The sequence below is a fragment of the Rattus norvegicus genome, chromosome 1 (assembly GCF_036323735.1).
Source record: "Rattus norvegicus strain BN/NHsdMcwi chromosome 1, GRCr8, whole genome shotgun sequence".
Lineage (NCBI taxonomy): Eukaryota > Metazoa > Chordata > Mammalia > Rodentia > Muridae > Rattus > Rattus norvegicus.
This window is the reverse complement of record NC_086019.1, coordinates 197,525,476-197,597,564: the sequence shown is the minus strand read 5'-3', so window position 1 is coordinate 197,597,564 and position 72,089 is coordinate 197,525,476. Positions and strand designations below refer to the sequence as shown.

Sequence of the window (72,089 nt, the reverse complement as noted above, 5' to 3'; positions counted from 1 at the left end):
GTGACAAAGGCTGAGCTCAACTTGCTTATAGCGCTAACTGTGCAATGCTTGTTGGTCTCGAGTCTTCACTGATCTTCGATTTGCTGAGAGAGGCACAGCTGAGAACTTTTCCTGTTGTTCTAGCTGGCCTTGGTTCCTCATGCAGAGGCTGAGGCCTGGCTGTCTCTGCTAGGTAGTGCCACCACTGCTGATTCATGTTTGCTATCCCAACTCTACCAAACTGGACTGCTGGTATACCTGTGAAGTGTTGGCAAGGGATCAAGCTTCCCCTGTTAACCTATGAACTGTGCTGCCAATTTCCAGAGAACACAGATGGGAGTTGCTCCAAAAAAAACATTACTAAACAGGTCCACTTCCCCGTATCCTTTCTTTTCCATTACCTCTGGTGGGTGGTGGGCTAAAAGGTAGGTTAAAGCATTTAAGAACCGTCATTAAAAGTAAGGTTTGGAAAAAATGAAAGTTACAGTCTTCAGTTAAGCAGGAGCTGTTGGCGTCCTGCCTTTCAAACACAACATTCTGAGTCTGTTGCTTGGGAGAAAAGAATCGAGACAGAAACAAATGCCCTGCCCATTGTTCCTTGCTTTGGTTCTGCACAAACTTGTGGGCCAGCAGCCACTGATGCACTCAAGGAGAGCTAAACACGGCCATGGGAGGAAGGAGTTTTTGAACTACTGTATGTACTACAGTCTGGATCCTGAGGGTCTACTTTTAAAAACAGAGGCATACGTGCATTTTTGCATTTTTCTTTAGAAATCGTTTTGTCATTGGTGGCTGGTTTTCCAAGGGTACAATCCTCCACCAAAGGGTGGAGAGTCACTTTTGCTCACTGTACTGTCTGTCCTGGAAAAAGGGATACAAAATAGCTCTCAGCCAGGACAAGGGACTTCAGATGTCTCTTGAGGTATAAAGCAGCATGAGGCAGGATTCTGACCAGGGTGGTTCTACAGGGTGCCTCAAAAAAGACATGTTGGCCATATAGAAAGTTCCAGAAGTATCTAAAAGGCTGTTCGTCAGAAAGGTTATGTAAGAAAGCTCTACCTCTGGACACTGAGCTGCAGAATCCAATGTGTCTTCTTCACTAACATGAGAAGATAACAAAATTAAAAGACAAAAATGAGTTTTGAACATTTGCCTAAGTCCTAGTCATTATAGGCCACATTTACTACTGCAAAGGAAAATAAGATATGGTGGTTCTTCAAAGCATAGTTGTGATGGTTAATGTTGGTCACCAACTAGGAGACAAGCCTGCCACACCTGAGGAAAATTAGATTAGCCTTTGGGCATACCTGTGAGGTAGACCTCACCATGTTAACTGAAGTAGGAAGCCCCAACTTAACTGTAGGCAGCAGTACTGTTCCAAGGGCTAGAATTCTGGACTTAGTAAAAGGGAGAATGCAAGCTGGGCACCAACATTCATCTCTCTCTGCTTCCTGACTGCAGATCAATGTGACCAGCTGCCTCAAGCTCCTGCTCCCCTGACCTCCTCGCCATAATGGCCTGTATTCTCTTCAGTTAACTGTGAGCTAAAATAAACCCTTTCTCCTTTAAGTAGCATTTGTCAGAGTAGTTTAATCACAGCAACTGGAGGGGGGGAAAAGACACAAAAGGCGTGCTTGCCTTAATCCATTTTTCCTCTGCAATTCGATTTTTAAGAGATCCCTCCACCAAACCCCCTCTCTCTGATGAACAGCCACTACACAGTCATGAAAACAAGAGGTGGCGAGATCACATCCTAAACATAAGCAAGGGATGGATACTGTGTGTTCTCATGCTGTTTCTGTTTGGGTCTGGGAGTCGGGATTCATTACTGGGGGTAAACACAATATAAAGGAACTAAAGGTCACATTATCCACTTGGTATCTGTGGGTGGTATTTTTACCCGTCAGGTACTCTCCTACAGCCCATTGATAACCATATAAAAAAATCTGACTTCCATGAATAATTGATTGCTCCTATTTTCCAGAGAACCACAGACTGCAGTTATTTAGCGGTACACATAATCACTTTCATAGATGATGAATTCTAAATTTTATGCTGTGCATTCCAATGTTATTTCAAAATGCTTTCATTTTTGGAAGACAGGTATTCTGTAGAATAAACGAGGAAATAATTCTAAGCTCAATCTTCGACTCTGACCACTGATTCGTAGCCATACTAGCCAATGGTGAGCTTGGCAGGGGCTGGCTGGAAGGATGGCTCAGTGGTTAAGAGCACATGTACTGTAGTAGTCCCACAGAAGACCCGAGTTCAGTTCCCGGCATCCACAGGAAGGGGGAGGCATGTTTTACAACCACTTGTAACCCTAGGTCCAGGGAATCTAATGCCCTCGTCTTATCTCCTCAGACACACACATATACACAAATAAGTAATTTTAATATTTTTATTTAACTATTTATTGATTCTTTGTCAATTTCACACCATGCAGCCCAATCCCACTCATCTCCCTGCCCCTCCATACCCACCCTCTGCCCTTGCAACCTCCCGCCCCCAAAAGAAAAACTCATTGTAGAAGCTATAGTGGGTGCCACAGTATACCCTTGTGTCTACACTTCTTTACTTGCAAATGTTCATCGCACTGAGTCGTTGGTCTGGTTTGAAGCCTACACGGCCAATGCTGGATCCTCACTGGGATTCCTCTGGGATATCCTGATGTTGCCCTGTGGAGATTCTGCACTTTGGATCTTCAGGACCCACCCCTTCAGATGCTCCAGCAGTTTACAGATGGAATTACTCAAAGCCCTGGGTCTGGGTTTGGGTGGTTGCTAAGATGATCACCCCACCAGCTCTCCTGCACTCACACCGTCAGGGTGAGCTCTCCAGAACTGCCTCAGCTAGGTCATTCAATGCTGGACTGGCGAGGGACATAACCATGTCTCTTGATCTCATGCCCTCAGAACCACCTCACCCTCACCCATGCCATCTGGAAATGCTGTGTTGTGCTGCCCAGGAGAGATGCAGGGCCAGCTCCTCTGAGTGCTACGTCAGGCAAGGGAATGGGCCAGCTCTCCTGCCCTTACCCACTGGGGATGACAAACATGCAAGGCCTACACCTAGGGCTCACTCTACTGTGCTGCCAGGTGAGGGGTACAGTCAGCTCTGTGTATCCCTCAAACATCAACAGTACAGTAGCCCGGACCAGGGATATCTGCATGGTAACAGACGCCACTGCTGCAGGGCCATAGACCCAGACATGGCACTCATCATCACCCAGGCCAGGACATTAACATGGCCTCAGGTGGCATCACCAGCTACTCACATCAGTCTGTTCCTTACAACCCTTGAGTCTCCACCTCTTCTGATTGTGTGCACATTCTTCTGCTTCTCTTTCTCTTCCACATCTCCACCATTTACTTAGTGGAGCCAGTGACCTCTTGGTATCCGGGGTCATCTTAAGAGTACTTTACCCTGCCTGTGCTGTGTGGCACCAGACAAGGGTCATCTTGAACACGATCAGTCTTGCTCTACCCTTTTAGCCACACTGGGACTGGGTTGGGAGGTCATCGATTATGCGTATTTATACATGGGTTTGTGTATATGGGTGCAGTGCCCACAGATGCCAGAAGGTGGCGCTGTATTCTCTAGCGCTGGAGTTACAGGCGATTGGTTATGAGCTGCCTCGTGTGGGTATTGGGAAGTGAACTGAGTTCTCTGCAAAGCAGTAATTACACTTAACTAATGAGCCATTGCTCCAGTCTTCTTTTTTTTTAAACATGCACTTCCCTCATAACCTAGAAATGTATCTGACTGATCTCTCATCCACCCATGTCCCCCCTCTTACCTCCCCCTTCCTACTTAACCATCTCCCTCCTTCTACCTCTAGCACCGATATATCTGGGCAGCACTAACTGCTGGAATTTTCCCTTTGTGGCGTTTAAATGAAGATTCCTTGTCTTTCACCCTTGCAGGGCAGTCTTTGGACACCATCGCCATGAAGGAAACGGTCTCGAGCAGTACAGAGTGAGTTCTCTTTGCAGAGAGGGACTGTAGCAGTGGGTCCAGAGTCCCCAGAAAACTGCTTTGCTGCTCGGCATTGACAAACCCAAACGATGGCTCTCCCAGCTTAAAGAAGCCGTACGTACTATTTCTCCATCAGAATTCATGATCTGCCTTTTCAGCTACCAATAGGGACCTCGCCCATTGTTTCTAGCTTCTAGCTATCACATAGAATGCCACTATGAACACAGTGGAGCACATGCCCCTGTGGCATGGTGGGACAACTTTTGAGTATATTCCCAAGAGTGGTATAGCTTGGTCTTCTAATAGATCTATTTGCAATTTTCTGCAGATTGATTTCCAGAGTGGTTGTACCAGTTTGCAAATTGCTTGGTACTGGTACAGAGACAGACAGGTTAATCAATGGAATAGAATTAAAGACCCAGAAGTAAAACCACATACCTATGAACACTTGATCTTTGGCAAAGAAGCCAAAATAAACAATGGACAAAAAAATTTCCACAAATGGTGTTGGTCTAACTGGCGGCCAGTAGGTAGAAAAATGAAAGTATTTGTCACCTTGTACAAAGCTGAAGTCTAAGTGGATCAAGGTCCTCAACATGCAACCAGGTACACTGAATCTAATAGAAGAGAAAGTGGGAAAGAGTCTCAAACTCATTGGCATGGGGCAAAATTTCCTAGCCAGAACACCAATGGCTCAGGCTCTAAGATCAAGAATTGAGAAATGGGACCTTATGAAACTAAAGTTTCTGTAAAGCAAAGGACACGGTCACTAGGACAAAACAGCAACCTACAGACTGGGAAAAATCTTCACTAATCCCACATCTGATAGAGGGCTAGTATCTAAAATGTATAAACAACTCAAGAAGCTCACCTCCAAAACACCAAACAACCAAATCAAAAAATGGTATATAGAACTAAACAGAGCTCACAACAGAGGAATCTCAAATGGCTGAGAAGCACTTACAGTCCTGAGTGATCAGAGAAATGCAAATCAAACTGACCCTGAGATTTCACCTTACACAGGTCAGAATGGCTAAGATCAAAAACTCAAGTGACAGCAGATGTTGGTGAGGTTGTTTGTTTGTTTTCTTTTAAAAAAAAATCACCAAAAACACTGGTCGTCTTGGTAAAGACAGGAATTTGCCATTTTCAGAGTGCCCCATGTATCTCCAAGAAGAATTCATCATAACAAAGTTCTGTGCCACTCTATTTGTGTGAAACGATGGCCTCTTCCATGGCTTTTGGTGTTTAACAAAATGAACGTGCCCCATCTTCACTGAGAGAAAAGTATTGATCTTAAGAGCACCGCAGCCTGAAGACTGCAAGTTATTAGAAGATGATAATGCAATCTTGCCTCGTTGCCTCAGTATCTTAACCCCCATGATGGCCGGAGTACTTAATTAGCCGGGCGGAGCATCTCCATAAAGAACAGAGTACAGAAGCAAGCAGAAATCCTTGATCAGATTTTTTTGTTGTTATTGTTGGTTTTGCCCCCAAGAAGTGGAAAATAAGCTCATTTCTCTCTCGGTGCCCATAAAATATTCTTGAACCAGGACTGTCAAGAAAGCGTGAGGCTGGAGGTAAAAAATACTAAGCCAGTGACTTCAGGCCTTGTGAACAGTTGGATGTAAAATGTTGTTCATTACAAACTAACAAGACACCGCCACAAATTACTGCCGGCTTCTACACCAGTTTTACATGATACATTTCTTATTCTAGGTTGATTTTTCTTGACATAATTACACTGGACTCAAACCCCAGAGATACCGAACTATGTGTTTAGTATAAGAATTTCATTTTAAAGGCTACAAAGTCACTGGTGGGTTAAAAGAAAATAGTCAGAAAGAAAATGTTTCCTGACCTAATCATATACTGTACATAACAGGAAAACTAATTTAAGACAAGATGTGACAATGGAGAAAGATTTTTCATGATTAAAAGGTTCATTAATCAGGAAGCCAGAGTCATCCTAAACATATTTGTGCCCAAATCACCAGAGATCACAAGAACACTTTGGCAAAAGAAAAATCACTGTACAGAACAGTAGGGGGTGAAGGAAAATAATTATAGAAAACCATTTAAATACTTTGCTCTCAGAAACCAGTGGGCACAGAAACTGGACAACTGAGAATAACACAGTTAATAACTGAACAGGAGCAGGGATTTACAGCAAACCATACCGCAACACTGAACAATGCACACTCCCTTCGGGGAAACATAGGACACTCTATGCACCAAACTAAGTCTTGCTAAATTTGAAATCATGCATGATATGTTCCCTGCTAATGGAATCCTATTAGAAACCAATACATGCCATGTTCTTAAGATACCTAAGCATTTTGAAATGGAACAGTGTCCTTCTAAATAATCAATGGGACAAAGAAGTAGTCCCAGGAGGAACAGGAAGCTATTTCAAACTGAATGATACTGAAAAGCTGAAACACAGGGCTGAAGAGAAGGCTCAGTGAGTAAGAGTTCATGCTGTCCCTGCAGGGGACCTGAGTTTGATTCACAGCAGCCACAGTGAGTTCCAACACCTGTAACTCTAGCTCCAGGGGGACCCAGGACCTGCCTTCCACAGGCACCTGCACTTACATGCACACATCCACACACAGACACACAGTTAAAACTAAATGTAAATATACTATTTGAGGAAGATAAACTTAAAGCAATGTTTACAGGAAAATACATAGCCTTAAAGGGTTGTTTTAGGGAAGAAAGTAGGTCTAATTGCTTTTTTATCTAAGCTTCTCATTTAAGAATCTAGAAAAAAAATTACTAAATTAAAGGGACAAAATAGTAAAGATGTAAACTGAATTTGGCAACATACAAATAATAAACAAGTAGAAATAAATAAATTAGGCTCAAAGCTGGAGCTTTGAAAATACTGATAAAATGGCCAACCAAACTGTGGTAGCTTAATCAAATAAAATGAGAGATATCAAATGATTTCTATCAGGGGCGCAAGAGGGGATACCACCGTAGGTGCCACACACACTCAAACGTCAAAAAAGAATACAAACAACTCTCAGCCGCTAATTTTGAAAAACTGTGTGAAGCTGATAAAGCCTCCAGAGACAAGAATTACCAGGATCTGGTACTAGAGAGCTGGTTCTGTCAGCGAAAGGATTGCTGTGAAGGAATGAGAAACTGAGTTTAAATGCTGGCACCATGGCTAAAAATAATAATAACCCGGGGTAGAGGAGGCTAGAGATGGAAGGGCTCCAGGGCTTGCAGGGCAGCTTGTCCAGCTAATCAGTGAGTGCCCGGTGCAGTGGGAGACCCTCTCAAAGATGAGGCAGACATTGATCAAGGAAGACTCTGGATGATATATATATATATGCACATGTGCACACACGCATGCATGCACGCACACACACACACACACACGCACACACATGCACACGCACACACACATACACACACATACACACAGAGACAGAGACAGAGAGATAGACAGAGAGACTAATAAGTACACACTACATGCATGAAAAAATTTCCAAGATCATCACAAGAAATAATAGAAAATTTGTACAGCTCTGTATCAATGTTTAAAAAAATGAACTTGTAATTTAAGAAAAGGCAACTCCTCCTGCGAGAACACTACATGCCTAGGCATTTTGTCCAACTTTTAAGGATGAAACTGTATAATATGGTTAAAGGGAAACATCTGAGGCACAATAACATTTTGATGAGGTTGAGTGACAAACTATTCTCAATTAGAAAACATCAAACCAAAGTGCCAAGAGTTAAGTATGTATGGGGAGAGCTCTTGTCACGTGAAACCACACCTTATGTGGCCCGTCCCACTAGGCAGTACCTGGTGTATAACTGCACATTGGCTGACTGTTCCCAGTTGGTTGAGCTTAAGTTCTGGTTTTCTTTTCTAAAGGTATTTATAAAATAATTTAAATTGAACTATGCTTACATTTATAAAAACAAGCAAGGTTTGGTTCCCTTCAGAGGCTCTGGAGTCTGCTCTTTGCTTTAATTTACCATAACAGTAGACATATTATAAAAGAACAGAAGGAAGGAATGCTATCCAGCACATCACAGGAAGTTAAAGTGACACTGTGTCATTTACTCTTCTGTTACTGTAGTAAAATACCACCATCAAAAGCAACTTCAGGAAAGGAGAGTTTATTTTGGCTTTTTTTTTTTTTTGTTCCAGAAGGCTATAATCTGAAATAGCAGGGAAGCCATATTTTAGCAGCACACAGGAAGTAGAGAAAAAGAACAGGAAGTGGGACAATTCTATAAATTGTCAAAGGCCGCCATGACACATTTCCTTCACCAAGGCTGCTCTGCCTATAGGTATTACAACCTCTCTCTACCAAACACGACCAACTGGTAGTTAGGTGTTCAAACACATGAACCTATGATCACCATAGACTCTAAGATCAAAATCGGGAAAACGTTAAAAGAAATAAAAATATCCCTCAACTTGCACAAGTGCCAAAAAACAAAACAAAATATTAGTAAACTGAATCTTTTATTACACGAAGAGAATGCTTTATCCAGGGTGACCCTGTATTGTACAAAAACATAATAGAAACCTCAAAAATAAGCTTGACCAGTCTTCATCACCAGATAGGAGCAAAAACTCAACTGTCTTTGGTTTTATCAACTTCCCTATTGGTTTCCATTTTATTGAGTTCCATTTATATGCCAAGAACACCAGGTTAATATAACATTTTAAAAATCAATCAATATGCTCATTGTATCATACTAAATGGAGAAGAAAACCATTCAGTCACATAAATAGATTTAAAAAACACATTTAAGAAAATTGAACACTCATTCATGAGGAAAAGTTTCATCCAACATGAACTGAAGGGACTATTCTCAACCTGATAAAAGATACCTATGGGAGTGGGGGCGGGGAACCGCCATCAATATCACACTATTGGAAAAAGCACGAACACTATTCTCTTCGATTTTATTCTGCTTACAGTCACCCTGATCACATTAGGCATGGCGCTAGAATAATGACAATAGCTACAGTAGCTACACAGACCACAAAGAAGTGAGGTCATCGCTATACACAAGCCGCAGGATCAACTGTAAGGACAACAAGAAGCTAATATTAAATAACAAATCTAGAGAATGCATAAACTATGCCACCAAGAGTTTAAAAATCAATCTATATCCCCATCCTAAGAGTGAAGAACTATAAAATAAAACATGTGGAATGCCATCAACAATAGGATCAAAGGTCATGAAATAATGATTGATGTGTGTGAGAACGTGAGCGAGCTTGTGTAAAACAGTGATGAGAGGAAATGATGGCCGACTGTGAGTTGGGAGGGGAGAGAGTTAAAATTCTTGAAATCAACCTGCAAATTGTATCCAATCACAGTCAAGCTTCTGGCCACTTGTGTGTAAATATACAGGAACAAAAATGTGCATATATGTGTGTACTCTAAATTGTGAAGCTAATTCAAAAATTTGTATATTAATTCATAGGCTCTAGAACAGGGTTAGAAAATACAGTCCCTTTAAGACATTATGAAGCTACAGTTACCAAAACAGGGTGGCTTTAACATAAAGGCAGAGAAATAAATTACTGAAATTGCAAAGATATATACTCTTAGGTCTCACTGAACTTGACCAAGGAACCTAATCAATTAAATGAGAGAACATCTCTGTCATGGTTAGAGTAGGTTTGGCCATCACAGACTCATAGACTCAGGTGTTTGAATATGCTTGTCCCATGAGAAGTGACACTATTAAGATGTGTGGCCTTTTTGGAATGGGTGTGGCCTTGTTGCAGGAAGTGTGTCACTGTGTAGGTGAACTTGAAGACTCTTTTTTTTTTATTCATTTTCCAATTTTATTAAAAGAAATGCTTATGGAAAAATATAGATTGTCTGGATTAATAACAGTTCATTAACAATTAAGTCTAATAATATTCTAGACTAAAAACTACATACTTTAATGAAAAACTATTCTCTTAAATATTTCCTGTAACAGATTAATTGCTTCCATCAGATTAAATGTTCTCTACACCTTAAATGAAATATTTCACTTTGACAAAGTAAAAGTAATTTATATTACCACTCCCAGGTATATATACATTCTCCACACAGTCAGGAAACTGGTAGCCTCTAGGGTTTGTCTCTGAAACCATCATGATAGCTGTCCCGTTTTGGTATTTAGTAGAGTTGCAGAATGGGATACCTTGATTGATTATTCAATTAATTCATGTTTGTGGAAAGTTAACATGTAATATATAAAATAAAACTTGTCAGTAACGAGTGTTGTTCTCCCAAAATAGTCTCCTTTCAAAACTGCATGAACTTGAAGACTCTTAATGCTCAAGTTCCACCCAGTTCAGAAGAGAGACCCTCTTCTTGCCTGTTTACACAAGATAGCCTCCTCCTCCTTAGAATAAAGATGGAGAATTCTTGACTTCTCCAGCATTATGTCTGCCTGCATGCTGCCATGCTTCCACCATGATGATAATAAACTTAACCTCTGAACCTGTAAGCCAGCCACAATTAAATGTTGCCTTTTACTAAGAGTTGCCATAGTTATAGTGTCTCTTCACAGCAATACAACCTTAACTAAAACAGAAATTGGGACCAAGAGTAGGGATAGATATATAGATATATAGATGATATAGATGATATAGATAGATATAGAGATAGAGATAGAGATAGAGATAGAGATAGAGATAGAGATAGAGATAGAGATAGAGATAGAGATATAGATATAGATATAGATACAGATATATCTATCGTGGGGAGGTTAGCTATATATATCCCTACAGCAAGATGGGAGACAGAGACCGAAAAATCCCAGGCCAGCTTTCTAGTGGCAGACAGCAGGGGACTTTCTGAAACAAAATTGAGGGCAAAGATTGACTCCTGAAGTTGCCCTCTAACACTACAAATGACTATAGCACCCCGACCTGCAATCACACACAAATATTCTCACACAAACATGCACAGACACACACAATAAAGAAATGAGCAAAGGGCCATAAACAGATATGCAGTAAGATCTATAAAGGGCTGATAGCATAGAGAAAGATGCTTAGCATCATTAATGTTAAGGAGAATGAGAATTACAGGCACAGTAAGAAACCACCTCACACCCACCCACTCTGAAGTTGGAGAGAACAACAATAGCAAATGTTGGCCAGGGTCTGGGGCATCTCAAGCTCCCCTGAACTGGAGGGTGGACACATAAAATGTCATAAAGACACTGGCAGTTTCTTACAGATTAGACATGTGTCTGCCCTAAGACTCAAGAATTTCACTTCTTAATTTTTAATTAATTAAACTTCTTAATTAACTTCACTTAAGAAAAAAAATGAATATATGCCCATGAAAGCATTTGTGAACGATGTGTTTATAAAACTGCTGGGAGAAGGCTAGCTCTCCATGAACAGGTGACTCAATTAGCGATTCTTGGTTTCTTTTTCACAGAGGAATACTTTCTGGGCCTGAAAAGGAACTGACTACTGATCTGTGGAGTAAATCAGATGAATTTTACAAACATGTTGACCCTAAAAGCCATAACTATCTGACATGAAACACAGGAGTTCACAGGATGCACATCTATTTCCATGATGATGAAGAAGAGAGAAGAGAAGGTGTCAATGGAGCCCAACACTGGTTGTTTCCAAGAACCAGGGTGGAGGGAGGCAACGACTGGTGGAAAGAGGCTGGAAGTCCTTACGGGCTGTGCAAGTGCTGAGTGCTTTTATTTGATTTAGGGTTACATAAGAATCTATAATTGTCAATATTCATCTAACAATACACTGAACATCATCATTCCACAGTGTACAAACTATACCTCAATAAAAAAAATGTTTAAAATAAAATGAAGGCCGCAGCTAAGGTAAGAAGTCAGAATGTGCGCTGAGTGAGATGTCCAAATCAAATAATAGGGTAAGAAATAATAAACAGAGAGTGGATCTCCCTCCTCAACTCCAGCCTTGCAAAAGTCATATAGTTCTTCAAGTGAGTTATATAGTCTCTCAAAACACAATTTGTTCTTTTAAATAAACTGTTTCCCTAAAGCAAAAGGCAAAATAGGAAGAAAAAAAAGAGGAGGGAGGGAGAGGGAAGGACAGAAGAAGGGAAGGACAGAGGGAGGGAGAGAGGGAGGCAGGGACCTGAGGGATGGGAGAGCAAGAGAGTCCATTTTATGACATGTGTATAGTCTTGATTCCAAAGTAAAGAAGGAAAAACACATGACTAGAGAATTCCATGCCTGTTTCACATACAGATAGCGGTGAACAAATCAAAGGATACCTGAAACAAAGCACATTAGTGCAACAGGGCTCAGGAGCGGGGAGTCCGCTGGGAGCACAGGGATGGCTCGGTCTAAGAATATCTGCCGGTGTGACTCATCATATCCATGCATCAAAAGAAAAAGACACGTAACATTCAAAAGCTGATTCCTAAAATACATATGGGATAAAAATAATGACTCTGTGGATTGTTTTAAATAGTTCTTATGATAAAGAAACATTTCTCTAACTTAGCATAGATTATATATCAAAACTTACTATGCTTAATGAGAAAATTCTGCATTCATTTCCTCTAAGATGGGGAATAAAGTGAGAAGGCACATTCTTACCAACAATGTTTCTCACGGTGCCAGAGACATGGGATTCTTTGTAGATAATAGAATTACCTACTTAGGACAAGAAGAAAATATCAGAGGCATAAGAAAAAGTTACTACTATACTACAACAATAGATATTTTAATGTAACAAAATCTCTGAACAATTATACAACTAACTTACATTTTTATTAAATAAATATTAAAATATTTTAAATTAAAATAATAAATAAAGGCTGTGGGTATAACTCCAGGAAGGACATTTGCCTAGGATACATTCCCCAAATATAAAAAATAAAAAGTCAATAAACCAATAATAAAATAACTAGCTAGGATTGTCAGCAAAGTTGTATTACTGCATTAGAGAGGTAGCAAGCAGTAGAAAAATCATTTTAAAAGACACTATTCATAGCCAGATATAGTGGCACATACCTTTAGTCTCAGCACCAGGGAGTGAGAGGCAGGTAGATCTCTGTGCGTCTGAGGCCAGCCTGGTCTACACAGTGAGTAGCAGGACAGCCAGAGCTACCTAGTGAAACCATGTCTCAAAAAAAATAAATTAAAAAATACAAAAGATACTATTTACAATATTGAAACAATGATAAGACATCTAGGGATTAACAAAGAATAAATGTGAGTTTTACGGAGAAAACTGAAAGTCTCCAATAAGTGGCATAGATCAAAAATTACTTAGCTCTAGGATGATGATGATAATATAAAAATCTCAAGAGCCAAGCAAGACAAAGAAAGACCCACATATAGATGAGGGCTTCAGCAGCCCAAGGGGTCTCTTTCTGTGAATTCACCAGAACAGGGCTCCTGGTCAAAATGGGGAAACTTGGAAAACGTGTACACTGTGTGACAAGGAAGAAAACCTGATCAATAGAACAAATTAGATCTGTGGCATCTGAAAAGCAAACAATTGTCTAGCAATTTAATCACATTGAAAGCAAGGATTTCCAGCCCATGAAATATAATATTGCTCCACTATGCTCGTAGCAGTTTTATTCATAGTAGGCAGAAACTGGAAACAACCCAGGTCTCCCTCAACTGAAGAATGGATAAAGAAAATATGGTTCATTTATGCAGTGGAATACTACTCAGCTATTAAAAACAAGGGCATCATGAAATTTGCAGGCAAATGAATGAAACTAGAAAATGTCATCCTGAGCGAGGTAACCAGTCCCCAAAGGACTTATAAGTGGATATTAGCCATAAAGTACAGGATAACCATGTTACAATCTATACAGACCCAGAGAAGCTAAATAACAAAGAGGCCCAAGGGAGGGTGTTTGAATCTCACTCAGGTGGGGAAATAAAATAGTCATGGATGTGGATGGAGGGAGGGAACTGGGTGGGAGAGGGGATGGGAAGGTGAACAGCGAGGGGATCAGGGGTGGGGAGAGAGGGCAGAGAGAGTGAGTGGAAATCAGTGGCTGGGGGTGCAGGGGCTTGAATATGCCAAAGACCTGGGATAGGGGAGGCTCCAGAGAGTCAGGGTCACTCTAGCTGAGACTGCTAGCAGTGTGGGAGATGGAGCCTGAAGTGGCCACCTCCTGTAGCCAGGCAGGACTCCCACTGGAAAAATAAGGACACCAACCCACCCACAAAACCTTTGACACAAAATTTGTCCTGCCTACACAATGTGCAGGGATGGAGCAGTGACGGAGTAAGCAGCCAACGAATAGCTGGCCCAACTAAGACCCATCCTGTGGACAAGAACCAATCCCTGACACCATTAACAATGCTCTGCTATGCTTGCAAACAGGAGCCCAACATAAGTATCCTCCAAGAGACTCTACAAAGCGGCATATCGAAACAGAGACACAGCTGAATATTAGACAGAGTTTGGGGAGTCTTGTGTGAGCGTTGTGGGAAGGATTAAGGAACCAGAAGGGGATAGGAACTCCACCGGAAAACCAATAGAATCAAGCCCCCTTTGGGGGCTTCCAGATATTGAACCACCAACCAGAGAGCAAACATGGGCTGGAACTATCCCCCACCCCCACACATATGTAGGAGACGTGAAGCCTGGTCTTCATGCAGGTTCCCCAGTAACTGGAGCAGGGGCTGTCCCTGACTCTGTTGCCTGCCTCTGAATCTTGTTCCCCTAACTGGGCTGCCTTGTTTAGCCTCAGTGGGAAAGGACATTCCCAGTCTTGCAGTGACCTGATATGCCAGGGTGGGTTGGTACCCAAGGGGAGCTTCCTTTTCTCAGAGGAAAAGGGGAGAGGGGGTAAGGAGAGGGTTTATGTGAGGGGGCTGGAAGGAAGGGGGCTGTGATCAGGATGTTAAATCAATCAATCAATCAATAAATAAATAAATAAATAGACAGACAAACAAATAAATGGATAAAAGAACCCTAAAACAGCTTGAAAAAAAAGAAATTATAATATGGATAGAAGTTAAGAAAGACCACAGAACAAGAGAAGTTATTTGTGGTGCCTAAAGTCAACAAAAGATGCATGAAATAGTCAAGGGAGTCTTGACAGTAAAAGGAGGTAAAGGGCAGCCTCACTGAAAAATAGGAGAAAAATGCAAACAGAAGAGACAACCCAAAAGGTATCCCAGAAAGCAAGTACAAAGGTGCCCAGGCTTCTTCATAATCCACGTCTGTTACCTCCACAATGACTTGTGACTCTGTCTAGGAAACTGCTGATCTGGGGGTGAGCCCTGCAAGGAATGTGGAGCTAGGACATTTTTTCACAAGCATACACTGGTCACAGTGACATAAGCAGCAGCTACTGCAGCAACCGTCTAGCTCGTCTTAGTCACATCAAGTACCTAAGAACCCTGCCATCCTACAGTGTCACCCCAGATACAAATCCCCTAGGCACAGATAGACATGTGCTGGTCGTTCCCATGGGGGCAGCTGCCAGATGAAGGTCGTTAGAAGCAGTGGGGCAGAGAAAGCAATTCAGGATGCTGGCCTTGGAAACTGCATAGTTAATTTGGCATAGACTGTTCTAGAGTTAAAAGCAATGACCTTTAGCAGTGTGGATGGTCTTAAGGTTACTACTCAGCAAAGAAGTTAAGGGGCAGAATAAGGGATGCAGCCAAGTACCATCTACAGCAAATAAAAATGCATGCACACTAACATTTTCTCAAGAATGAATCCAAACATAGCAAGATGGGAAGTAATCCAGGAGTACTCCCTGGAGCAGAGGGAGGAGTGATGGTGGGGACTAGGAATGAACCAAAGCAGGCAAGAGGGAGAAAAAGAGAGAAGGCAGTATGCACAGAAACATTCTACTCACATATGCACATGCACACAGTCTCATGCATGCATACATTCACAAGCACACACATGAACTCACGTGTGTGTGCATACATGTACTTGTACTCAAAAACACACTCCCAAGCACTCACACATGTGTATGTGCAAAAACCACACATTCACATGCACTAACTCACACAGGCACGCATGTACTCACCCATATGTGCACACAAACACTCATAGTCATGTACACACACACACACACACACACTTACAAATATTGTCACACTCAAGCACATTCAGACACAACTTGCAGTCATAACCATAAGGGAATAACCCACTCTGCTATAGCCAGTAGGTAGATTAAGATTGTATGGAAATCTTATAGAAGGTTACCATAGGGTGTTAGATTTTTAAAAATAACAAAATGAAAGTTGTATCACAGTGTCAGTAGAAGCATTTTTGAAAACTACACACACACACACACACACACACACACACACACACACACTTGAGAGGTGAAGGATCAGGAGGGGAAAGTTACAAAGCTAGAGGCCATGCTGTGAAAAACCATGAAAGCCTTGCACCCACTGCGTTTATACACAGAGAATATTTTCATATTCGGTGTCTCACGCTCTGAAGTCTGTGTGTTACCTTTTTTTGTTAGTGGTACACGGATTATTTACAAAGAAAGAAAAAGAATGTTCTTTGTTTATTCTTTGGCAATTGCGTACATGCATATAACGTAATCATATCCTCCATGTTACCTTCCCTTAGCCCCTCTCATTCCCATTCAATCCTTCCTTCCTCCCAACAAATCCTCCACCTACTTCCATGTCTTTTGTGTGTGTGATTGAGGTGTTTTAAATGAGAGTGGTCTTCATAGGCTCACATGTTTGAATACTTGGTCCCCAGTTGGTAGAACTGTTTGGGAAGGATTGGGAGGTGTGGCCTTGTTGGAGGTATATCACTGGGGCTGATCTTTAGGATTTCAAAAACTCATTCCCAGTTAGTTCTTTCTGCCTCTGCTTATAGAGATGTGAGCTCTCAGTTACTGCTCCAGCACCAGGCCTTTCTACCTGCTGCCGTGCTCCCCACCGTAACGGTCATAGGTTCTAACTCCCTGGAACCATGAGACCCACATTAAACACTTTTGTTTGCTAGTTGCCTTGGTCATGGTGTTTTGTCATAGCAATTGAAAAGTGACTGAGACGGTGACTCACTATTTCATTAGGGTTTGCATGTGCATATTTGGATGTGGGGTTATTTACCAGAGTGCGGCAACTTGACTCTTGGCAAATGACTCTTCCCATCCAGGATGTTATGTTGATGGGGAAAGAATGCACATTTTACCTTGTGTGAACCTGCCCACGTCAATCTCACTGGCAAGTTGTCCGGTTCTTCAGCACAATTGCTAATTTTCATATTTCTAAGTAGCACAATTCTGAGTCAGTGCCTTAGCTCTCCGGCTGATAAGTGAGGGCTAGCAGAGTGCTCTGATGTTTGGAATTGTGTTTATGAAACCTTAAGTTTTCCTTGAATGAGTCCATTAAAAACTTTAAGTCTGAAGGTGAGGAGATGGCTCAGTTGGAAAAGTGCTGGCAGGCATAAGGACCTGAGTTTGATTCCCCCAAGGCACAAAGTTAAAAAGCAGGCATGGTGGTGAGCAGCTATTATCCCAGCCCTGGGGAGGTGGGGACAGGAAGGTCCCTGGGGCTTGCTACCAGCCAGAAAACCAATTGTAGCTACTATTTTTCAAATCCTAGTTTTAATGATGGTTCTTAAATGCTTTTGCTCCCTTCTAGCCCACCACCCACCAGAGGGAGTTGAAAAGAAAGGTTATTAGGATACAGGGGAAGTGAACCTGTTTAGAAATGGTTCTTTGGAGCAGATCCCAGCAGTGTTGCCAGGAAACCTGCAGTTCAGTTCACAGGTCAGCAGTGACAGATCAATTCACTCACAAACGCTTCACAGATACACCTTCAGTCCAGTTCAACAGCATTGGAATAGCAGCGGTGGTGGCATGACCTAAGAGGAACAGCCAGGCCTCAGCCAAATTGGCACAAGTCAGCAGAGGGAATTCAGACCGGCAGGGATAGCAGGACAAGTTCTCTGCTGTGCCTCTCTCAAAGAAGCAAAAATCAGTGAAGACTTGAGGCCAAGGTCCTTCGGGTCCTATTTATACTCCCTCCAAACATCAGTGTTTGCCTCCTCCACAGGTCTTGCCTCACCACGTGTCTTGTCTCAGCACAGGGGTCTGTCTTAGCAAAACTCTGCATGAAGCTGTAGCAGCTGACATCCTTCTGCCAATCTGCCCAAGTCCACAGAAGCAGCGAGAAGACACAAGCACAACACCAGAAGTTTCTGATGAAAGGAGCTCAACTAGGAAATGTAAGGCAAACGGATACATGGTTGTCGTTAGCAAAGAATCCTTCATAACACATCCTGTCACACTCTTGCTTTAGCAGAACATCCTTTCACCTGTGTCTGCTTCAGGAAAACACTCCTTCGCTTGTTTGCCCCAGCCAAACACCACTCGACACAGCTGACTTTCCAAAGAACCCTTACATTTCCACTTCGCCAATCAGTAAACTGCAGGTTCAGTGACAGAGCTGGTCTCAAGAATAAAATGGAGAGATGGCTCAGCAGTTAAGAACGCTTGTTAGGTAAGCGCTCTACCACTGAGCCAAAGGGAAGAGAGAGGCAAAGATTAAAACAGAGACTGAAGTAACACCCATTCAGAGCCTGCCCCACATGTGGCCCATACGTATACAGCCACCCAATTAGACAAGATGGATGAAGCAAAGAAGTGCAGACCGACAGGAGCCGGATGTAGATCGCTCCTGAGAGACACAGCCAGAATACAGCAAATACAGAGGCGAATGCCAGCAGCAAACCACTGAACTGAGAATAGAACCCCCGTTGAAGGAATCAGAGAAAGAACTGGAAGAGCTTGAAGGGGCTCGAGACCCCATATGTACAACAATGCCAAGCAACCAGAGCTTCCAGGGACTAAGCCACTACCTAAAGACTATACATGGACTGACCCTGGACTCTGACCTCATAGGTAGCAATGAACATCTTAGTAAGAGCACCAGTGGAAGGGGAAGCCCTGGGTCCTGCTAAGACTGAACTCCCAGTGAACTAGACTGTTGAGGGGAGGGCAGCAATGGGGGGAGGGTTGGGAGGGGAATACCCATAAGGAAGGGGAGGGGGGAGGGGGATTTTTGCCCGGAAACCGGGAAAGGGAATAACACTCGAAATGTATATAAGAAATACTCAAGTTAATAAAAAAAAATGAAGAGTAAAATAAATAAATAAATAAATAAATAAATAAGAACGCTTGTTAGTTTTGCAGAGGACCTGGTTCATTTCCCAGCACCCCGATGGTGATTGAAGACCAACCTTAGGTTCAAGGAATCCAGTGCCCTCTTCTAACTTCCACAGGCACCAGGCACACACACGGTACACATATGTACACACTGGTGAAGCACTCACACAAAAATAAATAAATTGAAAAATTAAAAATAAAATAGAAAGCAATTGAAGAAGGTACCTGACATTGAACATGTCTGAGCACACATGTGAACATATACACACCCAGACAAAGAAAATAACAAAGCAAGTTGAGTTTATTTCCCGATAAAGGACTATGAACTCTCACGTGGGATGGATACTGTCTCCCCAAGATTTGGCCGATGCGGGCAGAAGTGACTCATGTGGACTTTCCCTTTTTCCTTGTTTAAATTTCCACCATGAGGGTCCTCTAATGTCCACGAGGACTGTGTTCTTCAGAAATTGTGCTGCAGCCTCTGCCTTCTCTCTTCACTGGTGACAATTCCAAAGGTGAGGAAGAGCCATTTCCACCGAAGACGTGAGGCTAGAGTGAAGGAGACAGCGGGCGGAGACGGCTTCAGAATGATCAAACACCCCAGCGTGGTTCAGACGCACAGCTTGGACTATTTTATCACTCTCTAGTTTAAATTCTAGCAGTTATTTACAGAGATGTATAAAGCATGCATTATGAATGAAGACAAAACGGTGGGATTTAATTTGCCAGGGCCCCTTTCACAGAAGCTATCTACACTCCAGACATCCACTTTCCCCGGCAAGGAATCCCCAGAGAAAGAGAGAAACCTCAGCTCTCATCCACACAGGCAAATCATCAGAAACAGCCCGTGTAACCGAAGAGAGCTCCGTCTCTTCATCAACCCCCTTAGCTTTCCTGCTTTCCCACTCCCTTCCCCCGTTCCTATCTCTTACGTCATATACTGAAATGATGTCTCTGGGCCTTATCAGACATCTGTGGTTTTCCTTTGCCTCTGTAACTGTCAGAAAAAGGAAAGGGCACGGCAGTTATCTACCTGAGATCCCGTATTTCACCTTTACTATCAGTGTGCTACACTATCCCAGATCTAACCCTGGATGGTAATAAAGAGAAAATCTTTTTAAGGAATTGATTGGCCATCATTTCCTATTCTTCAAGAGAGAACAGGAGCTTTCCATTTATTCCAGAAGAATCATTCTCAGGACAAAGTATATGATATGATATGCAAAAACATGGGCTTAGCCATTTATCAGAAGTAAGCCGTGAGCACGTAAAGGCGTTTTGGATGCTTCCCGGTTGGAGAGGCATAGATCAACCCAGCTACCCACCCCACGGAGAAACCTAAAACCATACTCCAGCCAGAGATAGTGGTGCATGCCTTTAATCCCAACACTCAAGAGACAGAGACATAAAAATCTCTGTGAGTTCAAGGCCATCCATCGACATAGTGAATTTCAGGCCGGCCACAGCTACATAGACAGACCCTGCCCTAGCCCCTGTCCCAACCCCCACCCCCCCACACACATATTGTGTTGCAACACATCCCTCTCAGTGAGAAAAGCAAAGGAATACTTCATTGTATTCATCTTTGTACAACATTTTTTTACTAAGGGAAAGATATCCAGAAACCAGGAGAGGATGGGAAGCTCTAGAGCTATGAGTTTGGAGAGACTTAAGTTGGAATCCTATCCAGAAAGCTACCGCTACATAGCAGCATGTAGTCTCTCCATTTGCTCACCTGCTCTGAAATATTGGAAGATAGGGCAAAGATAGGGAAGAGGTGACAGGTTCCACCACAAAGAGTTGTTCTAAAATCTCAGAGTCCAGTGTAAACTGCACACAGAAGTATTGTGAAGACTAATCTTGGCTGTCGTTTGACACTCCTAGGAAAAGGGGACCTCAGTTGAGGCATTGCTTCTATTACATTGGCCTGTGGAGTATTTTCTTGGTTGCTAAATAATATAGGCAGGTCCAGCCCGCTGTTGGCAGTGCCATCCCTGGGTAGGTAGGGCTGGTCTATGTAAGGAAAGTCAGATGGGTAAGCAGTCATAAACGTTTCTCCATGGTCTCTGCTTAAATTTCTGTCTTCAGGTTCCTACCCCGAGCTCCTGCCTTAGGAGTCCTTCATAATGGACTGTAACCTGCAAGCCAAAGAAATCCTTTCCTTCTTGAGTTGTGTTGGACTGTGGTGCTTATCACAGGAATAGAAACCAAGCTAGGACAGTCACCATCGAAGAAAAAAAAATACAGGTTTTCTTTTTTAATCATTTGGGTAAGTGGTGTTGATACAAGCATTCGGATCAGTGGGTCTTAAAGTGCATATTGGGGAACCCCTAGGTGTAGCTGGTCTATGCAACTTTGTGGGTTCTTCTTTTCCCCATCATTTATCCCACCAGTTTTACACCCTAACCCTAGATAGGAGAGAAGCAAGGAGTGAAAGGAGAGAGAAGTGGAAAAATCTCTAAATCTAATTTCTTTCTTTTTGTTTCTTCTTTGACCACACTACTAACACCACAAGCTCCCTCCCTAAATGACCAACAGCTACTCATCTCTACCTAAAACCACAGTTACTGACAAATCACAACCTACCTTCCTGTATGACCAACAGCCACTCATCTCTACCCATCAGGGTGCTAGAAAAAAAACAAGCTCCCAGAATTCCAAAGATCACACAATTGCAGAAACTATCTGCAACTGGCAAAATCATGCCTCTGCTAGAGCATGAAGCAAATCACCGTCAGCTACTGCAGTTGAAAGCAGCCCTGTGTCTCATACCTGAGTTTAAAACAAAAACACGTTCTTTTTTTTTAATCTTTATTAACTTGAGTATTTCTTATTTACATTTTGATTGTTATTCCCCTTCCCAGTTTCTGGGCCAACATCCCCCTCCCCCTCCCCTTCCAGATGGGTGTTCCCCTCCCCATCCTCCCCCAATTACCACCCGCCCCCCAACAATCACGTTCACTGGGGGTTCAGTCTTGGCAGGACCAAGGGCTTCCCCTTCCATTGGTGCTCTTACTAGGCTATTCATTGCTACCTATGAGGTTAGAGCCCAGGGTCAGTCCGTGTATAGTCTTTGGGTAGTGGCTTAGTCCCTGGAAGCTCTGGTTGCTTGACATTGTTATTCATATGGGGTCTCGAGCCCCTTCAAGCTCTTCCAGTCCTTTCTCTGATTCCTTCAACGGGGGTCCTGTTCTCAGTTCAGTGGATGGCTGCTGGCATTCGCCTCTGTGTTTGCTGTATTCTGGCTGTGTCTCTCAGGAGAGATCTACATCCGGTTCCTGTCAGCCTGCACTTCTTTGCTTCATCCATCTTATCTAGTTTGGTGGCTGTATCTGTACGGACCACATGTGGGGCAGGCTCTGAATGGGTGTTCCTTCTGCCTCTGTTTTAAACTTTGCCTCCCTATTCCCTGCCAAGGGTATTCTTGATACTCTTTAAAGAAGGAGTGAAACATTCGCATTTGGTCATCCTTCTTGAGTTTCATGTGTTCTGTGCATCTAGAGTAATTCAAGCATTTGGGCTAATAGACTCTTATCAATGAGTGCATACCATGTGTGTTTTTCTGTGATTGGGTTACCTCACTCAGGATGATATTTTCCAGTTCCATCCATTTGCCTATGAATTTCATAAAGTCATTGTTTTTGATAGTTGAGTAATATTCCATTGTATAGATGCACCACATTTACTGTATCCATTCCTCTGTTGAAGGGCAACTGGGTTCTTTCCAGCTTCTGGCTATTATAAATAAGGCTGCTATGGACATAGTGGAGCATGTGTTTTGCTATATGTTGGGGCATCTTTTCGGTATATGCCCAAGAGAGCTATAGCTGGGTCCTCAGGTAATTCAATGTCCAATTTTCTGAAGAACCTCCAGACTGATTTACAGAATGGTTGTACCAGTCTGCAATTCCACCAACAATGGAGGTGTGTTTCTCTTTCTCCACATCCTTGCCAGCATTTGCTGTCACCTGAGTTTTTAATCTTAACCATTCTGACTGGTGTGAGGTGAAATCTCAGGGTTGTTTTGATTTGCATTTTCCTTTATGACTAAAGATGTTGAACATTTCTTTAGGTGTTTCTCAGCCATTCGGCATTTCTCAGCTGTGAATTCTTTCTTTAGCTCTGAACCCTATTATTTAATAGGGTTATTTGTCTCCCTGAAGTCTGACTTCTTGAGTTCTTTGTATATTTTGGATATAAGCCCACTATCTGTTGTAGGATTGGTAAAGATCTTTTCCCAATCTGTTGGTTGCCATTTTGTCCTAACAACAGTGTTCTTTGCCTTACAGAAGCTTTGCAGTTTTATGAGATCCTATTTGTCGATTCCTGATCTTGAAGCATAAGCCATTGGTGTTTTGTTCAGGAAATTTTCTCCAGTGCCCATGTGTTCGAGATGCTTCCCCATTTTTTCTTCTATTAGTTTGAGTGTATCTGGTTTGATGTGGAGGTCCTTGATCCACTTGGACTTAAGCTTTGTACAGGGTGATAAGCATGGATCGATCTGTATTCTTCTACATGTTGACCTCCAGTTGAACAAGCACTGTTTGCTGAAAATGCTATCTTTTTTTCCATTGGATGGTTTTGACTCCTTTGTCAAAAATCAAGTAACCATAGGTGTGTGGGTTCATTTCTGGGTCTTCAATTCTATTCCACTGGTCTATCTGTCTGTCTCTGTACCAATACCATGAAGTTTTTATCACTATTGCTCTGTAATACTGCTTGAGTTCAGGGATAGTGAATCCCCCAGAAGTCCTTTTATTATTGAGGATAGTTTTAGCTATCCTGGGTTTTTTGTTATTCCAAATGAATTTGCAAATTGTTCTGTCTAACTCTCTGAAGAATTGGATTGGTATTTTGATGGGGATTGCATTGAATCTGTAGATCGCTTTTGGGAAAATGACCATTTTTACTATGTTAATCCTGCCAATCCATGAGCATGGGAGATCTTTCCATCTTCTGAGATCTTCTTCAATTTCTTTCCTCAGTGTCTTGAAGTTCTTATTGTACAAATCTTTTACTTGCTTGGTTAAAGTCACACCGAGGTACTTTATATTATTTGGGTCTATTATGAAGGGTGTCGTTTCCCTAATTTCTTTCTCAGCTTGTTTCTCTTTTGTGTAGAGGAAGGCTACTGATTTATTTGAGTTAATTTTATACCCAGCCACTTTGCTGAAGGTGTTTATCAGCTTTAGTAGTTCTCTGGTGGAACTTTTGGGATCACTTAAATATACTATCATATCATCTGCAAATAGTGATATTTTGACTTCTTCTTTTCCAATCTGTATCCCCTTGACCTCCTTTTGTTGTCTGATTGCTCTGGCTAGTACTTCAAGAACAATATTGAATAAGTAGGGAGAGAGTGGGCAGCCTTGTCTAGTCTCTGATTTTAGTGGGATTGCTTCAAGTTTCTCTCCATTTAGTTTAATGTTAGGGACTAGTTTGCTGTATATGGCTTTTACTATGTTTAGGTATGGGCCTTGAATTTCTATTCTTTCCAGGACTTTTATCATGAAGGGGTGTTGAATTTTGTCAAATGCTTTCTCAGCATCTAATGAAATGATCATGTGGTTTAGTTCTTTCAGTTTGTTTATATAATGGATCACGTTGATGGTTTTCCGTATATTAAACCATCCCTGCATGCCTGGGATGAAGGCTACTTGATCATGGTGGATGATTGTTTTGATGTGCTCTTGGATTCAGTTTGCCAGAATTTTATTGAGTATTTTTGCGTCGATATTCATAAGGGAAATTGGTCTGAAGTTCTCTTTCTTTGTTGTGTCTTTGTGTGGTTTAGGTATAAGAGTAATTGTGGCTTTGTAGAAGGAATTCGGTAGTGATCCATCTGTTTCAATTTTGTGGAATAGTTTGGATAATATTGGTATGAGGTCTTCTATGAAGGTTTGATAGAATTCTGCACTAAACCCGTCTGGACCTGGGCTCTTTTTGGTTGGGAGACCTTTAATGACTGCTTCTATTTCCTTAGGAGTTATGGGGTTGTTTAAATGGTTTATCTATTCCTGATTTAACTTCAGTACCTGGTATCTGTCTAGGAAATTGTCCATTTCCTGCAGATTTTTTAAGTTTTGTTGAATATAGGCTTTTGTAGTAGGATCTGATGATTTTTTGAATTTCCTCTGATTCTGTAGTTATGTTTCCCTTTTCATTTCTGATTTTGTTAATTTGGACACACTCTCTGTGTCCTCTCGTTAGTCTGGCTAAGGGTTTATCTATCTTGTTGATTTTCTCAAAGAACCAACTTTTGGATCTGTTGATTCTTTCTATGGTCCTTTTTGTTTCTACTTGGTTGATTTCAGCTCTGAGTTTGATTATTTCCTGCCTTCTACTCCTCCTGGGTGTATTTGCTTCTTTTTGTTCTAGAGCTTTTAGGTGTGTTGTCAGGCTGGTGACATATGCTCTCTCCTGTTTCTTTCTGCAGGCACTCAGAGCTATGAGTTTTCCTCTTAGCACAGCTTTCATTGTGTCCCATAAGTTTGGGTATGTTGTACCTTCATTTTCGTTAAATTCTAAGTCTTTAATTTCTTTCTTTATTTCTTCCTTGACCAGGTTATCATTGAGTAGAGCATAGTTCAACTTCCACATATATATGGGCATTCTCCCCTTATTATTATTGAAGACCAGCTTTAGCCCATGGTGGTCTGATAGGACACATGGGATTATTTCTATCTTTCTGTATCTGTTGAGGCCTGTTTTATGACCAATTATATGGTCAATTTTGGAGAAAGTACCATGAGGTGATGAGAAGAAGGTATATCCTTTTGTTTTAGGAAAGAATGTTCTATAAATATCTATTAGGTCCATTTGGTTCATGATTTCTCTTAGTCTGTCTATGTCTCTGTTTAATTTCTGTTTCCATGATCTGTCCATTGATGAGAGTGGGGTGTTGAAATCTCCTACTATTTTTGTGTGAGATACAATGTGTGCTTTGAGCTTTAGTAAGGTTTCTTTTACATATGTAGGTGCCCTTGTATTTGGGGCATAGATATTTAGGATTGAGAATTCATCTTGGTGGATTTTTCCTTTGATGAATATGAAGTGTCCTTCCTTATGTTTTTGATGACTTTTAGTTGAAAATCGATTTTATTCGATATTAGAATGGCTACTCCAGCTTGCTTCTTCAGACCATTTGCTTGGAAAGTTGTTTTCAAGCCTTTCACTCTGAGGTAGTGTCTGTCTTTGTCTCTGAGGTGTGTTTCCTGTAGGCAGCAGAATGCAGTGTCCTCATTGTGTATCCAGTTTGTTAATCTATGTCTTTTTATTGGGGAGTTGAGACCATTGATATTGAAAGATATTAAGGAATAGTGATTATTGCTTCCTGTTATATTCATATTTGGATGTGAGATTATGTTTGTGTGCTTTTCTTCTCTTTGTTTTGTTGCCAAGACGATTAGTTTCTTGCTTTTTCTAGGGTGTAGCTTGCCTCCTTATGTTGGGCTTTACCACTTATTATCCTTTGTGGTGCTGGATTTGTAGAAAGATATTGTGTAAATTTGGTTTTGTCATGGAATATCTTGGTTTCTCCATCTATGTTAATTGAGAGTTTTGCAGGATACAGTAACCTGGGCTGGCATTTGTGTTCTCTTAGGGTCTGTATGACATCTGTCCAGGATTTTCTGGCTTTCATAGTCTCTGGTGAGAAGTCTGGTGTGATTCTGATAGGTCTGCCTTTATATGTTACTTGACCTTTTTCCCTTACTGCTTTTAATATTCTTTCTTTATTTTGTGCATTTGGTGTTTTAACTATTATGTGACGGGAGGATTTTCTTTTCTTGTCCAATCTATTTGGAGTTCTGTAGGCTTCTTGTATGTTTATGGGCATCTCTTTCTTTAGGCTAGGGATGTTTTCTTCTATGATTTTGTTGAAGATATTTACTGGTCCTTTGAGCTGGGAGTCTTCACTCTCTTCTATACCTATTATCCTTAGGTTTGATCTTTTCACTGAGTCCTGGATTTCCTGTATGTTTTGGACCAGTAGCTTTTTCCGTTTTACATTATCTTTGACCATTGTGTCGATGATTTCTATGGAATCTTCTGCTCTTGAGATTCTCTCTTCTATCTCTTGTATTCTGTTGGTGATGCTTTATCTACAGCTCCTTGTCTCTTCCTTTGGTTTTCTATATCCAGGGTTGTTTCCCTGTGTCCTTTCTTTATTGCTTCTATTTCCATTTTTAATTCCTTCATCTGTTTGATTTTGTTTTCCTGGAATTCTTTCAGGGATTTTTGTGATTCCTCTCTATAGGCTTCTACTTGTTTATTTATTTGTCCTGCGTTTCTCTAAGGGAGTTCTTCATGTCTTTCTTGAAGTTCTCCAGCATCATGATCAAATGTGATTTTAAATCAGGATCTTGCTTTTCTGGTGTGTTTGGATATTCAGTGTTTGCTTTGGTGGGAGGATTGGGTCCTGATGATGCCATGTAGTCTTCTTGGTTTCTGTTGCTTGGGTTCCTGTGCTTGCCTCTCTCCATCAGGTTGTCTCTGGTGTTACCTTGTTCTGCTATTTCTGACAGTGGCTAGACTGTCCTATAGGCCTGTGTGTCAGGAGTGCTGTAGACCTGTTTTCCTGTTTTCTTTCAGTCAGTTATGGGAACAGAGTGTTCTGCTTTCGAGCATGTAGTCTTTCCTGTCTACTGGTCTTCAGCTGTTTCTGTGGGCCTGTGTCCTGAGTCCACCAGGCAGGTCGCTTGGAGCAGAAAAGTTGGTCTTACCTGTGGTTCTGCGGCTCAAGTTGCTCGTCGGGGGCTGCTTTTGAGTTCTCCGTGAAGGCGCCAGGAGGGCCTGTGCAGCCTTTTCCTGGGGCCCCCGTGCACCAGGATCCCAGATGGTGTTTGGTGTTTTCCTCTGGAGTTAGAAATGTGGGCAGAGTGTAGTCTCTTCTGGCTTCCCAGGCATGCCTGCCCCTCTGAAAGTTTAGCTCTCCCTCCCATGGGATTTGGGTGCAAAGAACTGTTGACTGATTCCCTTCAGGTCCCGGCAGTGTCTAGACTGCGGGGGATCTGCCGTTTGAGTGCCCTTATCTTCTGGTTCCCAGAGGCCGTATACGGTTTCCTCTTGGGCCAGGGATGTGGGCAGGGGTGGGCGGTATTGGTGGTCTCTTCTGCTCTGCAATCTCAGGAGTGCCCACCTGTCCGGGCGGTGAGCTCTCTTTCCCAAGGGGTTTGGGAGCAGTGAGATGTGGGCCGGGATCAGCGAGGTTGGGGCTCCAGGTAAAAGCCAGAAGTGTCCGGTCCCAGAGGAATTTTGCCCCTGTGTGTCCTGAGTCCACCAGGCAGGTCGCTTGGAGCAGAAAAGTTGGTCTTACCTGTGGTCCCGCGGCTCAAGTTGCTTGTAGGGGGCTGCTTTTGAGGGCGGCAACCAGGAGGGCCTGCGCCGCCTTTTCCCGGAGCTCCTGTGCACTGGGGTCCCAGATAGCATTAGGTGTTTTCCTCTGGAGTCAGAAATGTGGGCAAAACACATTCTTATAATTTTTCTTTTTTTAAGGAAATCAAAATTCCAAAACTGTCTCTATGCCTAGGAGTCCCAAGAGTGTTAGATTTATGATGATAATGATGTCATTTGCCATTTTATTGCCATTATCCTGGCTAGTTTTGTCAACTTGACAAAGTCTGAAATCATTTGAGAAGAAGGAACCTCAATTAAGAAAATGCTCCAGCCAAGTCGGCCTGTGGGACATTTTCTTTATTAATAATTGACGTGGAAAGGCCCATCCAACTGTGGGTGGTGTCACCCCTAGAATGGTGATGTTGGGTGGTATAAGAGAGGGTGAGCAAGCCATGAGGAGCAAGCCAGTAAGCAGCATCCCTCCATGGCCGCTGCATCCGCTCCTGCCTGCAGGTTCCTGCCCTGTTTGAGTTTCTGTGATGATTGCCCACAGTTGATGGACAATAGAATATGGAACTAGACGCTGAAATAAGCCCTTTCCTCCCCAAATTACTTTTGGTTGTGGTGTTTTGTCACAGCAATAGATATTACTGAAATCTTAGAAGGGCCATGACTTAAGCAGAAAAAAAGAATGTGTCTCAGGGGATTGACCATAATATTAAGGAAATATCTAGACAGAACTACCCTAAGAAAGTAGGAAACCAAATATGGGTAAGTTTAATGGATCAATAAGTTAACCGTCTGCTATAAGAAAGCTGAGCATTCTTCAAAGAGTCGCAGAAGAGTCTGCTTTCTATACATTGTATCAATAACTCACAGTATCTACACGCAATAACAAGTTACATGAAATCCTACAGTCAAGAGAGGAAATCCATCAAAAGAAACAGAGCCTCAAACACCAGGGAAATATTGGACTCAGAAAGTAAACATTGAAAGTGACTATGGCAGCAAGATGCAAAGGCCCAGACCTATAACCCCCGTTCCCTGGAGTCTGAAGAAAGAGGGTGTGGGTTTTAGAGCAGTGTCAGCTACAGAGTGAGACCCAACCTCAAAAATAACCCAAAATTATGAAATATAATAGAACTAGCAACTATGACCAGTACCAGAATGGATAAAATAGGAGGAATTACAAAAGAAAGGATGAAAAGAACTAAAAATCCCTAAAGTTGGAAAACACAAGTTCGCAGAGACTCAAAGGAAGGTGGGTGACGCTCAGCAGAATGGATGTGATGAAAGAGAGGTTTAGCGAGTCCAAAGACATACAGTAGAAACCACACAAGCGAAAACACAGGCAGAAACATTGCGAATAATTAGTCTCAGTGGCCTGTGGGCTAGTACACAGCAGTATAATCCACTCGAAGGCTGAATCACAGAAAACATTACGTGATGCAAAATACATGTGAAGAAATATTAACTAACCTGTTTTCAAGTCTTACGGTAAATACAGAAAGAGCAATTCATAAACCTGGGAAATATAATGAATGCTAAGGGGAATTCATAAGAAAATAAGCAAATTTAGACTCATTATAAATAAGCAAATAAACATTAAATATTAAGACAACTATATAAGTGCTAACACACACTCCAAAAAAGATGGGACTTGTGAGTCCAAATTCAGGGTCTTCCATTGTTAGGTGAGAGAATACCGATATAATACCGCATCCTTCTGTACACCACGCTCCTTACCTAAGAAATGGGGACAGCAATTGTGCTAATCAGGGTTCTCTAGAAGAACAGAACCCATTGAATGAGATCATTAGATCGGCTTACACTGAAAGAGTAACAGCAGCAGCTGTCTCTTGCCTGAGAGACTGAGAACCCAGTTGTTGCTCAGTCCTTGAGGCTGGGTGCCTCGGCTGTCCCAGTATGGCACCTCAAACCCAGAGAGTTCACAGGAAGCTGCTGTCTTCAGTCGACACTGGAAATGCTGCAGCAACAGGGTAAATCAACTTGATGGCTAGAGGGAAGACCCGGTGAACAAAGACAAATAAACTCCCTTCTGCCGTGGTCCCTCCTCCTGAGCTTCTCTTCTAGAATGTGCCACCCACATTTTTGGGGGCTCTTGCCATTTCAGTTAGGGCAATCAGGACAATTCCTCAGCTGCAGGTTCCTCTTTCAGGTAGTTCTAATTTGTGGCAAATTGGCAGTAAAACCAACAGTTACAATAATCTAAGTAGATTGGGTTGTTTTGAGAATCAAGTAAATTCATGTGTGCAGAGCGTAGCATGGTACAAGGTTGGCGTACAACTTCTGTTAGACACTTGTAATCTACCATTATTTAACATCCTTTGGGAGCTGTCTGTTGTGACAATTAGAAAATAGGGAGAAACAAAATGTATACCTATTTAAAAAGGAGAGAACAGAGAATTGTTTTTAGAGATGGCTATAAATCTTGCATGAACTCCATAATAAAGCAAGACTTCGGATGGCTCAGCAACACAGCACATGCTTGGCTTCTGGGTGGGTTCCTGGATTTGATGGTCAGCACCACAAAAAAATAAAGACAAAAAAACATAATTTACTAAGATCACCAACTGAAAGATAGCATGCCAGTAGCTTTTGGTACATAGTTAAAAGCAAAAGATGGTTTAAAAATGGTGAGGGCATAGAGCAGTGGTTCTCAACTTCCTAATGCTGCGACCCTTTAATTGGTGTGGTGACCCCTAACCATAAAACTATTTTGTTGCTACTACTTATTGCTGTAAATTCTCTACTGTTATAAATTGTAATATGCAGGAGATGATATGCAAACCCTGTGGGAGTCTTGACCTGTCGGTTGAGAACTGCTGGTTTAGAGGAATACATGGGAAACTACAATATTACCGAAAATATAAGACTTAAGGATACGAGCCAGTTGTTGTGACTTGTGCCTATAATCTCACACTCAGAAGAATGAGGCAGGAGGACCATCATGAATTTGATGCCAGTCTGAGCGGCAGAGTGAACCTTGTTGCCTGTCTCAAACAACCAAAGAACAAAAAGAAAAAGAAACGCTTGCCGTGGGAGTTTCTGGTAGTGTCATGTGATGCAGACTCATGTGGTGTTTTGCTGACTTACGGCCTGTGGGAGGACATGTGATATTTGGAGAGGGTATAAATAGGACTCAACAGACAGTGAGGGGCACTTGCATAGCTAGCTTTGCAATGCTTCATCGGTCTCGAGTCTTCACTTCGTTGAGAGAGGCACAGCAGAGTACTTCTCCTGGCATCCCACTGACTGGTGCCAATTCGGCGGAAGCCTGACTGTTTCTGCTGTATTGTGCCATGTTGCTTCATGTTTGGTATCCTAACACTACTGATCTGGACTGCTGGTATCCTGACAATGGAGATTGAAATTGCCCCAAAGAACTGCTTCTAAATAGGCCCACATCCCCTTGTCCTATTTACCACCTTTTCTCCAGTGCCTCAATATGGCTCCTGAAGTCAATGGCCAGGGACTAGATCCCGCAGCTGCTATGCACCCTGGGAAAATTGGCCAGTACCTGTCCCTTGCCTTGGTCCAGCCAGCTGTACACACTGCGGGTGTGTCAGAGCATTCAACGTAAAATCATAACTAAAACCATAAAACTGCTAGAATAAAAAGTGGGAAAGAGGCTCATGGTCTTGGATACAGCTCTTCTCAGTATAAACACCAAGAGGAAACCTGTTAATACATAAGATTGAAGATTTCATTACATAGATGTATTTAAGTTCTTTCATGTCAAAAGACATCATAAACAAGATTAAAGGCAAACACTAAACTGATGGAAAGATTTGTGAGGTGTATGACAACTGCTGTTAATCCCCAAGAACGACAGTGTCAGACTAATGAAAGAATGGGCCAAGGGCTGGAACGTGCTCTTGACAATAGCACAAGTGGCTTGGAAACAAAGCCTAACTCAGAAATGTTTGAAGGAATTATAAGAAAGGATCTGCGGAGACAACCCACAGTTAAAAGAACACTGGCTGCCCTTGTAGAAGACCCAAATTCAGTTCCCAGGACCCATGGCAGGCACCTCCAAGCTACCTGTAACTCCAGAAGATTCCATGCCCTTTTCTGACTTCCATGGCTGTCTGCACTCACACACGCACACACACACACACACACACACACACACACACACACACACACACACACACACAATTTTAAAATAAAAATATACCATTTTTAAAAGAAATTATCATTGAAGTAACTATAAGACAGCCTTCTATATAAAGTAGACGAAAGATTAATAAAACATATAATCACAAGTAGAGGTTCCAGTCACTGCCGTCTTAAGTTGCTGAGAGTTAAGCCACAAAAACCTTGTCAGGGGAAAATCTAATTCAAGTGCACTGATGACAGGGTATCATTTACTGACTATAGTGAGCATCACCAATTCTGGTACTGTTTCCTCAGCAAGCAAAATATGCACCCCTTTATTCCAGCACTCAGGAGGCAGAGCCAGGCAGATCTTCTGTGAGTTCAAGGCCATCCTGAGCTACTTAGTAAGAACCTGTGTCCAAATATATATACATACAAATATTTATACATACAAATATACATACAAATATTTATATTGATATGTACATAAGTATTGGCTATTGATCTATATGATATACATTTTTATAGCTAGGAAGTATTCATTCATTTCTGACCATGGGCCTTTTAAGGATTACAAACATGCAACATTGTTCCCAGCTTTGCATGAGTTCTGAGAAGTGGGCAGCCCATGCTTTACCCACTGAGCCATTTCCCCAACCCTCTGAAGGCACCTTACAAAAGGATCCCGGACCTTTTCTTAATCGTTAAAGTATTTGGATTTTCTGGTGATCTTTTCACTGGATGTCTGGTACATTTTCTTTAGAAATCATTCATTTCATTCTTGTAGCCAAATTGATTGCCATAAAACGGAGCTGAAGCTCCTCCGGGTGCCGTCAGTCTTGGCTCCATAACCTGTGTGATACTGGTTCTGTGAATGCGTTCTCTTCCTTCCCTCGGGCCGAAGCTAGCAGGTCGATTGCTCCATTGAGCTGACAGCCTTCAGAGCTCTTTCCCATGCTCGCTCACTAATAACCTCATTTCCCAATTTATCAATTTTCCACTTGTCCATCTGTTTTTATACCTCTACTTCCCTAAGACACATGAATTCTTTTGTAAAAACAGACTTTGTTTCTAGTGTAGTTTTAGGCAAACCTGCCTGCAAAGTGCAGGCTCATTTTGTTAGATCCTTGAGTCCTTAAGCACTAACAGAAAACAGAGAGTCTGAGTTTTGCTGTAACTATAGATTTTTGAAGCCATATTTCATTACAGTTATTTTTGTAGATATTCAATCTAGAGTTAAACATTTCATTTCTTCTCCTATTTGAAAAAGTGGCCTACAGGGGAGTCAGGGGTTTGGTTTGGAGAATTTAGAAAATTGTTTCGTTCATGCTTTTATTACTGGCTAGGACATAGGTTGGCAAAGACCATGGTTTTTTTCTTCTTCTTTGTTAACTTAATTGTAAAGTGTCTTCAGTGCCATTGGTCCACCTGAGAGTGTTCTGTGTCACAGGGCTGTCCTTATCCTTGAGATCTGTCCCCTGAGGCATGTTACTCCACACTCTTCGTTCTCTTTCTTCCTTGCCGACTTGGTTTCCATAGAAGAATTTCAAAGTCTTCCTGCTCAGTTTATTTCCATTTGCTTTTCTTCAATGCCTCCAGATTCCACTTTATATATTTCGACGATAATACATCAGCTAGTAACAGCGGCAATTTTATCTTTACTGTGTGCTGTATCCTTAGTGTTGATAAAGTCAATGACATCGTAACAGTATCTTTAAAAAAATAAACATCTCCAAAGTCTTTAGAGAATAAACATTGTCTTTGCTATTAGAAATAAAATAACAAGAATCCCGGCCCAAGGATACAATCCTGTAATCCAAGCTACTTGGAAGGCTGAGTTAGCAAGATTGCAAGCTGAGGATCATTCTGTACAAGTTAGTGAGACCCTGACTCAAAGTAAACCTAAAACGAAGGCAAGGTATGTGGCTCAGTGGCAGAAGACATGCCTAGCTAGCATGTGTGGGGTCCTGGATTTAATCCTTAGTATTGCAAATTTTATATATATATATATATATATATATGCAAATAAGTGGAAGATCAGAAATATAGCACAGTTTGTAGATCATGTGTGAGACCCTTGGTTCAATCGCCAGCACCAATCACCACCACTGCCATCACTGCCTTCACCGCCTTCATCACCATCACCAGCATCATCACCAGCATCACCAACGCTGTCATCATTGTCGTCATAAATAACAAATACTGTAACCCTTGGCAACAGGCAAAACAACACCTTGGTGTGCTGATGTTCTTCTATCAGTCAGGGGCAGAGCAGATGGCAGTCCTTTGTTCCTCCCAGTTTGATGCCTGGCTTAGCGGCCAAAGCAGTTTTATGCCTAGGACTCATAAAAATCAAATCAAATCAAATCAAATCAAATCAAATCAAGCCCAGGCAGCTCAGCGTGAAGGGGGGAAGACACACAGAGACCTGTGGACCACTATGCTGTCCACAAACCTGCTCTCCAGTGCACAGCACAGGTGGGACATAGGTACCTGCTTACCTATGCCATGCCACACAGCATGGATGGAGGATGCCACCCAAGGGCCTACCAGCCATGTGGCCAACCTGAAGCTGGAGCCACCACTTTGTCACTATGTGTGGATATGTGATGTCAGATGGGAGAGAGAAAAGTGGAACGGCTTGAGCATTATGAAGAGAGATGGAACTGGAGGCTCAAGAGTGGGGAAGAACAAACTGTTGCCAGTGGCCAGCCCTGCCACCTGGGGCCACAGTGAGATCCCAGTCCAAGCTTCCACTGGGGGCCATGTCTGAGTTGGCAGCTGTGAAGTGGCATGGGGTGATGCCAGTGTCAATGTCTATGGCTCATATTACCACTATAGAACATGGGGATGACCCTGGTCCGGGCAGTCATTGGACACTACCTGGATATCTGGGGGCTGTGCAGAACTGTCCCTGCCCCTCACTGGATGCATAGCTCTGAAGAGCTGGTCCCATATCTCACTGTTGGCAGCATTCGAGAGAGCCTGCTCCATGCTCACCTAAGCAGCACAGTGAAGCTGTCCCTAATGGCTGAGTATGGGTAAGGCAGCCTGAAGGCATGATTTGGGGAGAGCTAACTGCCCCTTTTCTGCCATGGGGTGGCACAGGTGCAGAGCTGATGTCAGTCCCCTACCCTCACCACCTCTGGCAGTGGAGAAAGCTTCCCACAGGCTCATGAGCTCGGGAGAGTTAACCCTCACCAGCTGCAGCACAAGAGGGGGCCCTGAACCTTGTCTGAACAGCACAGCAGAGCTGATCCTAGTGGTGGAGATGCAGATGTAGCCTGGCATGGGAGTAGGGATGATATCCTCCCCCTTCTCTCCCTCTTGCCACCTGAGGTAGTCAGGAGAGCTGACCCTGAGGGCAGGAGTGCAGGAGAGCTAGTCCTGCCCCCTTACCAGCTGTAGCACTCAGGAGAGCAGGCCCTGCACCTCACAGGCTGCAGCACTTGCTAGAGTAGGCACCGTACCTTGACCGAGCCGCACAGTGAAGCTGGCTTCGGAACATGGGTGTTGACAAACTCTTCCTGAGGGTATGAGAGCAAGAGAGCTGCCTCCTGCTAGTGTAGACACTGGGTGACCTAGTCAGACAGTGCTGGAGAGTTCGCCCTGGTGGTGTGCATAAGAGAGATACAGTGTCAGCACACTGTCTGACCAGCTCTGCTAACACCCAGGCCCAGATCCAGGGCTCTAAGATGGCCCACCCCAAAATCTATATCATCTTAGAATGGTTGGGACACGTGGAAGGGCCAGTCCAGCTGTTCCAAAGCTGCAGGATCTCTGTGACACAGGCCAACAACAGGCTGATTAGAAGGAGTCCCCATGAGGATCCTATATTGACCGTGTCCTAGAAGCCAGAGATCTTGAACTGGACCAATGACTCATTGCAATGAACATTTGCAAGTGAAGATGTGTGGACAGAGGGATGCACTGTGGGATACACTGTGACACACTACAGCTTCCACAGTGAGATGTTCTCTATGCTTTGTTTTTGTTGTTGTTGGGGTGTGGGGTCGGGGGTTAGATTGCAGGGACAAAAGGCAGATATGAGGAGAAAGGGAGGTGAGCAGAACTGGGTTGTATGATGTGAAAGAATCAATAAACAGTTTTGAGAGAGAGACAGAGAGAGAGAGAGAGGCAGAGAGAGAGAGACAGAGAGACAGAGAGACAGAGACAGAGACAGAGAGACAGAGAGAGACAGAGACAGAGACAGAGAGAGATATGCTGGTTCTTGTAACACATTTTAGCTCAAGAATTTGTTGTTGCTAGCATTAAATGACATGGATTTCATTGGGCCTTTAGAAGTAATTACTATTGTATGAGCATGCTTGTGTATCTTGTGTGTGTTGTATCATGTGTGTGTGTGTGTATAACATGTATGGGGTAAGCAGTCAACTCTCAGGAGTTGGGTCTCTTTCCCCCCTTCTGTGAATTCCAGGGATAGAACCCAGGTTACCAGACTTGTGTGCCAAGGCTTTGCATGTTGGCTCATCTTGCCTCTAACATTTTCTTTCCTTGAGACAGAGTCTTGCTGTGTAGCTCTGGCTGGCCTGGAACTCACTCTGTAGTGTTAGTGCAGTTTTAAAAGTGATCCTTTCATCTCTATCCCAGCCAGCTCCCAAATACATGAGACAAAAACTGTAAGATTTGTTTAATTGAGCTTTATGGCACAATAACTGAACAGTATTAATTACTTTACTCTCTGAGTTAGTCAGGCTACCTCCCAGCCAAACTCCCTGAGACGCTTGCGCTTTAGTATTGCTCTGGCTCCCTCTGCTCCAGATGTGTTCTCAGAGTGTCTCCTGGACTCTCTCCGCATGGTGAATCCTTTCTTTCTCTCTCTTGCCCTCCCTTGGCTGGGATTGGAAGCCCAAGCCCTATCCTCTCCTGATCAATCACTGGCTGGCCAGCCTTTTTTGACAAATCAGAGAATAAATGGGGAACAATCTTTACACTGTGCACAATAATATTATGCTTACAATGTAGACCAGGTCTCAAACTCAGAGATCCTCCTGCCTGTGCCTCCTCTCAAGTACCGGACTAAAGATGTATGCTACCACCCCTGGCCCATTGTGACATTTTCTACTTATCTATTGGGGCTTTTGCTGCTATCCTCATCCCCTTCTTGCTGGTTTCATCCCTCCAACTACTTTTTCCTTCAGTTAAGTCAAGCTTGAGCCAGCAGCTCCAATGGCATCACCTAGAGCCCCCTTTCTCTCTTCGCTTCTGTTCTTTTCCTGGCTACATCTTTATTCTTTTCAAAGGCCCACCTTAAGATGCACGACTAAAAGTGGAAAAATGACAAACTCTTTCAAGAGAAAACAGAATAATATTGGAGAAACGGGTTCCAAAGAGCAAACAAAGGACCACCCGCCCTCTCCCTGCCTTCTGCAGCTTCCTTAGTGCCTTTCCTTTAGTAATCCTGGAGATTCATACTGAGCCTGCTTCCTTCTAGCTCTGATTCTCACATCTGCCCTTCCTACCCAGCAGACTTCACTGTACCCTTCTGAATACCTTAGAAATGAAGCCAAGTTCCCCACCCCCACCGCCCTGACTCAGCTCACACTTACTTTCTCATCCTGTCCTGCAGTAAACATCACTGACTACATTAATAAGTAAATGACAGCTCTGTGGTCATGTGCCCACCACCAACACATGTGCTGTTGTTTCTGTGCGTGTGTCTCTGTGACCTTTGCTCTACCTTCTGCCAAGAAGCTACCATATCTATATTTATTGTCATTTTATTTTCATTTGTACTTTCTTCTTATTGCCCTTCTTTTCCCTGCTGTTTTGAGACAGGGTCTCACTCTTAGCCCAGACTGGCCTGGAGTTCATTTTATAGCCCACGATGGCCTGCAATTCACAAAAATTCTCCTTCCTCAGCTTCCCAAACCTTGTTGGAGTGGGAAATGGGGATCACTGAGTTCTCTTTAAGTCAGCTTAAATGAAATAAATCAGCTCCAGTGATTGAGCGTGACCTTGAGGTCTGTGTGGGGTAGACAGGCACACTTTGCCCTAAGAGGCTTGCCCGTGCCCTGGCAGGTGTGAACAGCATCCTTGGTCTCTGAATCCATGTGGCAGCCATCCTTCTTCAGCCGTGACCATCAAAAATGTCTCCAGAAGAGACAAATGTCCCACGGGTGGCAAAATTACCCCAGTTCAGAAACAGAAATGGCGTGGGGCCTTTCCTCTCAGGATCCACAGGTCATGGTTTGAGTCAGAAATACTCTCCACCGGCTCACATCTCAAATGTGTAGCGTTGATTTGTAAGGCCGTAGAACCTTCAGGAAGTAGAGCCTTGCCTTTGGAGGTTGACCTAACCCATAATTCCTTCCTTGCTCTCTTCCTTTCTAGTCCACCATGGTGTAAACTTTTCCACCATCATGAACTGAGCCCTGACCTCTCCCTCCCCACCATGAAGGATGAGAACCCTCTGAGATTTGGGGCCTAACAGCTCTCTTTCTTTATGTGAAACACTTTCCAGAGCAATGCAGAATTAGCAAACTGTCTTCCATAACACTGAGTCTCGTCTCTAGTCCATGGTCACTCACTACTGCAGCGTTAAATTTCCTTTCTGGATTTCAGCTTTCTCTCAGAATTGCACTAAAAATCATCCGTTTTGTTCCTTAGACAGAAGCAAATCCTTCTGCCTAGTCCCTTTGTACTCCTTCATTTGTTTACTTTGTATAGGCAGAGAGAGGAGAGAGAGGGGGGAACCAAGATGGAGGCAAAGGAGGGCGACCCGATTCATGTGCCTTAAATGGCCGTCAGTAGTTATAAATATTTCTTAAGGGGTGGATTTTTATAGGACAATTTGCCTTATCTAGGTGGGCGGTTTATATCATTATCAATTGGTTGTGAGTTCATTATATGGACGTTTTGTGGATTGAGAATTTAAGATATAAATTTGATTGCTAAATTACAAGCTTATTGAGTTTTGATTTTAGCCGATCACTGGGAAGTTGTGCCTATAACAACAGGGGGAGGAGGCTGGGATGTGAGCAGAGTGTGCAGCAAGGGAGCCATGAGATACGCAGACGCTACAGAACTGGCATGGCGTCCACCCTGGGAACTTGATGGTAGAGTTGCAAGAGGGCAGCTGCTGCTGGGCTCAGTTAGTAGCTGGTGGCAGCGTGGGATTAAGATTGGGAGCTTAGTGAGACGCTTTTCTGACTGAGATGAAAATACCCCACAAATGCCATGTGGCCCATGGTGCCAGCACTAGGGAGGGGTGCTGTTATTCATTTATTAATATGTACCACAACACTAGGACAGGAGCTCAAACAGGGCAGGAACCTGGAGGCAGGAGCCGATGCAGAGACCATGGAAGGATACTGCTCACTGGTATACTCCCCCTGCCTTGCTTTCTTTAAAACCCAGGACCACCAGCCCAGGGATGGCACCACCCACAGTGGGTTGGGCCCTCCATCAATCACTAATAAAGAAAATGCCCTACAGTCAGATCTTATAAAAGCGTTTTCTCAGTTGAGGGTCCCTCCTTTCAGATAACTCTAGTCTGGGTGTCAAGTTGACATAAGACTAGCCAGTACACTCTCCTCCATGTGGAATCTAGGTATCAAACTCAGGTCATCAGGCTTAGTGACAAGCATCCCTCACCACTGAGCAGCCTGCACACACTGCCTCAAACTCTTCATGCGAATGTGCCAGGGATTTCTATATATATATATATATATATATATATATATATATATATTCATTCATATATATATGAATGAGGGTGTGTGTCTGGGTTCTGAGACTGCCAGGGAGCAAAGGTGTGCTCAGCACTTCTTATATCACCACCTCCTTTCATCAGACTGCCCATGTTCCTCTCCTTCTAGAAACTTCTCTCTTCTCATGATAAGGGAAAATGACAAAATGATTGAACTTCCCCCGTGGTCAAGTCTTCTAGGAATCACATTTAAGTTAACGCATGGAGTATCAATTTTTCATCTTTACTTACCTGTCTGTTACTGGGGACATGAGCAACATTCTGGCACAGCTCCTGCTTGCTCAGGAGCTGACTGCACTCACACTCAACTCTACATCCACTGAGGTCAGGCTGGAAAGCTGGGGACATGGATGCCGGAGGAATCATAAAGGGCTACAAATCAGATTACTTGTTCCTCGGAGAGCTGGTTGACTGCCACAAACCAGCAACAGTGGTGACAAAAAAATGGGCCAAATATAGACTGCAAGAAGCAGAGGACTATGTATGTATGTATGTATGTATGTATGTATGTATGTATCGATGATATATGCCTCCTTCGGCATCTCTCCAGTTTTATGGAATGAACTGTGTCCTCCAGAAATCCCTCGTATACTTCAGAACAGAACTGCACTGGTTGGGGTTCTAAAAGTGGAATTAACTAGTTGGAGAGATGGCTCAGTGGTTAAGAGAACCAACCCAGGTTCAGTTCTCAGCACCCACATGGTGGCTCGTAACCTTCTGTGATTATCAGTTCCTGGGGGATCGGATGCCCTCTTCTGGCATCTGAGGGCACTGTATACATGTGGTGTGCTGACACAGGCAGGCAAAACGCCCAGACACATAAAATAAAATAAAATAAAATAAAATAAAATAAAATAAAATAAAATAAAATAAAATAAGAATAAGAATAAGAATAAGAATAAATCTTATTTTAAAAACTGGGGTACCAAGTTAAAATGAGACCATTAGGTCGGACATTATTTGCTGCAACTGGTATCCTTAAGAGAGAAGTAGACCAAGATGCAGGCGCACACAGAGGGACAGCTGTGTGGAAACTCGAGGGTAAGAAGGCCATCCAGAAGACATGACTCAGAGCCAGCGCTGTCAGAAATGTCTCTAGGCCACTCAGCCTAGAATCATTGATTGGGTTATATCTCCTCACTTTAGTTTTCTGGATCATTCCACTGACATACACAGTACACAAATCAGGGCCACTTAGCACCTGTGCTTAGAATATACTCCCACAGGTCAAGTTGTAAGCACAATCACTGAACAGGAGAAAGATTCTCCATCACTGAAAAAAATGCCCCCAAATCCAGCCAATCTAAGAGGAAACCTGGCAGCCACCAATACTCTCTACAAAGTACCTTAAAGTTCAGGTCCTGATGCTGAGGATTTCATCCCCACCCTGTGCTGAGTCAGCACATTTGCCCCTCCCATCCACCATCCTAATCCTTAGGGGGCAGAATTCAAAGAAAGTGTTCTCCTTCACCGACATGGCAACTTTCCTTCCCATACCAGCCTCCTAGACCATTGAATACAAGATTTCCCTCTGCCCCCATGATAAGGAAGAAAATTCCTCAGACTCTCTCGTTTCCAGGACAAACTGACACCCTTAATGCCCATGTACCTTTAACATGTATTCAGGGACTAAAGAGACAGCTCTGCTTCTAAATTACCTTCCATACAAGCCTGAGTTTGATCCCCAGAAATCATGGGGAAAGCTGGCCTAGAGAAGATGGGTGGGCCTGTGACCCCAGGATAGCAGAGACAAAGACAGAAGGATCCTTTGAGGCTAGGGCAGTTGGCATCTCCAAGCCAGTGAGAGACCGAGTCTCGAAAAATAAGGTAGGGGGGCTAGAGTGAGAGTTCAGTTTGTGAGAGCGCTTGCTGCTCTTGTAGAGGACTTGAGTTCAGTTCTCAGCACCCACATGGCACCTCGAAACTGTCTATAAGTCCAGTTCCAGGGAATCCAACACTATTCTGGTCTCTCGAATATGCATGGAAGGCATGCATACATTCAGGCACATACGTGCCCATAAAATAAATTAAATAAATAAGGTAAAGCTAATTAAGGAAGTACTGGCCTCAGCTTCTGGCCTACACACACACACACACACACACACACACACACACACACACACACACGTGCAAATACACGTGAACATATACATACATAAATATAAGCAAAACCAAAATGTATTCCAATGGGATTTCCCCATTGCTTAGCAGATGAACGGCAAACAGGGACATAGCGCTTCCCTCCAAGGAGGCTCTGTGCACCAGGTCCTGCTCTATGGCACAGTTCTGTGCCTGTGCCTTCTTTCTCCTGTCTCACCTTCCCTTCTTTTCCAGTCAATAACTCCTGGATCACAAAGAGGGATTCGTACCGGCTCACTGGCTCGCTATGAATCACCCAGAGTGCTGCATTTTAGAACCCAATTTTTAAAGCTCACTTACACTTCAGAGGAGAAAAATAGCAACATTACTGGAAGGCTCAATTAAATTATCCCAGGTTAACGTCTCCATGAATAACTGCAAACACGTGGCCCATGGATATACTAGGGACGGTTTCCTTTGCAGATCTATGGTCTATTTTGTTAGCACATTAAAATATATATATATATATATATATATTTCGAATAGAAAAAAATGTTTACTCCTTTTTAGAGCAAGTTAATGCCTATCATTCCCAGGACAATGACTTCCTTAGAACCACAATAGCTTTTATCTCTTTAAGCCCCAAAGGACACTGGGAAAATCTCTCACTTGGGTTAACTTTGCTGAATATATTTAACCAGTAAATTATTTGCCTTCCCAACTGGAAGAGCCAATATACGTTTATGTCCTAGGAATGGTTTGTTTTACTAACTTTATGAGTGAAGACCTCAATAGTAGCAAAGCCAAGGGACATTTAATTAAGTTATATTTGCTTTTTCATGATCTTAGGTTCAAGCTTATAAATCAAGAATCAATGAGTACTTAATTTCCTCTTATAGCATTAAAAGTAATTGCTTCATAAATTCTCTTTAGTAATCCAAATATTTGCACACAGCGCAGCACAAAGAGAAGTTGTCTCACTGATGAGAGCCCAACTTTTATTTTATTAGAATAAAATGGAGCTGGCTCATTTTATAGCTTGTGATTTTCCTGGCTGCCTCAAATTCCTTTTTGAAGCAGACAGGATATAAATTTAAAATAAATACAATTATGACTTCGCTTGAGGAGGGGAAAAAAAAGCCAGTCTACTTATTTAAAATGTAAAAAGAAATCACAGCTGTAGATCTATTTCCACAGAGTAGAATATAAACATAATAGCTACATTTTCCTCCCCACCAGAAAAATAAAAACTACTTTGAAGACTGGTTTTGCCTTTATTTCACCTGTATATTTTAGTTGGGGGCGGGAGGGAGAACAGAAGAAGTCTTAATAGTTCTGGTGAAATGTTTCAGTCAATAAAGCACCATGTAAGCTTAGGGACCCAAGCGCCTATCGCCTGAATCCACACTGAAAAGCCAGCTACGTTGGCATGTGCCTTTAATCCCGACACCAGGAAGTGGAGGCAGGAAGATTCCACCCGCATAGTGGCCGGTCAGTCTAGCCAAATTGGCAAGCTCTGGGTTTAGTGAGAGACTGTCTCGAAAAATAAGATAGAGAGCAATTTGAGGAAGACTCTAACGCTGACTTCTGGCCACACACACACACACACACACACACACACACACGCACGCACGCACGCACGCACGCACGCACGCTCGCACAAAACAAACAAATAAAATGGTTGTCGCTTGCATCTCCATGGATGATTGCCAAGTTGGACTTGCCGCAGAAGCTGGAGTCACCCGCCTACTTTAACCCTCTGTTCACTTTTCTCCAAACCTAAACCCCGCACAGTTTACAAAACTCATTTACTGTCTCTGAGTCTGCAAGAGCCAAAGACCATTTTTCTCGTGTTGCAAACAAAAGCTAAGGTGAGGCCGGTCCAGAGCGCAGGCTCACATGCCCCCAGGGGTTATGTGGGAGGAGCCGAAGCTTTCAGGTAGCCAGTTCTGGCTGCAGCATAGGTGAGCCTGAACCACACTGTGCTAAGTGGAAGAGGTCAATCACAGAAGACCCTGTGTTGAGGCTGTGTGTGGTGTTGTACGCCTTTTAATACCAGGACTTGGGTGGCAGGGGCAAGAGGATGGTGCGTTCAACAACAGCCTGACCCAAATATGAGACTCTGTCTTAAAGGGACATATTATCCGACTCCATATACATGACATGACCACAGAAGAACACAGAGTAGGTGGGATGCCAGGGTCTGCGGCTCAGAGAAACCAGGAGTGGGGAGGACAGTTAAAGAGTGTGCAGATTCTTTGGAAGATAGTGAAAATATTCTAAAATTGTGAGGTATTCAAACAGGTCTGTGAAAGAGAAAATAATCTATTGTGTTGGAGCCACTTAACATTTAAATAGGAATGTTGTATGCTGTGTGAATTACATCTCAAGGAAGCACTTATAACCCCAGCCTAAAACCCATGGCTGAGGAGGTCCTGATCTCTGGATGAGAATTTATTATTATAATGTAGCTACATTGACCGGGTTCCGAATTGCTTTCCGAATATCTGCTCATATCTGTAGACAGATACCACTCTCAGCCTTAATCAGAGCCTCTCCTTGCAGTGAACAGTGGTGGATGCAGACTCATGGCTGCTCTGGGTGCTGAGATGAAGAGACAGGTTGCTGGAGGAAGGAGCAGAGCGCAGGAAGTCTGAGGTCAGGGGGTGTGGCACAGGCTACATCTTATGCAGGCAAGTCTGCTAAGAAGTACGGCTTCTTACATACGGCTTGCAGGCAGAAAAGGGGACAGTCAACAGAAAGCCATCGGACGACAGGATGAAGTCAGCAGGAAGCTAATCAAGCAATGCTGTACAAAGGGAACACAGGATCATCTCAAGCGCTTCACAGACCTAGTGCTCAGCCGCCTCAGGACTGATAACTCACCCCTTCAGTGGGGGAAAGGTCAGATTCCCAGGAACAAAACCTCAGGGCCCCAGCCGTAGACAGGACACTGCCAAATCTGCCCCTGGGCAAGGAAACAAAATTAGTGTTTCCTTTGACCTTTAATCGGGGCCTCCGAGAAAGACTTGGAGAGACCTGGCCTTCAACACTGGCCATGACACACTATTACAATCACTATCCCCTTATCAGCTGAGGTTGTTTCCGCTGTCCTGCACATGACTGGGCCAGCCACTTGTCAATTATGGACTGGGGAGGACCTCATGGGACTCTTCCTTTCTCTGTTGCCTATTGTCAACTAGTGGGTTCTGAGGGAGGAGATTTCGCTGTCTTTGGTGGTATACCTGCAGGTGAGTGCACCAAACCTAAGGTCACACAGACAGCCCGGTTAAACTCAAGGGGGTCACAAAACAAAACAAGAGACATGAATGTAGGAAAAAAAAGACCTGTGGAGAAGAGGAGAGTGTAGGGAGAATTTTGGTTTCTTTAAAAAGCCAGTTATGTTGTGTGGAATGTGTTTTTGTTTTAATCCCAGGTGTGGGATATGCGGCTACTCCAGGTTGTCCACAGCGGCAGCGACTATGATTTGTCTCATGCTCTGGCAGGGGCATGATTCTGCCAGCTGAAAATATTTAGAATTCTGGGGACTCTTGAGAGGGGACATAAATGCCAGCGTCCCGAGAGAGACAGCGGCTGTTGCTCCCCTTGCTCGGGTGTTGCTGAATTGCTGGATTGCTGGATTGCTGAATTGCTGGATTGCTGGATTGCTGAATTGCTGGATTGCTGGATTGCTGGATTGCTGGACTGCTGGATTGCTGGATTGCTGGACTGCTGGATTGCTGGATTGCTGGATTGCTGGACTGCTGGATTGCTGGATTGCTGGACTGCTGGATTGCTGGATTGCTGGACTGCTGGATTGCTGGACTGCTGGATTGCTGGATTGCTGGACTGCTGGATTGCTGGATTGCCAGCTGGAGATATCCTAACTATGAAGATTGGACTTACCCCAAGGAACTCAATGTCCCTAATCAGCAGGAAGTAGTCTAACAAGACCAATGACCACTTTCCCCTCTAACCTTCTTTCTTAGTGTTGGGGGGTTGGAAGGGATTGGGCTGGAGAAGGGTGATAGGTATAAAAACCCAATAAAGTATCCAAATAGTACCATTACAGGAGAGTGAGTGACAGCAGTGGGAGGGTGATAAAGAGGATGGGGTGTGAAAGTAACCAGAATGTATTATACACAGTATGAAATTATCAGAGAAGAGAATTAATAAAAAATGTATTTTAAAAATGCACCTAGTCCCAAAGGTCATCATTTCCGTAGTTAATATATCTATGTTTAAAAAGGCAACACTTAGATACAACACTTTAGAAGGCTTTTTCCTGAGGAGGCAGATAGTGGGGCCTTGGTCAGGTATCCCAGGACATCGATACCTCTATGTCACCCAAAGGCAAGACCTATAGAGAAGGACAGACCAATGAGTCCAGTAGATCCAAAAGTTGCCCCAACCTCCTATCCCACACTCCTCAGAATCCCCCTTTCCCTGATAAGGATGAGTGTGTGAAGCAGGATATGTGTCTGTCAGTTAAGCAGGACGGGACAGTTACCATCCCTTCATTCGAAGGCCAATATCCTCAGGACCAGCACGATTACCTCAGGGGAAGGGGCTGTGATCACAGGTCCTCAGAATGCCTTCTCACTAGGCTGGATGCCTGCCTGCCAGTCTTCCGGGATGCTGTTCCTCTCTGTTCTGCTTGTGTTTGACAAACTCGACATAACCTAGAGTCAACTGAGAAAAAATATAAATTGAGAAGCACCTCCATCACATCGGCCTGTGGGCTTGTCTGTGGGGCACTTACCTGACTGATGATTGCCATGAGAGAGCCCAGCCCACTATGGGTAGTGCCATCCCTGAGCAGGTAGTATAAAGCTGACTGAGGAGCCACAGAAAGAAAGCTTGTAAGCGGTGTTCCCTTGATGTCTGCCTCCGCTCCTGCCTCCAGGTTCCTGCCTTGGCTTCCCCTGGAGATAGACAGTAACCAGTAAGCCAAGCGATCCCTCCCCTCCCCAAGCAGCTTTTGGCTGAGGTGTTTATCACAACCAACGGAAACAAACTAGCCCCCCCCACAACAACCCCTCCCCCACCATCAAACCCCCCCTACACACACGCGCGCGCGCGCGCGCGCGCACGAGAGAGAGGAGAGAGAGAGAGAGAGAGAGAGAGAGAGAGAGAGAGAGAGAGAGAGAGAGAGAGAGAGCCTTCTTCAGAATCACTGGCTGGCCCCAGCTTCAAGAACTCCCTAGAGATTTCCTTCAAGACTTACTAACTCAGAGGAGCCCCAGTTGAAATGACCTCATTCCCGAAAAATATCAGCAGGAAAACCACCCATGTGATTTGTCCTGCATTGGTGACTCTGGTTTTCCGTGTCTCCCAGTCAGTGCTCCTGCTGCCCGCTGCTGTGGCTTGTGCTTCGCTGCGACATCTACAGCGTCCATCTCTGTAGATCCAATGCAGGGTCACCTTTGCCACAAAACGACTGTATTTCTCTCTGGGTTCTCTTAAAAACTGGAGCTGTGAGCGCTGCTTTGTGTCAGGGCCAGACTTTTCCAAGCCTGGTGCTCCAGCTGGGCTAAGTCCAGGATGGCTATATAGCTTCTTCCCATTGTCCCTAGCTCTGGGCCCTGAGCCCAGGAACTTGCCAGCCTGCTGAGATTCCTAAGACTTGAATTGAGTTCAGTCTTTTAACAAGCGGAGGCTTGGATGGGCGCATGTAGGCAGAGGCATCCGAACGCCACTTCTAAAGGCCCGGAAGAAAAAACAAGCGTGTTCTTTAGCGATATCAAATGAGACGAAGGAAGGAAAAGAACCGCCCGGGGTCACCGGCAACTAGCAGAGTGGAAGAGTTCCATTGGAGTGCAATAGAATAATCAAGATTTATTTTTTAAAATACTGTTATTAAATAAACATTACAGAAACTTTTGCATTGCCAACTTATTTATAGCTTAAGGCATGAAAACCCGCATTAGTATGTTGAATTACAAAGATTCATCGCAGCCTGCTAGCTGACAGCACATCAAATTATTTGCAAATATTTCCTGAAACAGTAACCTTGAAGGATGCCAGCCCCATTCAGTGTAACCTTATCAGGAGACAAGGGAGAGCTGCTGAGGTGATTTCCTTCCAGCAACCTCTACAGCAGGCTGTTCAGCAAGGAGTGCGGTGCACGCCCTCGCCCCAGCCCCCACCAAACCCCAATGTTTTAGGCACTGGCATCTCTCTGCCTCACTTGTGGAAGACGATCCGTGGGGAGTCCCTTGAGGATTGTACTCTGGGTAGGAATTGGTCTGTGTGTCGGTCAGATGTAAGGACCTTACTGTCCTCCTCTCTGCAATAACATGGTTCTGCAGAAATCATGTAATTGTCTTAACAGAGCGTCTGTAACGCAGGAAAGCAAAGTCAAAGGAAAACGGAGTCTTAAGGGAAGGAAGCAGTGTGAACTCCCCATGCGACACTCACACACATCTGTGTTGTCCATGAAGGCAGTAGACTTAGCACGGTGAGGATCTGGGACCTAGTGCAAACCAGAAAGGTAGATTCCTCAAGGAAGTCATTTTTGTTTTATAACCAACATATCTGCTTTCAAATGCCTTAATCGTTCCTTTTTCTCTAACACTTGACTTTATCTTTAAATCTTATCTACCTATACCGTCCCTTCCCATCAAAAACCATCTTTCTTTGGTGAACCATCTTATTTGGGCCCACGTAAACAGCTAAGAAGCGGTTGGGTGGCTTAAAATTTACATCTAGATCATTCAGCAAGGTTGGCACAACATCTAACTTCTAAAACCAGCATTTGCCAAATATTTTTGCCATATCGGATTTGCTACACAACTGAGAAAGCTCTAATTGCTTGGCATAGATGAGGCCATGTTAAAATTAAGCAAAATTGATTGCCTTCAAAATAACCTTTTGTTTCTGCCTCCAAAGAGCTGTTTTGCACATTTGGTTCAGGTAAGAACACATTGCTCATGTTGACACGAACATCTTTCATGTCTTAAAAAGGCTCTCTGCTTCTCCGTTCTCCCATCAATAAAAACAAGCCCATATTTTGCCACTCCTCAGTGAACTCGAAGATTGCTTCTTAAGTGTCTACCTGGAGCCCAGTGCTATGCTATTAAATGCGGCTGTGCCCCCTGCAGTGGCTAAGTACTGCCACTGTGGTATGCTGGGCTAATAGGGAGACAGTAGGGATGTCTTCAGAGACTCCAGCTCACCGTTCTTAGGTAATCAACATCTTCAAATGACTTCACACATTAGAAGAAAATCAAAATTGCCTCATTTAGATTGTCAGATCTGATATGCTCTCAGTAATATATTTTTGAAAAGTACAACTAGACAACTCTTATGAAGACGGCTTTGGTAAGAGACAGGAGATGTCAGGTCCCTCCAAAGAGTTCTGAAGACAAAATCTGCAGTTTATCATAGGATGAGTAACAATGAGCTACATTCCTATCATTCCGGAGGAAATGCGGCTAGAGCAGAGAGAGGGATTGGGCACAGTAGATCACAGAAAACAGGACAAAGCCAGGAGGAAGAGGAAGGCTGCAAGCCCCAGGCCAGTCAGGTTTACACAATGAGACAAACAGGGTGTTAGTAAGGGAAGGGGAAACGAGCTAGCTTGCATCGCACAGCTACTATTCACCAGGTGATTCACACCTCTTGAGGTCTCAACTCAGACATGCAAGTCTCCCACTGGCACCCTCTACAACAGCTACCTGTCTGTGAGAAAAACTATTTGCCACAGAGGGAGCGTTAAAGGAACTTCCACCGAGTATCTCTCATTGTGCATCTCTTTGGAATTTTTCAAGATTAAGACTTTTTCTTCAACTGGGGTCTTTTAATCAAATGCACAGAAGTATCCTTCTGCCTACTCCCAACATAATGCATTCTTTCACATTCTCAAGAAAAAATATTAGTGAGGATCAATTATACCGATCACCCTAACTGATTTAACCCTTTATCTTTGGGGAACCTAAGTCCCAGAGGTGTCATTTGTTCAAAACAACAAAGCTGGTGGGTTAGAGAGACAGGATTCGAAGGTGGGGTCTTGGGGTCTATTGGGATGATTGGATGGGTTTGGGTTTGTTGTGCGAGTGTGATAGATTACTTTGACTTCATATCACATATTAAGCCAACCTTGAATTCTTGCACAGGTCCCACTTGGTTCTTGTGTGAAATCCTTTTCCTGGGTTTCCTGATTTGCTTCACTAGTATTCTGTCAGGACTTTATATCTGCACTAACAAGAGATTGGGGTGTTTGTGATGCCCTAGTCTGGTTTGTCCTCTGGGTGATACCCATCTCTAGAATAATTTAGGAATTCCTGTCCTTCAACATTTGGAAGACCCAGTGGAGGCTTGCTGGTAACCATTCTTGATAGTTTGTAGAGCTTATCAGTGAAGCTATTTACTCCTGGGCTATCTATTTGGGAAGTTTGAAATTAGAATTTTAATCTTTTTATTTCTGATAGATTTTCTGTTTTCCTGAACTCAGTTTTGGTCATTAACACAGTTGAGGACTGTGCCCGCTTTCCTCAGCACATCTACCGGGTTGTACCAGCTGCCCCAGGACTCCTAGCTCAACCTTCTTACACCCCTCTTTTCACTTGATTTTTAAAATCTGAATCTTCTCTCCCTTTTTAGGTCCATCAGTTTTTACCTGTTTATCTTAACTTATTTTTCCTATTTCTTTTCTAATTTTTATCCATTTCTCTTCAATTTTTTGTCTCTTAACCTCTGCCAGCTTTAGCCTTCATTGCTCTCTCCTTCCTTCTAGTAACAGTCTTTCTGCATTCATGAGTTTGGGTGTGATGTGAGTCCATTGGCTCCAAAGACTTTTTCATTTCTCTTGCTATCTCTGCTTTGGTTCATTGACTCTTTAGGAATGTATTGATTCCCTAATTAATTCCATTTTAGAAGACGACACACTTTGTTTGGAATCGACCTTTGCAAAGTTACGAGACTATTTTCATGTTTGACTACGTTGTCTGTCCTAGAAAGCAGTTTGCACTTGAGAAGACTACGCACTCTGCTGCTATCACAGTGTCTGTGAGGTCAAGTTTGTTCACAGATGAATCCAATTTACCTTCCTATGTATTTTCTCCCATTGCTATTACTGGGAATGAAGCATTGAAGTCTCCACCTGGTATCGTTGAGATTCCTTCACCCTTTGCTCTGTGCATTCCGGAAGTCTGTTGTGGGTACACATGTGTTCACGATGGTGAACTGTTCTAGTTTCCTTTATCATTATTTATCTTTAGTAACATTTTTTTCTTAAAGTCTATTCTGTCTTACATTTTCTTTAAATTTTATGAGGATGTGAAAGTAATGTACGTTCAAAAGAAAATGGACATCAGATCTGGAACTGGAGGCCAGAAGAGGGCATCAAATCCCCTGAACCTAGCTAGAACTCTTGTCAGCCACCATGTGGGTGCTAGAAATCAAACCCCAGTGTTCCAAAAGAGTAGCCAGTTCTGAACTGGTGAGACATCTTCAGCCTCTAACTGTGGTTTTTAATCAAAAATATTTCTCCCATAGACAACATAGAATTGAATAATTTTTATCCATTCCATCAAATTTGGCCATTTGGCTGGAGAACTCATTCTGTTCAATCTACTATAATGAATTGCAGGCTCAGTAAGGCTCGCCACTGCCATTCTCCCGTTTGCTTTACCTCTGTCACATCTCTCCTGATCCTCTAAGGTGTTGAATAATCTCATATATCATTTCTGGTTTTTTTTCCTTTTGACACTTTCTCTTTTTCTTGGTGGGTATTTTCTTTTCTTTTCTTTTCTTTTTTTTTTGTGCTTACTCCGAGAGTTATAATTAATACCTTAATTTACAGTAGTCTAATTCATACAAACAGCAGTGTAATCCGACTACAACATAGACATTCTATTCCTATGTAGCTCCCCTCTCTGTGTAACTTATAGTATTATTTACACACAGGTTACATTTCTATGCACTGTAGGTCAATTAACACAGTGAATGTTGCTTTGTGATGCTTTCTTCAAAATCGTACAGAAGAAGCACAGTGAAAGAGCCCACTCTTTTTCATTTCATTTGTTTTGTTTTGTCTTGATACAGAATCAAGTTGCTGCTGGGATGTTTTGTCTTGACTCTTGAGGTTCTCTTTAGTATTTCTTCACAAATATTCTCTCTGACTCCCTTTATCTGGGGATAGTTTAGCTTCTTCCCTTTGTCTGGAAGGTAATTTTGCTAGATAGAATTCCCGCTTAACAATTCTTTATCCTGGTACTTGGAATCTGACACTATTGTCCTCTGGTCCCCATAGTCTCTGGGGAATTCAGATGCTAGTCTGATTGAGAAGCCTCTGTGTGTGGTAAGTTTCATGATGCTTTTAAGATTTCCTTGTCAAAAAATTAAAGATTTTTTTGCCAAGAGGCTGCAAAGATGGTTCAGGGGTTAAGATCAGGTTTTGGTTCCCAGCACCATCCATAACTCTAACTTCAGGGGATCCAACACCTCTTCCGACCTCCTTGGGTGCCTGCACTCATATGGTGTTTGTTCTCTCTCTCTCTCTCTCTCTCTCTCTCTCCCTCTCTCTCTCTCTCTCTCTCTCTCTCTCTCTCTCTCTTACACACACACACACACACACACACACACACACAAAATATTTTTATAAAATTTCCTCATCTGTGGTTCTAAAGAGTTTGACTAGGAATCGTTGGAAACAACAGCCTTTGAGTTTATCTACTTAAAGTTTATAGAGTTTCTCAGATGTGTAATTTTTCCATCAAACTTGGATGGTTGTTTTCTTTGAGAAATTTTCTGACCTTCCTCTCTCTTTGTGCCTCTGGCATTATCAGGGCATGCGTGTGTATGTGTGTGTCCATGTGCTGCTATGATTGGCAGAGTCCCCAGGACTCAAGGTTGTTTTGCTTTTCTCCTTTCTTTTTCCTCTCTAGCCTCATATTCACAACTGTCATTTGCTGAGCCCAGGGAAACTTTCCATTTCAGTCATAGGCTCTGTCTACTCCTGAATTTCTAAGTTGGTCCTTTTTCCATACTTTTCAACTCTTTTTAAAAATTCTTTATTTGGCGAGATGTCGTTATACTTTTACTAAATTCTTCATGCATGTTCACTTTAATTCTTTGAGCATTCTAAATGAATGATTTAAAGTTATCATTGTGGAAATCTGTAAGATTCAAACTTAAGGACAAAGACCGCCTTAGGGAAACACCAGGTGGCTGGGACTTTAATACCCTGTCCAAAGAATTTAGGATAACACCCTGTTCCAGGAAATGAACTAACCGCAAAGAGGGAAGGGCCCTTAGCAGTCCCCCATCCACATGCCAAAGATATCTCACGATTGATGAATGTAAGGGTCAATGTGCGTCATCAACGACCAACTCATACTGTTGCCAAAGGCTGTCTTCCACAAGTGTATAAAAGGTGTGTGCTTTTGTTACTGGGGGTCACCTCTGTCCTGATTACAGGTCCACCCCAGTGCACTGGATCACTAAACCTCTTGCTTGATTGCATCGCTCTCTGTCTCCGTGGTTTCATGAGTGGGACCTCCCGGACATAGGACTGATCGGGTCCTACAAATCCGGCCAGGTAGTAGCGGCCCATGCCTTTAACTTCAGCACTCAGTGCAGAGACACACAGAGCTTTGAGTTCCTGCAGCCCGGTCTGCAGAATAAGTTCCAGGACAGCCAAGGCTACACAGAGAAACCCTGATTCAAAATCACCACACACACCCCCAAAAAAAATCATCAAGCAAATCCAATGCCCTAATCTTCCTCAGATGCAGGCTCTACTGACCCCAGTCTCTTTGCCTCTGTGTGTCAGACATTTGCTTGTTAGGTATTGTGGGGTTTGTTGCTGAAAAGCAGAAACTTAAGGTAATAAAATGCGTCAGTTGTGGTGGTACATACCTTTAATCCCTGCAATTAGGAGGCAGAGTCAGGAGCATCTCTGTGAGTTCGAGGCTAGCCTGCTCTACATAGAAAGTTCCAGGGCAGCCAGGGTTATGCAGAGAGACCATATCTTTTAAAAAAAAAGTAATAAAATGTTATATATAAAACACAAACTTAGAAAATCAGATCCAAGGCTTGTTAATTGCTGTTGTGTATGGCAGTTGGGTGTTTGCTTTGACATTGGGTCTAACTGTATAGCCCTGGCCCGCCTAAAACTCAGTATGTAGCTGTACAGAGAGCCACCTGTCTCTACCTTTCCAGTGTTTCCGTTTTTCTTCTTTTCTGAAACAATGTGGTAAGGTCCTGTCCTTTTGTGTGTGGACCATTAACGTATTTGCCCAGTTAGCTCAGAGCTCAGCTAGCAATTCAGCAAAGATTTCCTTAAATGCTTGCATCAATAGTGTGTCAGTCTTCACCAAGGACCTCTTAACTGTGGGGTTGGGGGTAGGGTAGGTTGTCTGTGAAGGCCAGAATAGGTCAAGTCCCTTGGGAAGGCACCTGGTGTAGGCTCTGGGAAAAGAGTTCAGGTCATCTGGAAGAACAGCAAGGACTCTTAGCTCCTGGGTTGTCCCTCTATTCCCACCAAGGGGCTGCTTTGTGTGCATGTTGGGTATTACTTTGAGAGGCAGTTTACAAATCTATCTGCTTGTACAGAGCCTCAGTTGCCAAGGCTACACAGCCAGCAACGACTCCTTAGTTGTTTCCTGAGCATAGATAGGTTCATTTCCACGTCCATACATGACCTCTTAGTGTCCTGAGGAATTTCCCAGGGCTTTTCAAAGCTCCCTCTGAACCTCTCAGTTCCTAGATTTCTCTTTTAAGTTGTGTTGGTTTACAAAGTGTTTGCCCCAGCTCTGCTCTGCCATCTCTTAAGAAACTACACTCAACAATGGCCTGACTGTTTGTGACCACTGTCCTTGAGGAAAGGCCTGTTCATGCTGAGGGGATCTTCAAGCAGATAAATAAAGACCTCTTTGTGAGTGAGGTCTTCCAGGAAACCTTTGGACCAGCCCCACAGTGGGAGTTCCCTGGGAATGGGACTCTGAAGGAGTCTTAACAACGTTCTTGCCTTGCCAATGGCTGCCTGGTTGTTGATGCTCTGTGGCTAAAGGCCATTGATCTTCCACATTACTCCTCAGAACTGAGGAGGTGGGTGGGTAACAGGACAAGCTTCTCATCCACGTTTCAGCCCTTTTTCCCTCAATAAATTCTCTCCAGACTCCTCAAAGCAGTCACTTAGGTTTTTTTGAGCTTGGAAAATGTTAGCTCTGACCATTTGTTCCCAATGCTTTTTTGTTTATTTAGAGGATTTGGGGAGTCCTTACTCTTTACCTGCTGGTATCCCCTCCACCCAGAGATGTCTGAATATTTCCATCCTGTGGTGGACCCAATAGGGAAGAACATTTGAGAATGGTAGATGAGAAAGTAATGGTGAGACCTTGCTACAGAGCCAGAGATCTAAGCCTGTCCTGGTGGGATGCTGTGTTCCTCTGTTTTGCTTTACTAGAACAGAATGCTTAAGACTGGGAAAGTTATAAAGAAAAGCAATTTGCTCTGGCTAATGGTTCAAGCCCATAATGCAGACATCCAGTAATAGTCATCCTCTTGGCAGAGTCCCAGGGTTATTCAGGGGATCATTTGAAGAACCAATTAGTCTATCTTCCAGTCTCTTTCAATCTTCTTATAAGTAGTCTAGTAATTTAATCACAAGGTTCCGCCATAATAATCCTATCCAATGCCAGTCACCTCCCAAAGGCCCCATCTCTAAACATTGCAGTCAGATTAAATGTCTCCCCTCTTGATAATGCACAACAGGGATCACATTTCAACACATGAACCTTGGAGCACACATGCAAACCATAGCCAAACCCTAGTGTACTGGCTGGTTTTGTGTATCAACTTGACACAAGCTGGACTTATCACAGAAAAGGGAGCCTCAGTTGTGGAAATGTCTTCATGAGATCCATCTGTAAGACATTTTCTCAATTAGTAATCAAGGGGGGAGGACCCAGCCCATTGTGGGTGGTGCCGTCCCTGGGCTAGTAGTCTTGGGTTCTATAAGAGAGCAAGCTGAGCAAGCCAGGGGAAGCAAGACAGTAAGAAACGTCCCTCCATGGCCTCTGCATCAGCTCCTGCCTCCTGACCTGCTTGCGTTCCAGTCCTGACTTCCTTTGGTGATGAACAGCAATGTGGAAGTGTAAGCTGAATAAACCCTTTCCTCCCCAACTTGCTTCTTGGTCATGATGTTTGTGCAGGAATAAAAACCCTGACTAATGGGTTCGGTCCCCAGCTCTGAAAAAAAGAACCAAAAAAAAAAAAAAAAAACCCTGACTAAGACACCTAGCAACCCAATACTGAGGAGAGAGTCTCTCATTCAACCTATCTGTGGTCACCTGGACACACAGATAGGTACTGCACTGTCAGGTATTAAGAAAATCTCCCTGGAAAACACTTTACAGAAGTCCAAACGATCCTGTGCTGTGTAGCTCCAAGACTGCTGCTGACCATCTCCAACCCAGCCAGATAGTAGCTGGCTTAAAAAAATATATCTTTCTCTACGTTATGGGCACTCTTGAGCACTCTTTTGTGTGTGGTACCAGATATGGTCTCCTTTGTGGGGCTTCTTTTCTAGATAAGGGTGACAAAACAGATTTCATGAGTCACCAGACTGATTAACAGCAGGGCAGTGTGGGGAGGGGGAAACTCTGAGCCTTTGAAGGAAATTAGTCTTGATAAAAGAAGAAGTGTGTTTGTTTTCTAGAACTGACCGAGTAGTCTGAACAACAGAACTTCTCAGAGATGAAAACCCAAAGTCAAGGTCTCAGTGAGTTTGGTTTCTGTTAAAGCCTCTCTCCTTGACTGACGGACGACCTTCCTTCTCCGTCCTTGAAAGCCTTTTCTTCTGGGCACATACTCCTGTTCTGTTCTTCTTTATTTCAAACTTGCAGCGAGAGCACCTTTGAGTTAAGGTCATGCTGGCAGGTATAGAAGAAAATAAACCCTGAAATCTCAGCATCTTCATAAACCAGAGAGGAAATTTTGCTCATTAAGTCTAGAACAGATACTCAAGGACCCAAATGCCTTCAAGATGTGATCATTCTTCATTGGTGTGTGTGTGTGTGTGTGTGTGTGTGTGTAACACTCTGGAACTTTGTGAAAAGACTTCACAGACCCATATCTTCTCCATATCTGGGTCCTAGAGGCAGAGGGTATCATACAGAGACTTCATGACAGCACCTGACAAGTACCTAGGTGGCCCCTCAGAATGCAATATCTGCTCCATTTAGTGTGGATTGATAGCCAGAGAAAGAGGGAAAAGGCAGAGAGAAACCTAGGAAGACAAGCATAAGTTTTGATGTTCTTTGCCAATCTTTTTCTCCTTACAACATACTCAGTTGTTAAAAGTCACCCTCATACAGCACATACACAACTCATTAAACATGGAGAATCTAACTGGTACCTACCTACAGCCTTCACCCCTGTGGACTAGCATTCATGATACTGGAAGGTACTCTGCGTGCAACCAAAGGAGAAAAGTAAACACAAACCTAGCTACAAACCATTCAGTCTGTAAGAGTGGCCCTACCTGCACGACACGCTAAGGCCATGGTGGCACAGAACTTGAAGGTGCAACCAACCAACCTTAGGAGGTATGTCTCCATCAAGTACCTCCCCTCGGGGCTCAAGGAATTCTGAGGAAAAGGAGGTAGAGGAGATACAAGAACCAGAAGGGATGGAGGACCCCAAGGAGTTAAGGCCTTCTGGACACATACAAACTCTCAGCACCTATGGCAGCATGCATGGGGCCTGCATGGGTTTGCACCAGATGGGGTCCTAGAGCTGAGAGAAGTAGACACACATCCCATCCTCATCCCTAACATAGAAGCTGTCTCCAGTTGATAGCCACAGTCCCTTGCAAATGAAAAAATAGGATTCTCCAAGGGAGCCTCACTGTGGAAACAAACTACTGTTAATGGCGAGCGGGCCCCATGCCCAGCAGTGGATGGTCAGCACAAAACAAACTTGTCGGCATCTTTGAAGGCTTCTTCGTCTCATAAAGTTGCCAGGCTCTTTTTTAAGCCTTGCACGTCCTTTGCATACATATTATGGCTTCCAGTTTAGGGTTTTTTATGAGATTTCTGTGTGTGCAAACATTGTATCTCTGTGTCTATATTAGTTTCTTGTGCTTTTTCTTTGGCTCTTTTTCATGTTTGTTTTGTCATAGTCCAATATGTTTGTTTTCTATTTATCTTGTTGTATTTTATTTTATTACTCTTTAGAAGCCTTTTTGTGTTCTAATGAGAGTGAGAAAGGGTGTGGGTCTGGATGGGAGAGGAGATGAGAAGGAAATGGGAGAGGTGGGGGAGGGGCAAACATAATCAGGATGCATTGCATTTTTTTTCCATAAAGGAAGAAAAAAGTCGTCTTCATTTGTCACTTTTCCAAAGCTCAGACAGATGATGGCATTTACGGGAGGACCTCGTTTGGGTCCTTGCAAGCATGCGGAACACACAATTGCCAGGAATGAGCAGCAGAGATGCACAGCGAGAATGTTCAGGTGGTCTGCAGGCTCTCTCAACCCTGCCTTTCACCGAAAGGTGCTCTAGGAAGCAGCACTGATGTTAAGATGAGTCAAGGAAATTTGTTCAACAGAAGAAGGAAACCTTAAAAAGACACATGTCTGCATAATCCCCTTTCTACACAGTCATTCCAACACCGTAAAGGCTGCAGCCTCTGTGAAAAACAGATAACAGGAGATTTTTTTAACAGTTTTGACAATCCACTTTGAGGACCAAAGATGTTAGGAACCAAGTGTTCCCCCAGCCTACCTGTCAGCAACCACCATCATCACCAGCCTCCAAATGGGACAAGCAGTGTGGTTCCCCTTTAAAAGGTCCCTGCTACTATCAGGGCTGGCTCTCTTGTTCTGTCTCTCTCTGTGTCTCACTCTTGGCTTTCTGGTTCTCTCTCTCTGTATCTCACTTTGTCTCTGTCTCTTTCTTTCTCTGTCCCCACCCCCACCCCCATTCTATGGCGGCCTTTCCCTCCCTGCCTCTTATAAACCTTTTGTGTGAGATCTGTTACACTGTGTAATTTCTGTAACATTTCTTGGCCCTGATCTACCAAGGTACTCTTCCTTCTGCTGCTAAACCTTAACAAAGGGACCTTATTATTTCATTTGTTTGTAGCATGCTTCATTGTTAAGACAGCAATTTACTGTGTTCTTAGTTGTTAAAGAGGGGGGAAAAATCCCAGCCCTTGAGAGGCAAAAGCAGGCGAATTTCTGTGAGTTCAAGTCCAGTCTGGTCCACAGAGTAAGACCCTGTCTAAAAAGAAAGTAGGGAAGGGGGAAGGAATAGAAGGAGGGAGGGAGGGAAGGAGGGAGGGAAGGAGGGAGGGAGGGAGGGAGGGAGGGAGGGAGGGAGGGAGGGAGGGAAAGAGATAAACAGAGACAGAGAGCTCTTTATTACTCAAAAATACTATAAAGTGACTATTAGGAAAATTAATTAAGAAAATTTAAAGATCCACCAAGATACAGTTCTAAGACACACCTCAGACAGACAGACAGACAGACAGACAGACAGACAAGAACCTCAGATGTCAAGGTAATGGAAGAGACAGAAACAAAAAGAAGCCATTCCAAGAACACGCCCCTGGACCTGAACTTTGGAACCAGAACTCAGGTATGCACTCCCACTTCTGCTTCCGTTGAGAAACTAGGACTCAGTAAAGTAATGGAGTCTAGACTAACTGGTGTGACAGTCACCATATAATCACCATTGTGCCCACTTGGAGCCTCTGAGCATAGAGGAGAAAGGGGAAAGGAGAAAGGAAAGAAAGAAGAAAAGGGAGGAAAGAAGAAAGGGTGGGGAGAAAGGAAAAAAGAAGGGGAAGGAAAAGGAGGGAGGCAAGAAGGACAAGTTTTCGAACCAAAAACAGGTGTTTCAGTGTGGAAGCCCCCGCCATGCCTCTTGTGATTGGGACCCCCTGTTTTGGTCTCTAAATAGACTCTCCCTGGTCAAATGCTCTCATGTAGGTGAAACATTTTGTTAAATTATGAGTCAGCAGTGAATTTGTATTCAGACAATATTTTGAAGTATTGTATATGTGATACATATATTCGTATTTCTCTGTGTATGTGCACAGGTGCACGTATGCAAGCCAAAAGAATATTGGGGTGCAATGTTGGGGTGTTTTCCTCCGTTGTTCTTTTCCTTATTTTTTGAGAAAGGTCTCACTGAACCTGAATCTCACCAATTCAGCGAGGCTGGCTGGTCATGGAGCCCCAGGGGTCTCCTTGTCTGCTGAGGTTACAGGTGTTACCAGATTTTTAACATGGGCTCTAGGGACCTGAATCTAGGTCCTCATGCATGGCATGTACAGCAGGGGTATTATACCAATCTGTCTCCCTAGGCCCGAACTTTGAATACTTTTGGACATATTTGCCCTTCTGAGTGGTTCCTGGTTTTCTGCTTTGAATTTCAATATAGACTTTAAAAAACATACCCAAGCCATCATTGCTGGCCCGTGTGGGGCCAAGAGCCTGGAGAAAAGAGCCGTAGGGGTCTCAAAACAGCACAGCTGAAGTGGGTGGGGGAGCTGCAGGAGTTTGCAGGAGAGGAGCAAGGCAGGGGGTAAGACTGGAGAAACAGGGAGAGAAAAGGTGAGGGAACTCTTCTGTCCCTGTCACTAGGGTGGCATCTGGAGTCCTAAAGATGAAGAGTTCAAAATTGTTCCCTAGTGAAACTTTGAGAAAAGGGGGCCTTGAAGAGAAGCAAAGGACTCTGGGAAGCAGCCATAGGTAGAGAAAAAGAGATAACTCCTCCACACATGTAGATGTGAAAAGCTACTCCCAGTTGTCCTATGTGGGCTCAGAGGATAGCTGAGGTGCCAACACCCCCTGTGTGGCACTTAATACGCAGTGAGACTCCAATGTGAGGCTGTGAGGGGTGGACAAGTCTAGTACTAGCAAAAGGGCAGGGCCCTCCTGTCAGGGTTGACTGAGATCTCCACCCTCAACAGCAGCACAGGGTAAAGTAGACCAGTTAAAGGATGCAACACAACCAGAAGTTGACACCCTGGATTTGACCTGGAGACAAGGGACCCATGAAACAGTGTCTTTGTATTGAAATATTCTGGTCTTGAGTAGAATTAAGGGTTTGGAAATTAGTTAACTCCCAGTGCATGTAAAGTGTCTGTCTGTCTTTGAATGTCCAAGTTCCTGACTGGTAAATGTGTCTACAGCACAGGAGTGCTACTGGGTTTGCATTCAAACTGCTTTGCCACCTTTAGGATGAGTAATTACTGCCGGTGTTGTTCCTCTCCAATCTAGAGCTATGGTATTGATGTGTTTAGTAGATGTATCTTAATTACCATAAGCCCAGGGCTGAGGGAGGCACTGGAGATGCAGCTGGGATCAAAGCAGAGAATTTACCCTTGAGCTTCCAGTGCAGTCTGGACAGCTAGAGGGGATGCCTGGATGCTCTGGGGCCAATGGGTCTGGTAAATGCTTTAGAGGACATCCTGCAGGGTCTGGGAAGCCCCTCAGTCCCATATCACAAGATCACATTAGGAGAAAGCATCAGAAAAATGCTGGAACAGCCATGCAGCTCTATGAAATAGTAAACTCCAGGTGTCAAAGGTGCTCCCCAGCTGTGCACAAGGCCATCAGGTGGCTGCTTGGCTAGAGCAGAACAGGAGGCCAGGCGAGAGACAGAAACAAGTATGAGCCTGGGCCATTCCAAAGACCTTCCTAGACTCCAGGTGAGATGTGGGGCACTGGGAGGTCTGAGCAGAGGCTGTACTCTGGGCGTAGAGGGGAAGAGTGCCCAGGAGGTTTTCTCAGGCACATTCTTTATTGGCAAGGATTAATACAAGGATTCCAACCTTTTGGCATCTCAGAACAACACTGTCACCAACAAACTCCATACTTGAGGATGGCATGGTGGAATTATAACACAATATTTCACATTTTTTTTAGTAAGTGTGTGATTTTTGTAGTGAGCCACATTCAGTAGTCGTCCTTGTCTGAGAAATCTGGGTTGGACACATCTCTGCTAGAGACACCACCCTCCTAAGAAATCCAATGTGTTTCCTTTTGTGGTGTTTATAGGTGGCCTTTCACATTTATTACAATACGGGAAAGCAACATCTGGCCTGACAGTCCTTTGAGGAAAAGGGAGACACTATAATTTGTCCTTTTTATGGCACAAGACACACAAAAGAAATAAAAGGATTTGTCCAGGACCATAAAGCAGAAGAGTTGAGGAGTAGGCAGCTGCCCGGCCCAGGGCCCCCAAGCTTGCAGCACTCCTGCTGGGGTGAGGAGGTGCAGGGGAACGGGCTTGGGGAAAGACAGCATCCTTCCCCCTTCTCAGACAAGGCACAGGATAAGCACCCCCAGGAGAATGAGAAGTAAGAAACACACAGCAGAGAGGTGCCTTACGGGATGGATGGCAACAGTATGCTAAATAGCAGTAATGTCACCAAGAAGATGGGGTGTAAGTGACGGAAAGAATTCTGTCACCATGACTCAACTTTTACAAGGCCAGCCGGGAGCCCAGGGCCATCCCCACCCTGTCTACCTCCTGGTGATGGAATACCTCAGCTCAGCACTGGCAAGTTGGGAGCCAGCATCCTTAGCTGTATCGGGTACAGGACATCTCTGTGACAGTGACTCTCTGATGGATCTTCTCTTTCTCTCCCCTAATGGAAACAATAACAGGGGGAAATAGATGGCCACCAATCTGTGACAAGTGCTTTCCTCTTCCATCCCCTTTGTCTCTCCCAAGGCTAACAAGCCAGTTTATACATCACCGGGAAACGGTGACTTTGTGGGTTGTTTTTCAACCTTTGTTAATTGCCTCTCTCACTCCCCCCACTCCCATCCCACCCCACCCCATGGTCCCACGCTGACTCTTTGCTACCTCCCTGTTTTGGATTAGCACCTGACCCTTTCCCTTCTAGTTCGCCTCTGCCCCTGGCCAACTAATTTATTGATTGATTCTCCCCGAAAGCCAAATGAAGTTCTCTTTTATTGAGACAATTTCTCAAAGTCTGGAACTTGCAGACGATGGTGACTTCACCTCACGTTCTCTTTAATTAATGGAGAGCCACTCGTGGCACTACTCCACAAGCCCCGCCCCCAGCCTGTGCACCTCGCATCTTAATTCCCTGGCTGTGTGCTAAGAGGCTTGGCCAGGTGGGAGAGCCACCGGGAACTGCTTCAATCATACTTCACCCAGGAAGTACAGGCTGAGTGAATACACTACGTCCCTGACCTTGAGGAAGAGTCTGCAGAATGGGGACATGAGTACTTCTTAACATATGCAAGGCCCTGGGCTCTAATATTTGTTACAAGAAGAGGGGCGGGATTCATGCGATGAGCCATTGGACTTGTCATACTCCTGGGCTGGAGTCCTAGGCAGTTGTGAGCCTCCTGACACTGGTGCTGGGAACTGAACTCAGGTCCTTTGCAAGAGCAGTATGTGTCCTTAACCACTAAACCATTCTCCAGCCCCAGAGTCTGTTCTTGATGCAGCCTCTCTACTTCGTCCCCCTACCGTCTGTTCCTCCATAAGCAGTGTTCCCTACTCCCTCGTGTCTCTGTCCCCATTCATGGCTCCCTCCAGCAAAAATGAGAGCACTTGTTACTAAAGCTGACCTGACTTGGATATGCCATACACATCTTCGGTCCTGATTCTTCCCCTCCTGTTGCAACTTATGAGATTTCCTCAAATTTCACTCATTCCCCTTGCTGTGTGGACAGTATTATTCTATCATATGAGTAAGAGCATGGTGCATGCATCTATTCTTGTAATGTCATTCTGATGGTTTCTAGTGTGGGTCTGTGACAAGTACTGAGGCTGTCAGCATCCCCAACACGTCTCGGATGGAGCTGCAGGAGTCCCTATTGGCTGAACTCTGGGGACGGGAGCTGCAAGATCATCAAACCTGCAGATAGCCACAGTCTGTGTAACTATTCACCTTCCAATTTTCAATCGAAACCTTAGCTAAATTCACTCATATTTGTTGTATCCCTACTGTGTTCAGACCCTTTACATTAAACTGTCTCATTCAGTGATCATGAGGGCCCTGAAGTGCCAGTTCTATGACAGCCTCTATTTTAACTGCTGTGGAAACTGAGGCCCACCCCAACCTCTTGGTTGAGAAGTTCCATGAACAATCTGAGCTATGGAAGTTGTCACACTTAACAAAGCTGGCTGTCTAGCTGGCAGATTGAGTTTCCCTGATTTTTTTTTTAACAGTGGAATTTACTGTGAACACAAGGTAAGATTGCCGAGCATTAAGAGGATGAGATGAATGCTTCCGCACATATTTAAGTTGTTATATATACTGGGTTTCTTATGGTGGGTTTATGTGTGCAGAGTGTAAAGTTACAGCATGAAATATAAGAGATCATCCACTCACTCCCTCACAGGTTTCAACAGTTGTCATTGAGCCCACTCGGGACAAGACGCTCGGGGCTAGAGCAAGGCTCAGAAACACAAGGCAAATAAAATGGGGCAAGATTACGATTGGAGCTTGCAAGCTTAGATTCTTCGGTTCTCTCTAAAGCCAAAGCACAGACCGCAAAGCAGGCTGACAGGTCCTATCCTAGGACCACACACCGAGAGCTGCCGAGACAAAGGAACGGGCTGGGGAAAGCTCCCCAGATGTGAGACCGCAGGCATTTCCAAGGAAATGGATGAGTTCTGTAATGGACGGAAAGAGGAGAGAATTCACAAAAACAGCCCAAGTCCACAGAGAGGCAATGACCATTCACCTGTGGCTCCCGGGAGTAAGAAGGGAGAAGTCAGTGGGAGAGAGAGGCCGGTGTCAATTCAGAAAACTCTCAGTGCCAAGGATGTGCGTTTTATGCTGTGACTGCATGAGATTAAGGATGCCAGTTGGAGCCAGAAATAATGGACTAAGAAACAAGACTGTGAAAAGAGGCCGGTGCTTAGACACAATAACATGAAGCAGACACTTTGTATCACTGGAGAGAAGGGAGGAGAGGAAGCCAAGTCCTTCCAGTCTTGAACAGGGCTGTGTGCTAAAAGGGAAAAAAGGAAGATTTTAGGGTCCCCGATGGCCAATGCAGCCAAAATCAAGGAAGATGAAGGTCTCCTTGGAGCTTCTGGAATAGAAATGGGGGTGGCAGGGGCCAAGAGGAATGAAAATAAGCCAAGACATCGCCTACCAAGGCAGCTCCATCAGTTCGTTCTAACATCCCTGCTGGAGTCAGGAGCTCCTGGTTGTAAATCCATGCCTCTGACAGAGGTCACATCCATTCTGCTGTGCCTCCTGTCCACAGACTCAACCTGGGGAGCCTCAGCCAAAAGGCTTCTGTCTGCCAAAACTAAGTGTAGATCTGATTGGTAGAAGCTTATTCACTGTTCATCTCTTGATGAAAGGAAGAATGAAGGCATTTGATTTATTTTATCTTATTTATGTGTGCAAGCATGCATTTGCATTTTTTTTGTTCTTTTTTTTTTTCCGGAGCTGGGGACCGAACCCAGGGCCTTGCGCTTCCTAGGAAAGCACTCTACCACTGAGCTAAATCCCCAGCCCCGCATTTGCATTTATATATGTGATGTACACGCCACAGCTCCTATGAGGAGGCCGGAAGACAACCTTGGATGTCAGTACTGCCTCCCACCTTGAGATAGGATCTCTTCATCGTCCGGCACAGCATACAGCAGCCCAGTTAGCCTGACAATCCACTGATGCCCCTATTTCCAACTCCTATCTCACCACCATAGGAGCACCCGTATCACAGAAGCTACCTCACTAGGCTTTACATGAGATGTGGGGATTTGAACTCAGGTCCTGTCGACTGTGCAGTATGTGCTTTACCCACTGAATTCTCTCTGTAAACCACATGAAGACATCTCAAGTTCATGGTCACTGCTAGGAAATGGTGTGTGTTTCTCCGGTGCATATTAGCCTATCTGTGAACTTTGAACGAGTGCTCTGAATCACAGCCTCGCTGGCAAATACTCATATGAGCATGGAAGGAGCAAACCACTGGTGCCAAATTATTATTATTATCATTATTGTTATTATTATCATTATTATTCATTTTAAGTAAGTACCATGGAGCTTTGAGGCAGAATGAAGTTCCCTTTACTTGAATGTTAGCATCCCCCAGTCTATTATATCCTCCAATATGTGTTATGAAATGCCGTGGCATCTGTACTTGCTAATGCTTGTAAAATGACCCGAGGATAAATGGCTTCAGAAGTCACATTTGTTATTTCCTAGAAGAAATTGAGAAAAGGTGCTATCTGGAACAAGGGTCACATAAAAGAACTGTAGGTTATTTTACTGGTTTTGTTTTGGTGTGCCTGCATGTGTGTGTGTGTGTGTGTGTGTGTGTGTGTGTGTGTGTGTGTGTGTGTGCAACCTTAGGTGTCATTCCACAAAAGCTGTCCACCTTGTTTTTTGAGTCATGGTCTCTCACTAGGATCTGAAGCTTGCTGCGTAGGCTAGACTGGCTGGTCCAGAAAACTTCCTGTCTCCATCTGCCCAGCTCTGGGGTTATAAGTGTCACCACTGAGCCTGACATTTTTACATAGGTTCTGAGGACCTAACTCAGGTCCTCGTGGCTTAAGCAACAAGCAATTTTCTGACTGAGTCATCTCCCAAGCTTCCTTTCTTCCTCTTTGTAAAGATCTATTTTCCAACAATAGCAGTAATGGGTGGAGGTGGGTGCGGATATGATTCAGCTGACACCCGGAAGTATCCCAGAGTTCCATAGAAAGCTGACACGTCAGAAAGCCATGGGGACGGCAGAGAGCCCCTGGGCAGCACCCCACGAGCGAACCTGAGCCTCGGGACCACAGGTAAGACCAAATTTTCTGCTGCAAGAAAGCTGCCTGGTGACCTTGGGACACACGGAAGCAGAATTCCTCTAGGACCGGGCACGTTCTGTGTTTACCGTAAGTCCCACACCCGCGGATCCCGGCCCGCAGCAGCTCTCTGCTCCCAGACCCCGTGAGAGAGAGACCCAACTGCCTGGTCAGGTGGGCACTCCTGAGGCTGCAGAGCGGAAGAGACCACCAACACTGCTCACCCCTGCCCACATCCCTGGCCCAAGAGGAAACTGTATAAGGCCTCTGGGCTCCCGTGGGGGAGGGCCCAGGAGCGGCAGGACCCCTGCCAGAGACACCGACGGACCCTGAAGGAAACAGACTGGATAAACAGTTCTCTGCACCCAAATCCCGTGGGAGGGAGAGCTAAACCTTCAGAGAGGCAGACAAGCCTGGGAAACCAGAAGAGACTGCTCCCTGCACACACATCTCGGACGCCAGAGGAAAAAGCCAAAGACCATCTGGAACCCTGATGCACTGAAGCTCCCGGAAAGGGCAGCACAGGTCTTCCTGGTTGCTGCCGCTGCAGAGAGCCCCTGGGCAGCACCCCACGAGCGAACTTGAGCCTGGGGACCACAGGTAAGACCAAATTTTCTGCTGCAAGAAAGCTGCCTGGTGAACTCAAGACACAGGCTCACAGGAACAGCTGAAGACCTGTAGAGAGGAAAAACTACACGCCCGAAAGCAGAACACTCTGTCCCCATAACTGACTGAAAGAGAGGAAAACAGGTCTACAGCACTCCTGACACACAGGCTTATAGGACAGTCTACCCACTGTCAGAAATAGCAGAACAAAGTAACACTAGAGATAATCTGATGGCGAGAGGCAAGCGCAGGAACCCAAGCAACAGAAACCAAGACTACATGGCATCATCGGAGCCCAATTCTCCCACCAAAACAAACATGGAATATCCAAACACACCAGAAAAGCAAGATCGAGTTTCAAAATCATATTTGATCATGATGCTGGAGGACTTCAAGAAAGACGTGAAGAACTCCCTTAGAGAACAAGTAGAAGCCTACAGAGAGGAATCGCAAAAATCCCTGAAAGAATTCCAGGAAAACACAATCAAACAGTTGAAGGAATTAAAAATGGAAATAGAAGCAATCAAGAAAGAACACATGGAAACAACCCTGGATATAGAAAACCAAAGGAAGAGACAAGGAGCCGTAGATACAAGAATCACCAACAGAATACAAGAGATGGAAGAGAGAATCTCAGGAGCAGAAGATTCCATAGAAATCATTGACTCAACTGTCAAAGATAATGTAAAGCAGAAAAAGCTACTGGTCCAAAACATACAGGAAATCCAGGACTCAATGAGAAGATCAAACCTAAGGATAATAGGTATAGAAGAGAGTGAAGACTCCCAGCTCAAAGGACCAGTAAATATCTTCAACAAAATCATAGAAGAAAACTTCCCTAACCTAAAAAAAGAGATACCCATAGGCATACAAGAAGCCTACAGAACTCCAAATAGATTGGACCAGAAAAGAAACACCTCCCGTCACATAACTGTCAAAACACCAAACGCACAAAATAAAGAAAGAATATTAAAAGCAGTAAGGGAAAAAGGTCAAGTAACATATAAAGGGAGACCTATCAGAATCACACCAGACTTCTCGCCAGAAACTATGAAGGCCAGAAGATCCTGGACTGATGTCATACAGACCCTAAGAGAACACAAATGCCAGCCCAGGTTACTGTATCCTGCAAAACTCTCAATTAACATAGATGGAGAAACCAAGATATTCCATGACAAAACCAAATTTACACAATATCTTTCTACAAATCCAGCACTACAAAGGATAATAAATGGTAAAGCCCAACATAAGGAGGCAAGCTATACCCTAGAAGAAGCAAGAAACTAATCGTCTTGGCAATAAAACAAAGAGAATGAAAGCATACAAACATAACCTCACATCCAAATATGAATATAACGGGAAGCAATAATCACTATTCCTTAATATCTCTCAACATCAATGGCCTTAACTCCCCAATAAAAAGACATAGATTAACAAACTGGATACGCAACGAGGACCCTGCATTCTGCTGCCTACAGGAAACACACCTCAGAGACAAAGACAGACATTACCTCAGAGTGAAAGGCTGGAAAACAATTTTCCAAGCAAATGGTCAGAAGAAGCAAGCTGGAGTAGCCATTCTAATATCAAATAAAATCAATTTTCAACTAAAAGTCATCAAAAAAGATAAGGAAGGACACTTCATATTCATCAAAGGAAAAATCCACCAAGATGAACTCTCAATCCTAAATATCTATGCCCCAAATACAAGGGCACCTACATATGTAAAAGAAACCTTACTAAAGCTCAAAACACACATTGCACCTCACACAATAATAGTGGGAGATTTCAACACCCCACTCTCATCAATGGACAGATCATGGAAACAGAAATTGAACAGAGATGTAGACAGACTAAGAGAAGTCATGAGCCAAATGGACTTAACGGATATTTATAGAACATTCTATCCTAAAGCAAAAGGATATACCTTCTTCTCAGCTCCTCATGGTACTTTCTCCAAAATTGACCATATAATTGGTCAAAAAACGGGCCTCAACAGGTACAGAAAGATAGAAATAATCCCATGCGTGCTATCGGACCACCACGGCCTAAAACTGGTCTTCAATAACAATCAAGGAAGAATGCCCACATATACTTGGAAATTGAACAATGCTCTACTCAATGATAACCTGGTCAAGGAAGAAATAAAGAAAGAAATTAAAAACTTTTTAGAATTTAATGAAAATGAAGGTGCAACATACCCAAACTTATGGGACACAATGAAAGCTGTGCTAAGAGGAAAACTCATAGCGCTGAGTGCCTGCAGAAAGAAACAGGAAAGAGCATATGTCAGCAGCTTGACAGCACACCTAAAAGCTCTAGAACAAAAAGAAGCAAATACACCCAGGAGGAGTAGAAGGCAGGAAATAATCAAACTCAGAGCTGAAATCAACCAAGTAGAAACAAAAAGGACCATAGAAAGAATCAACAGAACCAAAAGTTGGTTCTTTGAGAAAATCAACAAGATAGATAAACCCTTAGCCAGACTAACGAGAGGACACAGAGAGTGCGTCCAAATTAACAAAATCAGAAATGAAAAGGGAGACATAACTACAGATTCAGAGGAAATTCAAAAAATCATCAGATCTTACTATAAAAACCTATATTCAACAAAACTTGAAAATCTTCAGGAAATGGACAATTTCCTAGACAGATACCAGGTATCGAAGTTAAATCAGGAACAGATAAACCAGTTAAACAACCCCATAACTCCTAAGGAAATAGAAGCAGTCATTAAAGGTCTCCCAACCAAAAAGAGCCCAGGTCCAGACGGGTTTAGTGCAGAATTCTATCAAACCTTCATAGAAGACCTCATACCAATATTATCCAAACTATTCCACAAAATTGAAACAGATGGAGCCCTACCGAATTCCTTCTATGAAGCCACAATTACTCTTATACCTAAACCACACAAAGACCCAACAAAGAAAGAGAACTTCAGACCAATTTCCCTTATGAATATCGACGCAAAAATACTCAATAAAATTCTGGCAAACCGAATTCAAGAGCACATCAAAGCAATCATCCACCATGATCAAGTAGGCTTCATCCCAGGCATGCAGGGATGGTTTAATATAAGGAAAACCATCAACGTGATCCATCATATAGAAAAACTGAAAGAACAGAACCACATGATCATTTCATTAGATGCCTAGAAAGCATTTGACAAAATTCAACACCCCTTCATGATAAAAGTCCTGGAAAGAATAGGTATTCAAGGCCCATACCTAAACATAGTAAAAGCCATATACAGCAAACCAGTTGCTAACATTAAACTAAATGGAGAGAAACTTGAAGCAATCCCACTAAAATCAGGGACTAGACAAGGCTGCCCACTCTCTCCCTACTTATTCAATATAGTTCTTGAAGTTCTAGCCAGAGCAATCAGACAACAAGGGGATACAGATCGGAAAAGAAGAGGTCAAAATATCACTATTTGCAGATGATATGATAGTATATTTAAGGGATCCCAAAAGTTCCACCAGAGAATTACTAAAGCTGATAAACAACTTCAGCAAAGTGGCTGGGTATAAAATTAACTCAAATAAATCAGTAGCCTTCCTCTACACAAAAGAGAAACAAGCCGAGAAAGAAATTAGGGAAACGACACCCTTCATAATAGACCCAAATAATATAAAGTACCTCGGTGTGACTTTAACCAAGCAAGTAAAAGATCTGTACAATAAGAACTTCAAGACACTGAGGAAAGAAATTGAAGAAGACCTCAGAAGATGGAAAGATCTCCCATGCTCATGGATTGACAGGATTAATATAGTAAAAATGGCCATTTTACCAAAAGCAATCTACAGGTTCAATGCAATCCCCATCAAAATACCAATCCAATTCTTCAAAGAGTTAGACAGAACAATTTGCAAATTCATCTGGAATAACAAAAAACCCAGGATAGCTAAAGCTATCCTCAACAATAAAAGGACTTCAGGGGGAATCACTATCCCTGAACTCAAGCAGTATTACAGAGCAATAGTGATAAAAACTGCATGGTATTGGTACAGAGACAGACAGATAGACCAATGGAATAGAATTGAAGACCCAGAAATGAACCCACACACCTATGGTCACTTGATTTTTGACAAAGGAGCCAAAACCATCCATTGGAAAAAAGATAGCATTTTCAGCAAATGGTGCTGGTTCAACTGGAGAGCAACATGTAGAAGAATGCAGATCGATCCATGCTTATCTCCCTGTACAAAGCTTAAGTCCAAGTGGATCAAGGACCTCCACATCAAACCAGACACACTCAAACTAATAGAAGAAAAACTAGGGAAACATCTGGAACACATGGGCACTGGAAAAAATTTCCTGAACAAAACACCAATGGCTTATGCTCTAAGATCAAGAATCGACAAATGGGAT

The 72,089-nt window shown here is 43.5% G+C and overlaps 2 long non-coding RNA genes across 3 annotated transcripts; both read right to left on the bottom strand.

Moving 5' to 3' along the window:
• Positions 1 to 19,365: 19,365 nt before the first annotated feature.
• Positions 19,366 to 47,422, bottom strand: LOC102552773 (uncharacterized). 2 transcript variants are annotated; one of them, XR_010063172.1, is made up of 4 exons: positions 47,114 to 47,422; positions 46,908 to 47,043; positions 45,238 to 46,711; positions 19,366 to 19,631 (listed from the first exon to the last, which is right to left on the bottom strand). It is a non-coding gene; the product is annotated as an uncharacterized LOC102552773 (long non-coding RNA). The 2 variants fall into 2 exon arrangements; XR_005499495.2 differs by lacking the exon at positions 45,238 to 46,711 and having other exon boundaries at positions 47,114 to 47,412.
• LOC134485185 (uncharacterized) lies at positions 44,790 to 45,224 on the bottom strand. Its single transcript, XR_010063173.1, has 2 exons — positions 45,075 to 45,224; positions 44,790 to 44,976 (listed from the first exon to the last, which is right to left on the bottom strand). It is a non-coding gene; the product is annotated as an uncharacterized LOC134485185 (long non-coding RNA).
• Positions 47,423 to 72,089: the final 24,667 nt, after the last annotated feature.